General features: G+C 37.4%; 1 protein-coding gene across 2 annotated transcripts; it reads right to left on the bottom strand.

The window, feature by feature from the left end:
* Nucleotides 1-279: 279 nt before the first annotated feature.
* SNX2 (sorting nexin 2) lies at nt 280-32127 on the bottom strand. 2 transcript variants are annotated; one of them, XM_032675598.1, is made up of 16 exons: nt 31986-32127; nt 23939-24056; nt 15865-16028; nt 14517-14583; nt 14274-14317; nt 14047-14188; nt 10644-10722; nt 9378-9453; nt 8068-8181; nt 7747-7840; nt 5739-5944; nt 4441-4584; nt 3929-3940; nt 1742-1822; nt 1564-1635; nt 280-766 (listed from the first exon to the last, which is right to left on the bottom strand). In XM_032675598.1, exons 1-16 carry the CDS (start codon nt 32091-32093, stop codon nt 716-718), a joined length of 1572 nt encoding a protein of 523 aa, XP_032531489.1. In that variant the 5' UTR covers nt 32094-32127; the 3' UTR covers nt 280-715. The 2 variants fall into 2 exon arrangements, with proteins under 2 accessions (XP_032531489.1, XP_032531490.1); XM_032675599.1 differs by lacking the exon at nt 3929-3940 and having other exon boundaries at nt 600-766; nt 31986-32117.
* Nucleotides 32128-60948: the final 28821 nt, after the last annotated feature.

Here is a 60948-nt window from a genome sequence, read left to right as displayed (position 1 = left end):
AAAGCTTGAAGATTTCACTTTACGTCTCTCTGCTGCCCAAGCATCAGTCTTTGGACCCTATGAGTATTAATGCATTACAGGTTGCCAAGGCAGTGACAAATTCATGTGAAAAGAATACCTGTAATGAAGAGATTCAGAATTAAAAACAGAATACTTTACCACAAATACTTATTTGTGGATCTTTAATACGTTCTCCAGCACTCTTTACTAAATGTTTTTTTCTTGGATATAATCTCAATTTGTTCTGAACAGGAAGTATCCAGACACGAAAACAGAGCGTTTAATGTTTCACAAGGTACATCCCTTTATTATTGTAATCACAAAAACATGATTTTGTACAGGAATGTTTAAGTGAACATTAATCAATGCAATTAAATTTGTTTCATAAAGATCAGGTAAACATACTACAGAACATTGTATTGTAAAGAACAAAAATATCAGCTTTCTGGCCTTGCAGTGCACACTTGAGTGCAAGTATTAAGACACAATAGTGTTCAATTCAGCAATGTATTGCAGAACATCATGCCACAGTCCACTTCAAAGAGGGTCAGGACATGCAGCTTGTTAATAAAACGCTGTGGTATATAAAAAAAGCCACGTTAATTCATAAAATATATAGTGGTTTATTTGAATGATTTAAAGTGATTTCACTGTGGAATTTAGTTTAATCCAGGACAAATATTCAGAGTGTCTTGTCATTTGGAATATTCTTCTTTTAGGCAATGGCTTTGGCTTCAGGTAGGAATGCCTCCCAGTATTTTATTAGCTTGAAGAGAAGGGAAAAATCACTCGTTAAGTACTAAATGCTGGAAAACACAACACATACCTACCTCCTCTTGAGGTAAACTTGCTTCCCAGACAAAGTGAGAACATAGGTGTTTATTCATTCATGTTTTTATATAGTGCAAGAAAAAACACAGGTAATAAATATACAAATCTGCTTAATATAGCTATAGGTATGTTACCACATGCTGAGCACAATGCTACAGAATACAATTATACAGAATTTTTATGAAAGCTCAATCTGCTATTCTTACTTCTAAGGATAACTTTTTTTTTTTTAATTAAACAAAGCTGGAGGGTTATATTCCTAGAATGAACAAAAGAAAGCATCTGGACACTTTTTGGGGAACAAGGCCTACTTCTTAGACACTGGAAACTGTTTTAATGCTTTATAATATTCAATAATATTATTTCATACTTTTTAAAAAAAGCAATAAACATTTAAGTATCAAAGTTTCTTCAGTAAGTGTAAGTACATACTGATTACAATTTACTCCAATCTGTAAGTGGAAATACTGCTTTGGTTTTGGAAGATTACAAGACCCTTCGCTTGCCCATATCCCTGAGAGAGCTCCTCCCTTGCTTCCCTGAATTACAGCTCTGCAAGGGAGTATAGCAATAGCTGGGAAACTGTGATCATCATGTCATTCTCCAATACAGTACAGACTAGCAGTTCTTTATATTTTGGAAATTGCTATATTTAAAGCCCTTCTTCTTCTAAATAACCTAGTATGGAATATATTAAATATTAACTGGTACAAAATTTAAAATTTATCTTACCTGCTGTTGTGTTTGCACTAACGACTCTAAGTACTCGATAATAACAGTTTTAAAGTCTTTCACTCGTTCCTTCTGTTAATAAATAAATTATGGCATATTAACCTCTTAACAGATTTTACTTGGAATGTCATATGCTCAAAAGTAAAACTGTCATTTAGTTGGACAAAATTATACATGCCTCAAATCTTCCCACTTCCTTGCGAATGGTTTTGGAGATCTGTTCAAAATCTTTTTCCCCTTGCTGAACTTTTGTCTCCCACTGGTAAAGGAAAGATATGCAGAGGTAAGAGTTTGTGTTGTTCATTCAGTTTTCCAGTACCTGAACTTTCTTTAGCGTATTAATAGTCTAAAAGTTCATATTGATGAACTAAAAGGACCTGTTTGATTTTCTTTTGCCTACTTAAGAGAAAGCCTTACAATAATTTCAAATTTACATAATAGGATGTTACAACAACAGTATCTTTAAGTAATGCTATCTGTAGATAAAATGTAAAAATATCTTAGTACGGCTATTAAGAACACTTAACATTTTAAAAATATTCTTTAGAAAAGAAAATGGATATCTAAGGCTTTACTTGCTATTCCCCTTACAAATATCATATAAAAATAATCTAAACCTGTCCAATCCAGCATGGAACAGTCTCAAAGGTTAGTTCCCTGTACTTTCCTGATTCCAGAAGAGATGATTAAATCTTCATGTTTGCCTACGAGCAAGTATATAATTATCCCTGTCACATTTTTGTTGAAAAGCTACTGAGGATGTGTTCATTTGCTTTCCAAACAGAATACACATTGCTTTAGGAAGCCAAAGTACAAGCCTTCTTGTGGAAACTGTTTTCATAGAAAGCAGGAATAGAAATGTTACTGCAGGTAAGAAGACCACTAGAGGAAAATGCAGAGGAAGAAACATTTCGTATAGGATTTTGCCATATTGGGAGCATGGCATTTATGTAACAGTACCTGACACTAGGCTGCATCTCTGTTTCTGTGAAAAGACATGCAGCTAGACAAGACGAGATCATCATCACCTACATTAACCTGTAACTGTTTTTACACATCTATTACATTTTAAAGTTTAAGCTATCTGTGTAGATACACTGTGAGCCTCACGCTGCAGACACATGCAGGCTAGCAGTTATTTAAAATGCAACTGTATCTGTTAATCGCAACATATTACCTCAGTCATGGGAACATATTCGGTAACATTTATCTTCCTCAGAAAGAGGCAGCAGGGAAGCAACATGCGTCAATGTAGCATAATCCTGTTAGCAATCCAGTGGTGCTACTTACTTACAAAAAAATCATTTGGTGATGCAGTGTCAAGTTACTATTGGGATATGACATAAACATCATCTATGTTCCAATAAACATCTCCATATTTGTATTTTTAGTTTATATTTATTCAGAGCCCCCTTATTGCCTTTTTAGATGTACATAATTAAGCAATAAGTCATAGGATGTTCTTCATGGAAGAATAGCCTAAAGAGTTATTAGATAACTCAAACAATATAAAACAATATAAAACAGATTAAGACTACCTGTGCCTTCCTACCACACCAACTAGAAGTGCCTGAGACTTCTGTGAAAGCCTCTACAGGCCTAATGAATCCAATAACATTCCAGTTTCATCATGCCCAAATGCCAGGTTTTATGTGAACTATCACAGGATAACAGTTTGCTATCCTACAGTATCTGACAAGAAAAAGTTTCTCATTCAGTAAGGTATTTCTAGGACTGTTCTTTGCCCTTTTATCCATGAAAAAAACAACTGAGTCATGGATGATGCTCAAGCTGCGTAGGCTTCCACCTTGCAATTTCTCTGCCAGAAGGTCCACTATTACAGAATTCAGCAACTCTAAACACATTTCAATGGCAGCAAGAACTTTCACCTGACACATTTAAATTGGGGATTTACTAAAAGCCTTCTCTAATCATCCAATAAAGTAGGAAAAATAAGTTCTTAAGAAAAATTATAATTAATTATTTTAATATTGGAACTGAGAAAGGATCACTATATCCTACTACTTCCAATAATCAGGAAATGCACCGTGAATGGATGGGTAACATGAAAAGAGGCAACCAGCAAGAATGTGGTCGCACAGGAGTGATACTCAGTTTTCTCAATAAGCAAAGGCCTTTTTTAAGAAAAAGAAAGTCAAGTTAATGAGTCACTTCACTACTGTATGTGAAATATATTGAAGGGCAAAAAGAACAAAGGAGCATGTGGTTAGTGACCAATGAGGAAGCCAAACAAAGCAACTGTGTAAGAGAGCTTGAAATCTGCAATAATGTTCTTCTGTTATTTAATAGAGAGTACTGGAGTATAATTAGAACAAATTAGTGTTAAATAATTAAGTTGTCCTACCTCCTCAATTTCCTTAGTGAAGCATGACAGAAAAAGTGTATAAATTATGACACTTCAACATGTTAGATTTATTTTTACTGAAATTACACCATATATACATGCATATATATATATGGGTAGATATGCTGCACAATTAAGCAAAACATGGGAACAGTTCCCTATTAGTTGCCTTTGCTAGACTTAGCCAAGTCATCTTAGCATTAGAAACAGAAATGCTCCGCTGCCTATCCAAGCGATCTGTTAAAAGTTAAAAGCATAACCTTTTACATATTCCCCTCCTCCCATCTCCCAGACTCCGTAGAGACAGTATTAGCTGCCTTACAGATTTTACAATGAGTAACAATTGCACATACTTGGAATTTAAATAAATTCCTTTAACAATTTCAGTAAATATGGAAAATGGCAAATAAGTAAGTGATTTGTAAATAAAAATGGTATAAAGCAGCATTAATGCAGAATGAATGAGCTAATGCAGCATGTCCGACCTCCAACATAATGTTTGATAACATTACCTCTTTTATCTCATCTTTAGCTTGCTGCAATTTATCAGGTTTGTTGGCAAGTTGGAGCTTTGCTTCAGCTTCACGTTTTTTTTGTAAAGTGACCTGAGCATCTTGCCACTTCTGCCAGCATTTCATTCGATGGTCGAACACACCCTGTAAGAACAGATAAATTTATTAAACAACTGGAATTGTAAGAGCTATCTAGATTTCCAGTAGGAAAAAGTAATTCTGAATTGAGCTGGAGACTAGCTCAGTTGGTTAGAGCATGGTGCTAATAACGCCAAGGTTGCAGGTTCCAATCCTGTATGGGCCATTTACTTAGGAGTCAGACTTATGATCCTTGTGGGTCTCTTCCAACTCAGCAAATTCTCTTTGATTCTGTGTGAAGTACACTCAAAAAAACCTAGTGTGTCTCCTGTTATTTCATTTGACAGCACGCTTGCACAGCTCAATACCTTCCAGAAATAACAGTATTTAAGAAGAATCCTTTTCAAAGCAGATACTTTAGTGCCCCAAAACATTTTATGTGCCTCATTCCATTAAAACGTTACCAAAACAACTAAAGGACAACTAAAAGGTGTTCTATTATGCAAACAATTCTCTACATGTAGATTCTAGTAAACTTTTATGCATATGGATTACATGCATATTCAGCAACACATTTTTGTTAGCAACGGACTACAGTAGCAGAATTAAAACAAAAATATAAAAAAAAAGAAAAAAAAATTAAAAAAGAAATAAAGTAAAAAGAAAAATATGTACTCCCAATAGCCTGGCAAGTTCAAGGATATTTCTGTAAAGAATTCACAGACACCCCTTCCTAATTATGCTGTGAAGCATAGCTTACATCTAAATTGAATATTTTCTTTAATGAGATGCAGATACACAAATTGCTTTTTTTTCTTATTTACAGAAACTATTGGCTATCTACCAAATACAGCTGAATTATGTTATTAAAAATTTATGAGCATAGTGTAACAATAATCTAAAAGAAGCCGGTACAGTATGCTAAACACAGTATAGTTCAGTGTCCCCAAATAATGTATACAATTGGTACTGCTCAAAGTAGATTTGCATTTTCTTGGGACCTTACTACTCCATTCACATTTTTGATCACAACTATTTTTATCACTGGAATAGCTGATCATGAATGTATTCATTTTACTCAGCTACAACTTCAGGTAAAAAACTTAACTGTCTTAACTGTGTAATAACATGTGCAAATGCACACATTCATTTACCCTGAATTTACAAGTTGAGAATGTGACTTCAAAGACAAAATCAGTCTTTTTCCTAGTAGTACTCACTTTTACTGCAGCAATCAGACGAATGTAATCACCAAGAAGCTCTGAGAACACATAGAAATCAGCAAAAGCTTGTTCTTGATGCAACTGATCTATCTTCTCCTCAACCTCTGCAAGCTGAGACAAAGCTCTAGAAAGGGCAGTGTGATCCTCAGAGTTACCTAACATGGCAGCACTTTTAGCAAAGGCAGCTGTGTTGGCTGAAAGCTCTGAAACACAGGAGTAATGTTCAGTACAACGTAGTTAATTTGTTATATTACTCTGTGGCATAGATCAGTGGAACAGAGACCTCTGCCCGATTTCAACCCTAACTTCACCAATGGAAAAACAGAAGCCAAATACAGATAAAAAAGAAGCCAAACAGATAAAATACACAAGGAGACCACAATGAAACCACATTTAGGAGAAAGACTCCTATGCAAAAAACTCTTGATCAGTAAATGTTTTGCAGAGTCTGTTAATGTCATGCTTAATCTGTCAAGCAAAAGACATGGAAAAAAATGTCACTTCAGTATTATCCAACTGCCTAGCTCAGAGAAAATTCAAGACCACAAAAAAAAAAGCCAAGTCACCCACAGGGTAAAATCAGAACAATTTTAAAAGTTTTACAGCACAGTTGTTCCACTAAGTTCAGAGAGAAAAAAAACCCCAATTCTTTCATAAAACCACCATTCCCATGAGTGGAATTTATTTCTGTTGGAAGGTTTTATTGACTGTTAAGTAACTTCTACTGTGCATACTGTACTGTATTGCCACATCTGCCATGCTTTAGAATAAAAAACAAACAATCCTCACATATCAGCATCTGTAGAGGTAGTTTTGAGCTTATTTATTAACAAATACTGGCACAATTGTCTCATCAAATCCTATGTAAGTAATCCCGTACAAAGTTAAGTTCTATGAAGGACCTTTGAACAAATGTTTAGTCCAAATTACTTCAGGATTAAAAATGCAGGTTTGTTTGCAGCTCTGCTACTCCTGCAGAATCATCAGAACACCAGAAGTGATTGCAGAAGGAAAATGTCTTCAGATATTTGAAACCTTTACAACTGAAACACAACTCTTAAAAAAACCAACCAACACTTCTTCAAATTTATAATCAGGTGTCAAATCAACAGTAAACCAAGATTTCCATTTTCCACTACTTCTTAAATACTCCTTAGCCTTGACGACAGCCGGCTAAAGATTTTTTTACTAGAGAGAGCAATGTGTGTTTAGAATTATGAGAAAGCAACTTATGACATTTTCATGTACCTTTGAAAGAGCTCAAAGGTGACACCATATTTTAACATAATACAGTAGTGTCAGAAAGCACACTCATGGTCTTTCTTGAATTATAAATCAAAATTGTGGAGTTTGGGGTTTTTTTTTTGGGGGGGGGCTTGGGGACTTTTTTAAATCATCTGACAGAAATCTGTCTTTGACAAAAAAAAACAGCACAAGCTGCTTATGAACTTATAGGCTTTGCTTCTCTCTAAAATAAGTAAACAAAAAGCTGATATTCTGTGACTACTTATCTTCCCAGGAAAGTTTACTTTAACAGTAGCTTGATGATATACCCTTATGTGGGACCAAAATAAGAATAGCAAATTCCTGTGTAAGAGCTTAAACTCAGTTAACAGAGCAATACTGAACCAAAAGATGTTTAAATGGATTTATGCAGCCACTTTTTGTTCAGAAAGAAATTACTCTTGCCATGAGACCTAAGTTCATGGATGTCTACTGCAGTAGAATCACCTGGTACAGGTGCGGTATTGAAAGGGTGCAATGGAAAAAAAATATGCTAAATCAATAAAGTAACTCTAACAATGACAGATATTCTGGTTAAATTCAAGATTAAAAAGATATTAAAAAAGTGCTAGAGCAGTTTAAAATAAAAGGTACAAATAAAAGATCTGTGCATTAAAATATATTGCGTATCTCTATTAATCAGTTAAGAGCTCTCACGTGCTAAGCTCTTGTTTCATCATCATTTCCTAAAGTTCATGCAGTCACATTGAAGTTAGGTTACCTTTTCTGTGGCAGACTAATGCTTCAACACTGGCATGAAGTTTCCTAAGTTGCTGATCCAGATTCTCAAATTGCTGTTGTTTTTCTTCAAACCACTGACAAAAGATGAAAGAGTCAAGCATTACAAATTAGATTACCAACAACATTTCTGGTTCTAAGGAAGCAAATTATCCAGGTACTGCCAGGGTGGTCAACTTATACAGCTAAGAATTCAAGCCAATAAGCAAATTAATAACCCATTTTCCACTTCTACAGCTTTAAAATGCAATTGTTGAGGCTCATTAATTCGTCTCATTATTCAAGCCGAAAAATCAGCTCTTACTGCATCCGATTCATTCATCTTGATTGTCATTTTGTTGACAGCGTCGGCAGCCTTGTTCACCATCCTCAATATTCCTGCTCCACTCAGAGCCTGGGTGTTAACCGCTCTCGGCAGCTGGAATTGAATGACAAATAAGGGCAAACAGACTGGTTAAAAGGATGGAGGTTTAACTGGGCACAAGGGGGAAAGAAAAGGATATAGTGTTTTCTTTGCTCCTATATGTTTCAATATAGTGGAATCTAATTCCTCAGATTTACTACTTTTACATTCTCAAGAGGAAAACTTAAAAATATAGACTATTTACTTTTCTTCTACAACTTTACATTTAAATAGAACAAACAACCCACTTGTCCAAAGCTGTTATGAACTAGCCAGATGTCCTAACTAGTCACCTCTACACTACAAAGAACAAACTGCCACTACAGGAAAAGAAAAGCTTAGATTTACAACAAATTAGAAAAAAGAAATTCTGTAAAACATTTATCTGTAATGCAAGACATGTACTATGTGCTGATTATAAAAGGTTGATGACTTTTTGCTTTTCAATATAGGGTGGATTTCAAAACCTACCTCAAGTGTATCATAAGAACTGTGTTATCTGCATAGGTACTGAGAAATTCTTAGAGGTAAGTTAACAAACTTTAAATTTAACTGATATTATTACTCAGGCTAGATTGAATATGCCATATGCCGTACAAGCTAGCCCCCCTTATCAGAACATCTACCCTTTACATGATGTTTTGTCCATCCGCAGCATTGACAAACCCACTGTAAGTTATCTGTTGATGCTTTTATCAGCAGTGAGGCCTCTGTGACTTATTAGTATAACTAAGATACTGATATTAGCCAAAAGACAGTTCAGTATTACAGTGAAACCACTATGAATATTTATAAAGAGATATCATGTATCTTTAACAATATACTTAATATTGTGAAAGGTGCCAGATTGATAGTACAGAGGACTGAAGTCCTCTATTCACAAAACACCCAGCCTGGCCAGCAGCATTGCTAGCATTTTCACATTATCCTACCAATACAGCTTACACTGAACTCCTGGGGGCAAGAGAGCTGCTTCCAAGCCAGCTTAATTCTTGATCTCAATTAACAGTCAGTAACATCAATTACAGACTTCCACCAGCTATGACAAATTTCACTCAGAACTGGACAGACCAACTCACTTGAAAAGTCACTGTACAGCAAATAGCTTTTTGTCACTATCGCTTAGTTTTATGAGAGCCAGAGGTACATCATTATTTAAGCAGGTTACTATATCTAGAAACAAATAGGAGAAATTAAAAGAACTGAAATACCTCAGAACTTTCCAAGAACTGTCTTAAATCTGGATCCTGTAGCAAGGTTGGGTGCTTTACTGTTCGTTGTAGATACCTATGATTTTAAAAATTAAAATATCAGATAACAAAACAAATATAATGTGTGTGACTGAAAATAACACAGTGTCACGCACTCCATACCACAGCATAACATACTAAAGGTCAGGCATTGGTTTATAACAGTTTCTTTAAACCAGAAAGTCCTTAACGTGGGACCTACCATAACTGTATGTTGCACAGCGGTAAAATATTATACTTCATACTTTCAACAGCTGAATAAACATCTCCTCCTTTAATAACATCCAGTTTACACCAGAAAAAAAAAATGTATAGTGTAGTGGACAGGCCTTTTTGTTACAGGTAATTCTGGTATTTAAAGGAAATCTTGGACAAGTGACTTGATTATGATCCAGGTATGAACTACTTATATGCTGGATGTACTACAGTCATCAACACATTTAGTTCTAAAGGACTGATGTACACACATAGAAAAGTAAAAATCAATGCAACTCCTTGGAGTGGGTTTTTAGCATTGCTGCTCAGATACAAAGTGTAATTTGTTATCTATCCTCCATTAGGTATGACCACCAGATCCTTATTTTTCTTCCTATAGAAGCTAAGGATTGCAGTGCAACTATTTTACACACTAGATCGCTCAGCTTTTCTTTCCCTGTTCTATACTCAGCATCAAGTACAAGTACAAGTTAATGTGGCAGTATACCAGGGACAGGACCTTTCCACGTTGAAGATACTTGAACAGTATCAGCTGTATGCCAGCACTGGGTGACAGACACCTTAGGCCAAAACATATCTCTTAGGCCAAAATCCAGCTAGTCACATCAATGTCATCAATATATGTAACCAGGAGGCCATTTGACTTTCAAGTGACCCTTTCACTCATCTCCCTGCCCAACAGTTGGTTTGCTATAGAACAGATATGCTGCTGTAAGTGCCTTAATTCCTTCAACCACAAACATCTAAATAAGCTGATAAAGATAGTTTTACTTACTGAATCTGTACAATCTTAAGTTGAAACAAGTTATCCATAATCTTTTCTACCAATAAGCCTACGTTTCCTGCTATTAATGGGGATTATTCAATTTCTACACAAAAAATTCGACAACTGTATACAGCCTCCAGAATTCATCTAAGTACAGATGGCCCATGTTTCAATTACAGTGCCTCCGTAAGTACACTACAAGTAATTCTGAGCCTAAATAAATTTTACTTAGATACAGACATTACCTTTCTAGAGCGGCTCTTCTTTTCTCTACAAATTCAGTAGATGAAGAATCTTCTTTGCCTACTTTAACCTTGGTCATGCCTTGAAGAAAATGGCATCATATTGATTTTAATTAAATCATTAACATAAGTGATGTGATTAGAAGATAAAGCTCACCTAAGTTTACATATTTAATTCAAATTACAATGAAAAACACTACATAGGAACAGAAAAAAATATCAACACTTCGTGTTACCTGGTTTTGTGGAAGCAGCTCTGTGAAATATGTAATTTCACGTAACATATTAATTGTGACTAACAGTTGTGGAAAACTAGGTTAATTTGCATTTATAAAGACAATTTAAATGCCAATCAGAGTCTAACTGGTAACTCATGTTCTGAAGAAGAAAACAGTTAACCATATAAAGCAGAATAGAAAAATAAATCTGGGGTTGTAAGCCTATTCATTGGTAAGCTTATGACCAATATTTTCATTCTACTATTTTTCCAAGTTCTAAAACTAGTAATTTTTCAGTCAACTCAGGCAAGCTAACAAGTTCTGAAAATTCTAAACAACTACAAACTGAATGAAGAATGAAATCAGCAGAATAAAATGTATGCAGTTTTACAGTGCTTCCTCTGACCAAGACGAGAATGGTCAAAAAACTACGATGGGGAGCCAGCTATTGATGTGTCATGGTATAGGAAATACACTCAATCTGAGCATCAGAAGAACTCTAAAACTGTCAGACTGAGGTCACTATTTTCATGCTAAAGACGTAAAGAGAGTTTAGCAACCTGAGTCCTATTAAAAACACCATGAAACACTGGATATTCATAATTATTCTTATTTCCTAAAACACAGTATTTCATGATAATTTGGACATCTTATTACTGGCTGTAGTGTATTTCTGACCTGTTAGGTTTGTGCTTCTCCAACTAAAAGGTCTACATCTGAGATTCTGAATATGTACTCTTGTGACCTGCCAGGTCAACAGCTCCCAGTATTGTTCCTTGTCCCATCTCCCTTCTGGCTTTACAAGCTTTGCACAGTGACCCACAGAAGGGACAAATAGCATCCTTACAGAAACAAGGAAGAACCCTTAACCTCTCTGTGGAGCCTTAGCTTTTCCTTTCTCTGCAACATAATGAAAATAAATCTGATAGGCATTTTTTTCAAAGGTATACTAAACAGTGTAATGTAACTGTAAATCCACAAATTTATCTGTAAAATCAAGTATGTCTTAAAGAAGAAGGATTAAAGTATTCAAACAAAGTTGAGGTAATTCACATACCTCACCTTTTTGCATTAGAGTATTACTGTACATTAATATTTCACTGCAGAAAGCAAGAAATTCTGTGTTTAATACAAAAAATCCTTCACCTTTGAAGTTTGTACAGAAGTTCATAGGGGAAAAAATGAATACGTAATCAAACGACCAGTATGAGGAACCCTTAATCTGTGATATTGACAGTTCATGCCAGGTTTCTTTCTCCGTTAACATAAGCATATTTAAATGCAAGTGTAAAGGTTGATTCTCAAGCCCAAGCACCCATGTAAATCCTTCACAGAAAAGATCCATGATTTAACAGATTATTTTCTTTAAAAAAGAAAAAACCGTGACTTTCACACATGCGTATGTAAGTAATGAAGCGGTTTGGAGAATGCCCAACTCTAACTCACCACTGACTCATTTTTATCCTTTGTTCCACAGTCACTTGAAAATAGCTAAGATCTAAAATTTCAGCCCCTCCCACTCATCACCAAAATAAAGTTGGAGCTTAAAACTCCATGTGTTATCAACATTGTAACAGAACGAACAGACCAAGGACTTTTGTACAATAGGCACTGCATAACACCGAATGTACGCCATTATGTATTAAGACTTTAAAAATAAACACATGCGATGTAAACACTATATATCAACTTTCAGCTGCTTTGTCAGCTCCCTGCTTAAAGTTGAGTTATTTTAAAACGCTCTCTAATCAATCCCTTCTTTTCTCCAGAGTTACAGAATCACAGAATTATTAGGTTGGAAGGGACCTCTTGAGATCATCTAGTGCAATCCTGCTGCCAAGGCAGGGTCACTTAGAGCAGGTTACACAGGAACATGTCCAGGTGGGTTTTGAATGTGTCCAGAGAGGGAAACTCCATGATCTCCCTGGGCAGCCTGTTCCAGTGCTTAGAAATGTATTGACTACATGCTTTTGAACAGAACCAACTAAGACCCATGCAGTGAAGTTCAACTTTAAAGAGAGAGTCTCATGCTCCTTTGAAATGTCCTACAGAATCTGTGAGTTTTCCCAACATACTTGTAGTGTAAAAAAGTCTCTATACAAGGATTTGAAGCAGCAGCCAGTACTTGCTTACACTGCAGTAAGTCGAACCTTTTTACAGACTTCCAGGCGTATCAATTTTAATGCTGGTTTTGTTCAAGTAGTACCTGAAATCCAGTCTAAGTTTTGTCTTACAGGTGATTCTGACTGTGATGCAAGCTCTACATTTCCATGTAAATGAACACTGTCATAAATGCCTTAAATGTATCATCCAAAGGATGTGACCAAAAACCTCACTCCATCTTTAAAAGATCTGTTTGCATTTGGAGTTAAACTTATTTTTGTTATATGAAAAACTGGTTATTACAGAATCACATATATTTTTCAAGAACTACCAAAAATTCAGGTAAAATTTTCAGTCTCACAGACTTCAAAATGCAGTCCACAGAAGTGTCCATAAAATGTTTTCCCACAGAAGTAAAATCCTTAATTTCCCAAGCCTTCTGCTGCCTACATCTACTCAGTCTGCCTACTGCTGCCTATGTGAAAAGCTGCTGCTCTGGTTAGCTTTACAGACTAAATTACTGAAAAAGAAGTCTTGCTATTCTCTACATATCAAACAACATTCTAGAGTCAAATCACCTATTTATGAGTAACGCAAAATATTTCAACAGGTTTTACTTTTTTAAATGCTTAGTTATTTTGGAAGAACTTCTACTACTTATAGATCATAAAACTGAAGTTGTTTTAATGCATTAATTAATGAGAGGTTTTGCATTCACCATGATAAAAAGAAACAGACAGTATTAGAAGGTGGAATATGTATGAGCTCTGTATGCTGCAGGCAATTGATAACAGCTTAGGCTAAAAATAAATTTTTTAACATCTTTGTTTTGATAGACTAATCAGCTTTTGAAGGGCAACAGCAAAGAAAGAATCATAGATAAGAAATTCAAGGCCAAGTAGTAAGACATATGTCCTCTGAGTTAGGAAGAGGCCATTACATATCTTTCCAATTTAACCTGAACTGTTTAAAAATACAGAGCATGAAGAACATTTGGACCACTTGAGCATCACTAAGCAGTATTTGTCCAGTAAAGTAATTTATATTACAATACTTAAGTGTCACCTTACAGGAACTGCACTTACCTACAATACTTTTTTCTGGAGCTGGAGGCACAATATAACCAATATGCATGTACTTCGTTGCTAATTTGCTGTGCAAGCCAAGAAAATCACTGAATCTTCTTTTAACAGAGAACTCATTTTTGTGGAACATTGATAGTGATGTCTTAAAAAAAAAAAATTGTTATGAATTACTGATCCATTTTAGCTATGACACAAAGTTATCTACAAGTATTTGTTGCACTAGTTACCTTTGTTGTTACTCTGTATGCCATATAAGCATTCATGCCATCTCCTGCAAGAAAATGAAGATATTTACGCCAGGGCAAGGTATGGTTATCCCGCCATACACTTTTTATTCCAAAATATACATTACATAGTTTTCCATTTAGATAGCAAAAACTGCCAAAAGACAAGTGAAGAAGTCATGCTGAAATTTAAGAATAGTCTTCAGAGAATAAGACAGTCTGAAATGCTAGGCTCAAGGAACTTACCAACTTTCTCTGGGTCTGATACATTGATTTCTATATCAAACAAATCTCCATTTGCTTCCTCTTCAATCTATGAAAAAGATTTGCCACATTTAGAAAGGTAACATGCACTCATCTTATATACGTGGTTACAAGGATAAGAGTATAGAGGAAGGAGGAGAAAAAGTTGGTATGTTTGTATAATTAAAAACCACTGACAGTGTCCAACGTTACTATAATTTCTAACACTGACTGTGACTGCAACTAAGTTCATGTGGTGAACTTGGCAGTGCCAGGTTTACAATTGGACTCAGTGATTTTAAAGGTCTTTTCCAACCTAACTGGTTCTACAATTTTAGTTTTAAGGCCTCGTAAAAAAGCTCTTAGTATGGCAGACTCAGAAGTTGCTGGTCTAAAAAATTTTAGTAAATATTTAACTTAGGGGTACGTTCATTGTATGACCTACAGTGATACTGTGGTTCACAACCACTCTCATTTGCAGTATTTCTATGTGCCTCTAATCTAAAGACAGGCATTCCTTCTCATTAATGGTATCTGCAGCAGAAGAGCTTCAGAAGGGAAATACAACAGATCAAAAATTTTCTGATACTTGTCTGAGTTCTAATCTCCCAGAATTTCATAATCTTTCATGTAATACATATATTTGATAAAAATGAGAGATCTTAAGAAAAACCATGGCAGAAGGGACAGTTACTAGGGCTGAAGGGGACAAAATCAGAAACAAATGCCATTCTGTGATATCCGGGGAAGCAGCCATCATCGAGTCACAGGTAGGTCTTGTTAGCAAACTCATTTAGCAAAGCCACTGTCCAGTAAGAGAACTCTCCAGAATGAATGGCATTCAGCAGCTCCAAGGCTTTGACTGGAACATCAAATGCACACAGCAACATTTAAACTACCATTATCCTCAGCTGTATATTACTATGCAGGATAACGCTAAAAAGTGCTTCTTCCATTTCCTCACTAAAAACAGCTTTGGAAATCCAAGTTGAAGCCTGTAACAGGCTAGTAGGAGTTATTTTACATTATTAATATTTCTCACATGTCAAGCTCATAGTTTACTCCTACACATACTTTTAAAATACCTGTTCTGAAGGAAGAGAACTTCTTACTCCTCACACTAGAGATCTCCAATATAATCACCTAAGTAGTGAATTCTTATGGTATTTTCATGAGTCAAATTCACAATAAATTTCATATGCAAAATAAACAGAATACATTTTCTTTTACATTCTTATCCTTAGCAACGAATGCTGCTATGAGGCAACATTGAGGAACTGGTATTTCAATAGAAGGAAAAGCTTAAAATGCCATGTAAGACATTTCCATAATTTAGAAGTTTACTGCATACCTCTTCTCTGGATCTATCAAAAATCACTGGGGCTGTTATGCTTTTTGATTCCATTCTGGGAGCTACTAATGTAGTAGGTGTTACAGGAGTGATTGCAGGAGTAGGTTCTGGTGAAAGTATTGGATCCCTCTCCGGACTGTCCAACGAAACTTCTTCTGTTGCTTCTAGATAAACATTTTGAGTAGATAAATATTTTGAGTTAGCAATGAAGTTCTTGTGAAACAGAGATGGATAAGCATCAAAAAACAAAAAACACACACACTAAATGATGACAGAAGTTGATCTGTAAATAGCATTCATTTGTGCAGGATAATTTCTTTCAATACACAGCAGAGGAGACATTTGAGCTTGTAGTGCAGAATGGGTTAAAGTAAGATTAATACTGCTTTTTTTGGTTGGTTCGGCTTTTTTTTGTATACTGTTTGGTAACAAGTCTTTTAAAGCAGTCACAAGTCACAATTAATTTATTTCTGCATGAGGTATTGTAAAAACTAAATAATTTTTTTTTTACCACAGATCTTTTTCATCACTGTTTTGCTGAACAACAGCTGATTTAGTCATACAGGCTGATAACTGAGCAGATCATGAATGAAGTATTGAATGAAGTACTGAATGAAGTTACACAACCATATGACACCCCCAGCACTGACAAACCTTACCACAACAATAGCAATATTAGCAGGTGAGACATTCTTACTAGTAGGACTATCTTTAGTCTCTAGTCTCTCTGGGGCTTAAAACAGTTCACTAAAAACTGAGTACTTTCTTCACACTATGGACAGTTCACCCATCTTTAAAGAGGCTTTTTGTTTGCACTTTCCTGCACTAACTGGTTTTGACCACTGGCAAACCACACACTTCCTGGGTATAAAGACATTTCTGTTCTAATTCAAATAAATTAACAATGCTGTGGTTCTTACTGGATGAGCATTTTCAAGAATTCTAGTTCCTTAAAAGATAACATGGACCACAGGACAGTCATTTGATACCAAGACTGACTTTCCAATTGATCTCAAATCTTTTTACAAACTAGACTTCCTGTGGCAAGGACTTACCAAGGCATTACAACAGAGCCACTTTAAAGTACACCAGGTTACAAAAAAGGTTTATTCTGCAGTTTGGAAAAGACCTAAGCTTGCATAACCCACTGAATTTTCAAAAGAAAATATGCTATCTTTCTTCCCAACTTTTTAAGGCCTTGTGAATAAAATGAATATAATTAGTCCTTACTTAACAGTTAAAAGGAGTTTTAAAGATCAGATCTACTTTAAAATTTGTGGGATAGTTCTATTGCATGTAAAAAAGCCCCATTTTTGTATTACATAGGATTGTTTCCTTCTCCAAAAGTGCCTGTAATCTATTAGCAATATAAAAATAGAAGTGGAAATAGCATCCAATGAGACAAATAATTTATTACTGAAAAAGAAATATTACGATCTCTCATAATCCATATATCAAAACCACTCAACTTTATCCCTGCTATCACTTAGAGATATTCTGTTAGTCAACTGTGTTTCCCACTCTACTGTAACACTAGTTTTGCTAATCTTTGATAATTTTCATAGATCAACAAAATCACACTTCTCTGTTTCAGGGATGATGATGACTGTGCCTAAATGACTGTGTTTGATACCAAAGACCAAAATAAATTGAAGAAAAACCTTCAAGGTTAATATGCCTTAATCTGGTTTGAAGCAGATACTCATTCTGGCCTGAGGCTGCCAAAGCTTCCTATCATCATTTTGTTTTGGAGTATATCACAGAATTGCTGAGTTTGGAAAGGACTTCCAAGATTATCTAATCTAACTCCTCTACTTGAGCAGAATCAGCTATAGCAGGGTGGACTGGAACATGTGCAGGTGGGTTTTGATCATCTACAAGGATAGAGAATCTACCTCCTCAAAAAAAACCCTAGAGTTTGTTTTTCTTGCATATTAGCCATATTTCAGCGTGTAGCTGTTGTCTTCTGTCCTGTCAGTGGGCACCACTGAGAAGTCTGGCTTCCTCCTCCATTTCCTACCACCAGGTATTTATACACATTGCAGGATTCCCCTCATTCCAGGTGGAAACAGCTCCCTCTCTCTCAAACTCGACTCTTATGCCATACACTTCACAGCCTCAATCATCTTCATGGTCCTGCACTAGAGTCACTCCTGTCTGTCCAGGTCTCCCTTGCATTTGGGTAGCTCAAACCTGCATTCAGCACTCCAGGTCTGGCCTCAGTAAGGCTGAGCCAAGGGGAATGATCACTTCCCTGAACCCGCTGGCAATGCTTTTCCTAATTTCCAATTATAGATTTTCATAGCATTTTCAAACTAAACGTAAAAGCAAGCACCTTTTCATATTTTCCATTTTTAATATGAACAAAGAATATCTAAAGCCTTTCTTTGAAAATATTTTTTTTCCTAGTATTGCTTTATTCTTACTGCTAAATATTGAGGACCTTAAGCATCTGGTGATGCTTCCTTTCCTCAAATGCCATAGGAAGGACATTGCATCTTAAATCAATAAAGAATTTTAATTCAAAACCTAAGAGCAGATGGGAAGTCATGATGAAGCTGTGGTAAAAAAAGCTTTTAGAGTGGTACAACATTTCAACATCATAAAGAGGCAGTTCTCTTCTTTGTGGCTAACAGCATTCAACATATTGTTATACAAATGACTATTTCACAGAAACATTTATCAGAAAAATATATACATACATATGTAATACAGTATCTTATATACATGATATAATGTAAAATATAAAATATTTATAAAATAGAGCAATTACACTTCAATTGTCCCTTTTTTTTTTATCACCAGCTATATTCCAGCACATGTGTGGGAAACAAACCATTAATCACCACTATATACTTCTCTCTACTTCAAATTTTAGACAGGTTTATAAAACAAGTCATTAAACAATTCAAAGCACACAGATTTCTCGTTTACACTACCTGAGAACACAATCCTGTTACTGTAAAGTATGACTTCATGAAAAAACTGTGAATTTAATGTAACAAAGCAGCAGTGCTATCAGATGAAACAGCAGCACTCCTTTCCAACACTCTTCTTCAGACTTGTATCCACACACTCATAAAGCAATCCAGGTTGTACATCAAAAGAACTCCAACCAGGAATAGTGCCCTGTTTCTGTTCAGCAGATAGCTGAAGCTACTGCTAAGCTGGTACATTATTTACACAAAAGAGAAAGTGGCAAGAGCCAGCAGTCGGACAAGGCAAGGAGGTTTCCTTTCAGCAGGACCAACAACATTAGAGTTTGTCCATACCAGTCTTTCTAAGGGACCTCAGGTTGGTTGAGCAGGAGCACATTTTTATAGCTGCTGCCTACTAACCTTTTTTTTCTGTTTTGTTGGAGGAACTGACCCAGAGAAAATAGTATCTGTTTGTTTGATGGCAGTAAATCAGTTATTTTAGGAAGAAAGGAGAATTTATGCTATCCTCCCTCTTGTTACCTCTCAGCTCCAAGTCTGTGGCCTCCCAGACATTATGTAAAACTAGAAGCATGGAATGGAAAAGTCATGGAAGGGTATGATGGGACAGAGTAGGACAGGGACAAAGTTGTTGCCTGAAACAGAAGTATTAAGACAGTTCTGAAAGGGAAAAGAAGTACTAGTTTTAAATAACAACAACAGGTTCTTACTTCTAGCTATTTTTACCCCCTCAGAAAAGCAGCCTTTTGAGTAGCACATAAGCTGAACATCTATTTCCCAAGAAATAGGTTTGTTCTGATGAACTCTGACATTTATGCTTCTTGCATACATTCCTTCACTTTGAGAAACCAGATGACATGGTCTAGATTAAAAAGTTTTATTGACAATTCATGTGCTTGTTTTGCAGGTTTGGTTTTTCTTTCATGGAAATATTAATTTGTCAGGTTTCAGAGTAGAAACTATGGCACTCGTAGAAACATTTACTTGACCTGTTCATTTTAGACCTTCCCCTGAAAACCTAATATGAGGTTGTGGTTTTGTGGTGTGGTTTTGAGGGGGTTTTTGGGGGTTATGTGTGTGTGTGCAGTTTTTGTTCGGTTTATTTTTTAAATATTTAGTGTCAATACTAGCATGGAAGATGAAATCTTGATGCCTTCTTTTCAGTGTACTTCTTAAAAGCATATGTTCTTGCTTAAAGAGAGGCAAGCAACTGCTCTGCCCAACTTTTGGAAGAAAAACATTGAGATCCAACAGTTTTATCAGCTATGGGAGCTATCAGCACATATTAAGCACTCCCACCAAGCTAATGCTGTAAGACTGATACACATAAATACATACTTTATAATCCATAAACAGTCAAGTTGCTTAGCGCCAAAAGCACATGAAAACATCTCATTCTGCTGTAGAAGACAAGTATGTATGTTTACTTAACATTCTACACCCAACTACATCAAGTTTCTATCGATGTTCAAGCATGGGGCTCAATCTCAGCATTAGACAGCTCTCATTTCTTTATTTTTCACCACCAGTATTTGTCAAACATCATCTCAGAAAGTGCAAGTTTGCAATTCCTCACTAGCAGCTCATTTCAGCCCCAAGTTATTTTTACTAGTCACAGTTCTAACATTCTGACATGGCTTGAATGTTTAAATTGGCTTATCATCTTCAAAAGCTTGCTCATGTGAACACAAATTTGGAAGAAAACATAAGCAGAAACGATTGTCTAGAACAGCTGACAAGCTACTAAAAAAAGGCTTCTCCAAGTGTATTGGACACCAAGTATCCAAGTATAATTCAGATACAAAACCAAACAGAACTGACTGTAAGAACTACTACACCTAAGTCATATCCCACAACCCTTATTGTTATACTAGGAGTACTAAGCACGACATTAATGAGAACAGACAGATATTAATAAGACCACCTTCTGACTTCAAAACTGTAGGTTCACATGCTTTTGTGCATGTTTCTTGCAGAAGAAAGCTAGAACAGAACAACTAGCAGCTAAGCATTTGCATCAAACTCTTTGTATCAGACAAATCACACGACAGCCTGACAGGCATAATCAGCTACAAGCTTTTCTGTTCAGATGGGCTTAAAGTACATGCCTTGTCTGGTCCATAGAATCATCGTCTCCTTTTCTGTCTCAACTACGAGGAAAAAAGCCTAAGACAAACTTATCACAACCCAAAGGGGAAAAAAAAGAATACAACAAAAAACTCAATAAAAACAATCATCACCCCAGACCCCACCACACTGACTTTTCCCCAGGACAGAGTAGCTAGATACTTGCATAACTTGATCCATTCCCAAACATCTCTCAGAGCTGAAAAAACAAACTAACAAAGATAGTAATCTTTTACCAGAATAGGGGAGAGGCAAAATTATAATTTTCCACTTTTCCGAAGAAGGTGACAGAGCACTGACATCACAGATCTGTGCACCATCTAGGAGCTCTAGAGGCAGAAGGCACAGACAGCTATGCCCTGTCCATGGCATATTTGTGCAGTTATACACTGAACTTTGGGTCAACATTTTGGAAGACTAGTTTGATAACTAGTTCTTCACTGAGTAACAGCAACTTACAGACAGCCAAGTTTTAAGATACGTCCCAAAATCCCTCAACATACACCTAATACTACCTCATCTGGAGCATTGACCATTATGTCCTCTGCATATAAGAGCTCTACAAGGTAAGAAAGAGTAAGCTTTTTTTCTAAATAATCAACTGACTTTCATTCTAAGAGTGAAAGTGCTTAAGTGGGTCTAGCAAGACAGTTTGCTTTGTTACAGAACCAAGAACCACAGTGCAGCAGCAAACTTTACTGGTCTCTGATGACAGCTGGAAAACTCATTTCTTCCACCTTTGAAACCTAGCTTTAATAGTTCACTTATGAGTCGCTAGAGACAAAGTAATGAGTATCTAAACCATTTTGTTGCACACTCTATCCTGCAGCTGCAACAAAAATGTAACAGCAAAGGGGATTTAAACATAATCAAAAAAGCCAAAAATATCCCAGGTTCTATACTGAATTAAAACAATACAGAAAATTTGTTCTGTTTCTTCTCCTTTTCCATTAGTTGCATTATTAGGTGGACTAATGAAAAATATTTTTAAAGTCTACAACAGCTGGAGAGGCATACTATCGCATCTCTTTATAAGTCTAAAAACTAGAATTATTTCTGACCCCTAAGCATGACTGTCCCTCCTTTCAGGAGCAACAAAGAATTTTCTTTACCTGGATTTTATAGTGTCTAGGAATTCAATATGAAGGAACAACAGAAGTTACAAAGCTGTGGAGCTTCATTTTCTTCCCTCCAGTTAAGTGTTCCTATAAGCTGTGCCAAGATAGGTTTCTCTGGAATTTCAACATGTCAAAGAAAAAAAACAGTCACACTCACTTTTAAAGTAAGTCCCGCTTTCACAGAAAGCCAGACTTAGGCAATACGAGATACCTATTTTCTTGCTTCCACCGTGATTGCATTTCTCACATTTTTTCTATATTGTCTAGCAAAACAGTCCTAAGAAAGAAAAAACAGTTATACTCATGAGTGCCCAGCACCAGAACATAAATTAGACATAGTTCTTCTGAATGTCATTTCAGAATGACAGTGATACAAAGATAGAAGTTCATCACCTGGGCTCAACTGCACTACACAAACTTCCTGCTTAGAATAGGAAACTGTGAAAAATGTCATATTCTGTCTCAGGCTCCATAAATCACACTTGTTTTTTCCTCTGTTTGAGAGTCTCAGCTGTGTTAGATGTGCTGTATGTTAGATGCCTTCAGTTCAGTGCTGCAAGCATTTTAGAGAATGTCCTACATAGCAAGCTCAAAGTCATTAAATCAGTTTTTCTGTGTGTTTTTCTCACAGCATTCATTTCAGTTGAAACAATCTGGCTGCAAACATTTGTTCCTTCTGTCTCTCTCCCCTCAGTATTTACTACAGCCACCTTTTTTTCTTAATATTATCCAAAGGAGAACTGGCTTTCCTAAAATATACGTTCCAGATGGCTCTATGGTTAAAAAAAGCTGGCTTTATATACTGAAGCTAAATAACCAAATTACTAACTAGTACTAGAAAGCTTCATTGCTAAAGAATGGATGGTCTTTATAAGTCACAAGATAAGGTAAAATAAATACAAAAAAAATTAAGATTATCCCTCTATTCCCTTATTCCTTTTTTCTTTTAAAACACTTTCAGAGAGTAAGTAAACTAGTGAATACATTCTAATAGTGTCATGAGCAAACATAATTTCAAACATATGGAAATACAAATCTAGGAAGTTTAGAACAGAGGTAATGAGCATGTATATACAAGTATTTATACAAAATAGCCCAGAACAACTAAAGGCTATGAAGTTTCTTTTCAAATGACTACATCAGGTAATCAATGAAGATGAGATGAGGACTATATTCAAAGCAGACTGCCAGCTGACTCACTCAATATGTAGTCATACAGGATATACTAGTAATGAGATGCTAGATTCTTGAATAGTTAATGCTCCTACATCTGTAACTGACAGCAACAATAACCCATGTTAGGAGAGTCAAAAACCAACACTGAAGCAGCAACTGAGTAATGAAGCCTTAGAAATGTACAGTCTTAACAGATTACTTATCAGAAGTTTCAGTACTATCAACTGTCAGAGAGATAACCACACACTACTGAAATGATAGGACTGGTCCCATGTGCCAGTTTGTTACTTTTTCATTAAAACAAGAGTTTTAAGATGAAGGAAATACCCTCCAGTTTGCATTATTTTTTGAGTTATCTGTCTTTGTAATTGGAAAAAAGACTGGGACAGCTTATGTATAGTTATTAAGTAGAAAACAAGAATGCAACTTAAGTCATGTTTTTTCACACTGGTTTGAACATTTTTAATCACAGAATGGTAAGTACATTATTACTGTCAGCAGAACAGCTAAACACTCCCACGCTACACACTGACAATACACACCCCTGAAAAACTTGCATTTAGTAAACAAACTTAGCTAATGTACTACAAGAAAAAACCTGTACAACACTGTCAAACTACTTACAAGGTTTCAACTCTCCCTCTTAGAAAACCAAATTTCTTTCAGTCCAAGGGCAAAAGAGTTTGTGCAGGCACATTACAAGAAAATGGTAATTACCAGCAAAGAGGTCTTCTCTGTCACCATCCAGCATGATTTCTGCTGGCTTTGGACCATTGGAGTTTGTGCTCAGGTCTTCTGCAGGAAGACTTGCTGGCTCTGGAGATGAAGGACTTGACTTTTATTTAAAAAAAAAAAAAAAAAAAGTAAAATAATTAGCAGATAACCAGTTGTCACGTGTCAGTATATAAGAATTATTGCAACAAACATTTTTTTATTGCAAAGAAACAAGACAAGATGTACAGAAAGGAAACCCTGTCAGCTATTTCCATTTCCCACTCCCAGCACAGGAACAAAGAACAAAAGATATGAGTTAGTCAACAGCTCTCAATTTCTTTGTCCAAGAGAAAAAAAGAGTCACAAGTTTCCTCAGGTTTAATTAACATGAAGCAAAAGCTGCCTATTGAAATATCTAGAATAAGTTTATTAGTATCGCCAAATGTAATTTCATTATTAAGTTCTTTCTGGAAAGACTTGGATTTAAATCTGGGTTTGTACATAGCCAAAAATTAATAAAGAAATCTCCAAGTGCTTTGTACCAGTTTTTCAGAGACCGAAAAAATGCATTAATGCCATCCAAATAATTAAAGGCTGCCTGGAGCCTTAAGAAATTTTGATAGCTTTGCTAATGGATTACTGCCACAGAGGGTCATGTTGTACTGTACATGGAAACAAGGCTTGCCATAGATACAGTTCTTTTAATTCACTGAAGACTAGAACTTGCTCTGTTGAAGACACTCAGGAAAATCAAAGCAATATTGAAGCTGGGCCACCAAATGTATCTCTTGCTTACAAAACAAACACACACCTAATTGAAGTCAGTGTTTCACTTAGAAAATCTTCCTTGAATAAATATCTACTGTGTTTACTGCCAGCAGTAGAAAATTCGCAAGACTCACTTCTCACAACTTCACCCAGGATAGTTAGCTAGAGAGGTTTCAACAACAGCGTCTTTATTCATGACTGTATGCATTTTAAGGAGCATCTGTAAACTGTACCACTACTTGCTTCCTAGTTTTTGCATAAAGTTGTCATAACTTAAGCTCAGAACCAGTATTCAAAAAAGATCATAAATGTTTCACTATATACTTCAAGAAACACCACAGACTAAAAAGATTTTAAAAAAGACGGAAAAATATGGAAATGTCACTGAAAAAGTCTGTCCAGATGGTATTTTCACATTCATAAATGCAGCAGAGGCAACAGTTTTAACAAACAGGTCTTCCTTATAACTGGCTCTCCAAAAGCAGTGTATGTCCTGACCCTCACATCTATCCAGACTTCAAACACCTGAAATTCCAGTACAGAAGAAGTAAGCAGAAATAGTAAAAATCCTGCCAGGCAAATTCAGACAGGGTACAGAATAGTTTTTCAAAGGAAAAATAAAGTATGAAATCAAGACTCGATTGACTTGGAAAGGTTTTCCCTGATGAAGACACAAGAAAGCTACAAGCAAACAAAAGAATACCAGAAAATTTATAATCCCTAAACCAGTGTAGTAGTTTAACCCCAGACAGCCACCAAGCCCCACGCAGATGCTCACTCACTCCCACACCAGCAGGATTGGGAAGAGGATCAGAAAGAGAATCGGAAGGGCAAAAGCCAGAAAACTCATGGGTTGAGATAAAGAAATAAAGAAAACAAAATATTTTAATAAAGAAAACAAAAGCTCTACACACAGGCAAGGAATTAATTCACTTCTTCACATGGGCAGGTAGGTATTTAACTTCTCCAGAAGAGCACGGCCCCATCACGTGTAGCAGTTACTTGGGAAGACAAACACCATCACTCCAAATATGCCCCCTTCTTCTGTCTTCCCCCTACTTTATATCCTGAGCATGACGTCATATGGTATGGGATATTCCTTTGGGTCAGTTTGGGTCACCTGTCCCAGCTGGGTGTCCTCCCGACCTCCCATGCACCCCCATCTTCCTCGCCAGTGTGGCAGTATGGAAAGCAGAAGCAGCCTTGGCTCTGTGCAAGCCCTGCTCAGCAATGACAAAAACATCTCTATTTTATCTATTTTTTTAGCACAAATCCAAAACACAACCCCATTATCAGCCACTGTGAAGAAAATGCATGTTACCCAAAGCCAACGCAGCCAGATTATAGTTGCAACAATGAACTGCTCCATTCAAGCGACAGAAGAGGTCATATCTCCCTCCCTTTGTCAAAAGCTGCCCCTCTCTTAGAACCCCACATATAACATGGGGAAACCAATACACAAAGTGACAACAAAAGAAGCCGTCTCTCAAATTCGTGGCTGGATTTTGCCCTAGAGTCTGGAAAGAACATCAGAGAAGGAACACTTGGAAATGAACTAGGGAGAAGAGTTCAGAACCCTGCAAGGAACCAATCCACTGGTCACATGAACACTTCTCATCTCATACTAAATGAATGACAAAACGACCCCTCAGGAAATAGAGTGCTCTGGGGTAGTAAAAGGTGTATTTGTCCACTCTGTGAAGATGCTATGAAGTATCATAAGGAGATACAACTCCTTAAGTTGTATCACAAGACTTGTAATAATTTAGATGAAATGAACTAGGAAATTTAAGAAAACCACAGTGCTTGACATGCTTCAGTGTTTTACAATTGATAGTATAGACAGTATGTGTTACATGTAATAGTCAAAGATTTTAAATTGTATCAGAACTCAGAAGTAGCATATTTCAGAAGAAATGGTGTGTCTCTCCAGGCAGTGCTGTGTAGAGCTGTGAGTTCAAGATCTTGTACTTCACCAAAACAGCAGAGCACAGAAATGTTTGATTTCTCTGTGAGGTTCAAGAACTTTGAAGTGTTATCAGCAAAAGCAGTTTTTCACAAAAATATTATAGATACTCCTTCCAAACCTGTTTTGATGCTACTCAACTTTGAACAGCAACCTACTTACATTTTGATAGATCTGAGGTTTAGCACACAGTGGGCGCCCCACAACACCACAGATGCAGAATGGCACATAAGTTTGTGGTTGGCAATTCACTGCCACAAAAAACAGCTCTAATACAGCCAGACACAGGGAACAAAAGTCTTCCACTTGTTGCACATAAGCAGAGGGCTTTCTGCTTTATCACTTCATTGTGCTCCTGATTAATGAATGGTGGAAAAGAGCTCTTGGAGAATACTCACACCTTCAAGCTATTCCCTCAACCTATCTTCTCAGTTTTATCTGAGGTAGCCATTTTAGTTGCTGATGGTTACCTTTTGATTATACCTGGTTTCTAATCACAAAATGAAATCCTGAACACAAAATTCATCTTGAACACTTAAACCTGATCAACCCATGGCATAATATGAAATACCAAATATTTACAGGCCTAAAGCAACCAGTTAACCAGAGGTCAATACAGAGCTATTCCCACTTCTAAAAAAGAAACAGATTCCTCCTCGGAATGGTTATAAACACATGTATCTTTCTGTTGCTGAACTGGGAAAGATCCTGTCCAGTGGCGTCGTTAAAGAACACCAATAATTCTGCACTACATCAGGCTTCACAGCTGTAGTTAGTATAGCAGTTATAGACAGCTTTCTCCAAATTTCATATGAGAATACTTGCAAAAGGAGAGGACTCAAATAGACCTTAAGGGCACCTCAGAAAGCTCATGAAGCAAAGCTTATTCATGCAGTTGGTATAATTTGTATACAAGACAAAAAGTCTAGAAGTGACTTTTATAGGAATATTTCCAGTGAAACTGATATTCTGTCTGTGTATTATTTGTTTAATAATAATAATTTTTACATAATAAATTTGCATTTGTTATAAATGTTAAGTTCTGTTTTTAAGAATAGTAGATACTAAAGTTTAATTTTGCAGATAATTTATGGATAAAGTGAATTTTCAGCTGTGTACTGGTTTGGGCTAGCATAGAATTAATTTTTTCATAATTGAAAAAAGGCTTGCAGAGTTCCATGGTTTGGATCTGCAACTAAAACAGTGTTGACAATGCAGCCTTGATGTTTCAGTTATGGTTGAACTTTGTTTAGGTAGCGTGAAGGCTTTCTCTATTACTCACTGCCCTGTCAACAAGTAGGCTGAGAGTCCACAAGAAACAGTGAGAGGACACAGCTCGGACAGCTGGCCCCAGCTGACCAGAGGGATATCCCATACCTTGTAACACCGTGCTCAGCAATAAAAGGTACGAGGAAGAAGGAGGACGCAGAGGATGTTTGGAGTTAGAGTATTTGTCTCACTAAGTCACCATTAGATGTGATGAAGTGTCTTCCTGAAGATGGCTGAACACAGGCCTGCCCATGGGAAGGGGTGAATGAATTAATTATATTGTTTGTGTGTGCAGCTTTTACTATATCCATTAAATTCTCTTCATCTCTACCTACCCATCTTCTTCTAACTTTCACCCTTCCAATCTTCTCTCCCATCCTGCTGGCAGGATTCAGTGAGTGTGTGGGGCTCAGCTGCCAGATTAATAAGGTATCTCCTGGTCTATTAAACTTTCTGTGGCTCTTTGGTATTTTTAAACAGCTGTCATTCTCAGATAAGATAAACTAAGGATGGAGTTAAATATCTTTGGAAACATTTGGGACTTTATATGAAAAAGACAACATGTAAAAACTTATTAAAAATTATTAATGATTTGGACACCACGTCAGCTTGTTTTTAAGAGTTTTGCAATGAAGTTTTAGTTTTTTCTCTTCAAAACACACATAGCCCTCAGGGAACTACAAAAACCCAGCAAGACACAGCCCTGAACATATCAGAAACTGGACTCAATAATTCCGAATAATCTGATGATTTTGCACAGCTAGTGGGTCAGAGAGTGCTATTCAGGTTCTCAAAAACCAAAAAAGTACCCATGCATGCATCACCATAAAAACCAAAAAAGCGTCCATCAGCATATTAAGCTATTCCAGTTACAGTCTTCTACATATGCAAACTAAAAGACAGGACCCCAATTTTGCCTTTTTATCTCTACAAAGTACAGCTAAAATGGCTGAATAAAATGGCTGTCAAAGGAGTCAGTAGTTAGTGCAGCGAAAAATCTGCATATCAGACAAGAAACAGAAGACGAGACTAACATAAAAGCTCAAGGCCCAGACACAGACAAACAGCATAGCTGTTTAGAAATTCTAAACTTACTTGATGCCAAGGATTCACAAAATGTCACAAACATGTCCATTTCCTGAAACGTACATGGTTGTGAAATTTCTGAATGACCGGTGAGCTGAAAATTAAGTGAAGCATTCAATAACCAAGATACCAAACGGCCAGGACATCCAGGTATGCAGGGCAGTCAGGATCCTTCCTTGTTTTCTTGAAAACAAGTTTCAGGTGAGAGAGCCAGGGACCCATTCCAATTTACAAGGGCAATAACGAGCTTAATTTTCTTTTATTGTTCATTATGTTTGGAGGCAATAACTAAGCATCTTATAGCTCTGACTTATGAAGAAACAAGAACAAGTTCTCACATTTTCTGCTCGCTGAAATTATAGCTCTAAATGTTTGGACATCCTCCCTTCCTCTTAATAGTAGGGTCCACCTCAAACTAGTTCAACTACTTGTCTGAATCCTATCTAGCCTCCTTCAGTCAAAATACAGTAGGCTGACAAAAGATGACAATCATATTATAGTTGTTCAGGTTAACACAGCTCACTGTCTGAAACGGGGTTACAGGAGCTCACAACTCACAGCATGGGCAGAGAGAACAGATTCAACAGCAGGTCAGTTTTATTTCCAGCAGAAAGTAAGCAGCCACATAGGAGCAATGTCTACATGCCTGGATTTAACATCAAGCAACGAGACACACACTTCCAGTAGAATTACACCAATTAATCCTGGATACAAACTCAGCTTTCTACAAAGGTACCGTACAGTATTGAAGGACTTAGTATTTTCCTCTCAGATATTCCAATGGGGTCTTTACTGCTTCCTCAATAATTGACACTGTTAAATTGAATGACTACCCTTAATGTCATCTGTGGTTATCTACTGTTTTGCCTCCTATGCAAAAACCAAATATATATTGCAGATCTTTGACATACACCAATAAACCGGCAATAAGATTACACACCCTGCCCTAAATGACATCCTTGATAGATTACCACATCTACTGCTTACTGATCATTTTCAAGTTCCTCCATGTATTTTTCCATTACAGAAAATCATGCTAAAAGCAAATGGACAGCTTCAAGATGAACCAGTTGGGAACCCTTTCAAAGTACCACAGCCTTCATGTAAGCTGGCTTTGGACCTCACTGTCTCTCGCCTCTGCTATCAGCAAAGAAATACAGGATCAACTACAAAAAGTGTGATTCTCTTGTTACAACAGAACTCCCACTTCCATTTATGATCAGCCGCTTTATGAATATTTACCAGATTAAAGTAACACTCAAGATAGAAGTTTAACTAGGCCCACATCATGAGATAATCATTATTCTGTAGTACCCTATAAGCTGCATTCATCAATCCACGCTCAAGCTAGTGAGAAGCCTAAAGTCAATTTTCATGACCTCTTTCTTACAAATTTGCCAGAAAAAAATCACATGGTTAAGGCACTTCCCCAAATGCTGTAGCTGACTAGATGTCAAAAAAAGCCTTACTGACACAGCTTTTCAAAAGCTTCTCTTCAAGCAAAGAGGCTTCCCCTTTCTACTTAAGGAATGTCTTCCAAACCATCTGTGTACACAAACACAGCAGCAAAGGGGAACTCTCAGCCCAAACAACTGATACAAAGTGTTTCTTTGCCAGTTTTTGCAGTTAGAAGAGTTTTCAGTAACTTTTTAATCATTAGGATGAGGACTTCTCCTTGTTACTGTGATTCAGACACTAAATTTATCTCCTGCAGCTTTAATTCTAGACCACGTGAATGAAGATGTTGTTAATGTTACACTACAGTCTTTCTCAGTGCACACAACAAGACTCCAGCAATACACAATGTCACACAGAGATGCACAGAAGTCTGCTCATGCAACTGCAGGTTCACATCATTTCCTATTCCTTTACAGCATTTTTCCACAGATCTTTTTCTATCAATGCACAGATTATGCATCTATAAAAAGAAAGAAAAAAAAGACAGTGGTTTGAGAGAAGGCAAGTGACTTTAAAATCCATTTAAAAGCCTCTTTGTACAGTGGGGTTTTTTTTGTTAAGGACAGGCAACAGCCAGAGTAAAAACAAAGAAACATATACCGATCCCATTACTGTAAAGGTCAGGGACAGAAAACTCTTCAGGAAAAGAGGAACAGAAAGACTTCCTTTTTAAATGGGTAACCGTGCACAGGAAAAACCAAAGTTCTTCCAGAAGATAATGGCAACACACAGAGGCGAGACGTGACCACAACACTCGCCAGGGAAAGCTCGCACTATAAGGGATGAACACAGAAAGCATTTCTCATGTCTCCTTATGCTCCTTTTCCAGCAGGTCCCAGCAGCCGCCGCAGACAACAACTGCGCCGACTCCCGTGGAACAAACCTCAGAGAGAAATAAGTTTTTGCAAATTTTCGCGAACTGGAAGAGGGTGAAGCATCGGAAAGAGGCCAAACAAAGAAAATGGGCTGTTGTTAATCCCCTCAAAGTCCAAGGTGGGAGGGAGGGGACGGACACGCACAGACCAGCGAAACTGGAAAGAGGAAAGGTGGGAATATTTGTTACCCTAGCAGCACAAAAAGGGGCTAAGAGGAGGGAAAGCGGCGGCCCGGGACAGCGGCACTCCGAGACAGGAGTTGTGGGTTTCTTTCGGCGGGAGGAGCCCCGAGGGGATCCCCGCGCAGGGAGGGACGCGTCGAGCGGCCGCTCCCGGGGCACGAGCGGAAGACCTGGTCGGTGAGGGGCTGCGGCGAGGCGGGGGGAACGGGCAGGGGCGAGGGACCAGCGGGCTGACAGGGAGGGGACGAGATGGGACGGGAGGGGACGGGACGGGACGGGAGGGGACGGGACGGGACGGGAGGGGACGGGAGGGGACGGGACGGGAGGGGACGGGAGGGGAGGGGACGGGACGGGAGGGGAAGGGAGTGGAGGGGACGGGAGGGCCCGGCGAGCGCCGACCCGGCTGCGAGGCTCGGGGCGCGCAGCGGTGGGCTGTCTCTCCTCACCTCCAGGGTGGACACGGTGCTAGTGAAGAGGTCCTCGCCATCCTCCAGCTCTTCGAGGTCCGCGGGCCTCGCCTCCCCCAGCGGCGGCGGCTCCCGCTCCGCCGCCATCTTCCGTGCTGCCCGGCCCCCGCGTCACGTGACCGCACCACCGGCCCCGACGGCACGTGACCGGGACGGGGGCGGGACCGGGAGCGGCGGCCTCTCCTTCCCTTCCCGTTTTCGTCCCCGTTCCTCTCCCAACCCCTTTCCCTTCCCCATCACTCTCTCCATCCCTTCCTTTCGCCTCAACCTTTCCCCATCCGCTTCTCTATTCCCTTCCCCATCCATACCCCCTTCCCCATCCTCTACCACCTCTCTTTCCCCTTCCTCTTCCCCATCACCTTCCCCATCCCCTTCTCCTTCCCCATCCTCATCCCCTTCCCCTTTCCCATCCCTTCCTCTTTGCCATCCCCTTCTCCATCCCCTCCCCTTTCCCTATCCCCTTCCCAATTTTTTCCCAGTCTCCATCCCCTTCCTCTTCTCTTTCCTCTCCCCATCAGGTGTAGGACCTTGCACTTCACTTTGTAGAACTTCTTGAGTTTCACACAGGCCGCCTCTCAAGCCTATCCAGGTCCCTCTGGATGGCATCCCTTCCCTGCAGCATGTCGACTGCACCACTCAGCTTGGTGTTGCCAGTGAACTTCCTGTGGGTGCCCTCGATCTCACTGTCCATGTCACCAACAAAGATGTTGAACAGTACCAGCCCCAGTACTGGCTGCTGGGGGACACCAATTGTCACTGGTCGCCATATTTATTTCCAGAAAGTTGTAAATATGTAAACAGAAATACATGTCATCTTGAAAACGTAGAGTACAATGCATAATTTTGGCTGTATTCCCTAAGCTCATGATGTCATAAATTGTGGAGAGCTCTATCCTGAGAGATGTAGACTGCTGAGTCAGGAGAGAATGTCCCTCATATCTGCCAACATCTGAGAACATTTCATGCCTCAGTGCTTTGAATGAGACCTGGTAAATCTCCCACTCAGGAGAACTAAATTAATGTTGAAGCTCAGGAACCCCAAGTTTCCAATTGCAAGTAGCAAAGAAGTTATCAAACAGAGGAGATTTAAGAGCAAGAATTTAAGTAAATAAATAAATAAATAAATAAAAAGGACAATATATCTTCTTAGATGTGTAGAAGTAGATGGAAAAGGAACAGCCAAGCTTTCCCATTTTCAAATCAGAAAAAGTTACCTGCTATTTTAGTAAAAGATGTATTTTGGGAACGACACAGCTACAAAATTACCGTTACTAAAAGCTGTAGTAACTTGCTTGTCTTTTACCAGGTTGGATAGCATTTTTAGGTTTCAGGGTAACAGGACATTTTGCAGCATAACAATGTTTCCCTTTTCCATACAAAACAAGATAGCAGTGCTGCTTCACCGTGAGGTGAAATATACTCTATCTACATTTTTACTCTATTCTTAAGCTCAGCCTATTGCTTTCAGTATGTCTCTAAATAAGATTTAGATGTCTTTTAAGGTTTAAAAATTCAGAGTAAGAAACTGAAAAAAATCTATTCAAAATATACAAGTCTTTTCTATCCAGAAGTGCAGTTCTCTGGCACTACATTTTTGTGGATGACACTATCATTATATTCTTACGTCCTTTCCAATTTCTTGTGGTATTCCTGTTCTGCTATGCTGTTCCTAAAAACTTTTCAAATAACTGGCATGTGCATGCTTCATCTAGATGCTAGGATTTAATCACCTCAATAATAATCAAGTGTCCTCTGACATTATACTCTTAGGTATATCACCATAATTTTATTTTTTGTGATTAAAAAGATCATAAGATATGTATTTTTTTTTTACTATTTCTGGCTAGTGTACTAATCTAGCATAGTACTTAGGTGTTTAATTGTTTTCCACTAGACTGACTAGTTTTCTGACTTCATCAAAATTCATACCTATGTCTTTAACACGCATGCACCTAGGCTAAAAATCAGCTCTCTCATACCTTGAAGTACTCATCTTTCCACCAGTTGAACGTGCTCCAGAAACAGAATAAATGAAGTGTAAGCAAGATGTCACCTCTGGGTTTGTTTGTGAGTTTTGTGGTGGGTTTTTTTGTTTTGTTGTTTGGGTTATGTCACTCATAAAGAAAGGTACCTAAGAAGTTTAGCTCCTCTGATTCAAAGTAATATTGTAATTACAGGTCAGGCTAAAGAGATCTGTGGCCACTGAAATCTATTATAGATATTTATCTCTTGCAGCAGAAGGGTCAAGGAATAATGTATGGATAACTACAGGAGCTGGATTTTTGGCTAATTGAGATTTAAGTTTGAAAAACTGGATTGGTAAATCTGTGTGGCAAAATAATCCAAATTAGAGAAAAGCAATCAAGAAAATAAATTGGAAAACAATTAGTGCTGCAGGGAAATTTAGAGTGAACACAAAAAACCAATCACATATGAGATTGTGATGTGTTACTGAAAAAAACAAAACCCCATTTTAAAGCCAAGACTCATGCCCGTCAGTGCGAGTAACAATATGTACGTCACTCAACAAATACATAAGAGCTGTCAACTCTACCTCATGCTAATAAGTCAGAATCTAAGACAGAGAATAGGGAACTACCCATGTGTCCCAATGGAAGTTGCAACCATCCCTTCCTTTGCAGCCAATAAATCCACCTCTGTAATGCTATCTGAGATGGACATGAATTAAGTCAAGAACCCCAAAGTAGAAGTAGAAATATCAAGGCTAAGTTTACACGTGGAACTTCTATATATGTCATGTGACTGCTTTAGTTACCTGGTTACATGATAACGTTTCTATAGGAGCCCTCTTCCCAAGGAACATTGACTGCACAGTTACTGTTTTTTCTTATTGTTTCCTAACAGCTCTACTTCATTTATAATATGCACTTCCAACCCTACCCTGAAGATAAAAAGATTTGTCTCCTCACAAGCATTTCTCGGAGGTTTGTCACTACCAAAGTGTTTCACAGGCATTGATGAATTTTATCTTCTGAGGATTTCTGTGGGAATATGATGCCCACCACACAGACAGTGAGCAGAGAAGGAAAAATTAAAACCTAAAGTGTTCACTAATTTGAAAGTCCTAACTGAGGCAGCTGGGATTTGTTTTTTTTCTAGAATACCTAACATTTTATCAGTTTCTTCTCATAGACAGCATTCCCCAGTATCACAGTACTAGCCTTATGCTCACCCATTTTTAGGAGTGGCCTTTTATTTCTTTCTTTCTCTATCCTGTCCTTTCCTTTCCCTTTATTGGCCTTTGTCAAGTCCCATACTTTCTTGATTAGCCTTAGGAGACATTGAGAACCCTCAACAAATAGTAATTTCTGGTTTTGGCCCGTCAGCCACTAGTTCCTCCAAGTCAATACATCTGCCTCACAAAACTTTCACCTTACTTCTCCAGATTCTGTTCACAGCATTTCTAGACTCTGCAAGCCTTTGCAGTCCGTCCCTTCAGAGGAGATTGGGAAATCAAAATTGCGTTCTACATAAACACTCTTTGGAATTGTTGCACAATAAAAAGCTTCCTTTGTTCATGCAGAATGAGATTTCACTCAGGAGTATAGTCTTGTCAATTTTAAATGGCTTTTAAAAGGAACAGTACAACAGTATCAGACCTCTGTGTCATTTTCCTGGTTCAGGTCACAGAGGTGCTGAAGCATTGAAACAGCTACAAGAATTTATGTGGGCTTAGGTAATATACCATTTTTTATCTTGCTTCTCTCCATCTGTCAAAAACTATTAAATTAGATGCCAAATAAAATGACAGTGTTCTAAACAATGTGAATCAAGGTTTACAATCAAATATGACAGATTTTTGTAATTTCTTACATGTCAGTCTATCTTAGTATTGCACTTAATATACTTAGTATAATAGCCACTCTAATATTGCGTTATTTTAATAACTGAAATATCAATGAAGCTGGAAGAAATTTATTACTTCAAAGAAACTATTCTGGAAGAGAGAGTGACAGTGAATTATACAAGTCAAGATCAGCCCCCTGGTTTGGATTTGCAGGGAGCCACAGGGGATTATCTAGTCCATTTGCTGAAAAATGTTTGTTAAACCTTTTCTTCAGCAACTCCAGCAATGAAGAACCCAAAACCTCTACAGGCAATGTGCTTTAATGCTTTGCTCTCCAGGGTCAGAAAAGATATTCCTTGTGCCTAACCTCATACTCTGTCACCACCAATTAAACATCCTCATATGAAGTATGACTTTGTAGTAGAGTGACACTGAGCTTGTGATTATATTCAGAACTGATGCTGGTCTCATTTTTTATCTGTGAAGTGGTTTAGTCAGACTTCAGAAAAAATCTCACATTCCCTATGGAATTTTTTCTTTCTTTTTACTGGCCTTTACTTCAATCTGTTTTGACTGTTTTGAATTCTCTTGCTATGCTACAGCAGTTTGATATCACTCGCAAATGCAGTATGCATTCTCCCTGGTCTATCACACATGAGAATAGTAAATCATATCAGGCCTACAGTAGGCCAGTGTCACTTTTCATTCAATTCATCCTTTTATAAAATGGTAATCACTGAAAAACAAATTCTGACTTTGTTTTCTAACGAGTTTTGTACCTAACCTATAATAATTAACATATAACGTTTCATTAGCTTTCTTGTGAAAAAATTGTAAAAGATAAATGTTCAAGAAATATTGAAGGAATACTTCCTCACTAGGACATATTGCAAAAAAATGGCTAAGTACAGTGTGCTTAGAATTAGAGATGGATTTCTGAGATTTTTTTTTTCCAATTTATAAAATATTAAAAAACGAATATTTTATTATTGTGTAGTGACTGCATTAGGACATAACAGTAAAGCCTTGCAGTGAGTCAGACTTCCTAAGAAAAATTTACTATAGCTGTGCATTTGATTCATTTGCCCACTCATTCAGTCAGCCAAATGAACATTACACTTCAGATCATGACTGTTCTTCTGTGAAATATACACCGTCTTTCCATCTGGGTATTTAATTGCATATTTTATTAAAAAATAATTTATTTGGTCACCTTTCTTTGCCAGTGAGTGGTCAATGTCTTCTTTTATTACAGAAAAATAATTTTTATATATATAAAAGGGACTGGTTCTCTCTTCAGTCAGATGTTTCATCTGGCTTTGGACTAGTGATGGGTACCGCCCTCTATCAAATAAGGGAACGAGAGTTTTTGTTCCCTTGTTCATCTAATGTTGCAGTACACTTAAATATAAAACTCTATAGTTCATTAATATTAGCTGCATGTTTACCCTGTTGCAATAGTAAGATGATGTAGAAGAGCAGTAGTTTTTTCTGTCTTGATAAGCACTAATGGCAGGTGAGAACTAAGCAAGAAACATTGGTTACTGTGATATACATTTGTCTGCAATTCAGATTGTCCTCCCCTGTTCATACTTTACAAGAGAGATAATGGCTTCCAGCAAAGTTCTGGTTTTACTTTACACTGTTAACCTTACATCTAAACCAGGCCATTGATGAGAGACACAGCAGCATCTGAGATATCCTGATTTGCTTTAGGCTTCAGTCACTCAATCCCTGACAGCTGCCTGTCAAATCTCATGGGTTGTGTCCCAATACAGGGGTCATGCTGGAAATAAATATAAGGATATGGTCACCAGGCAGTAGACCTGAGACATTCCTTGCCAAAGTAGAAGGCACATGTTTAAAAAGACCCAGAATGGATGGATATGGGACAGCACTTGCCTGAAGCTAACCCTTCTTCAACCATCAGTTTCTGTCCACAGACAGAAGCATAGTCTTAGTCATATTAAAGGGAACTAAGGGTTCCTAATTGCCAAGTAATTATTTGTTCAACTGCATCCCAGCAAAATTTTTGGGTCGTGTAATTGCAGGCCCATGCTCCATGACTAAGTCAATTTTATACATTTCTATTAATGCAAAGCTGTCTTGAGCTGCTTTCTTGTTTTCAGAGCAGGTAAGGAAATCATGTATGGTATGCGGTTGGTTCCAAGTAAGGTATGAACATTTGCAGAGTTTTCTTAATCAATTTTAACTCATTTTGTCAGAGTTTTGTCATTGTAATTCACTTTGTCATTTTTACAAGATTTTTGATGTTAAATCACTAAAGCCAACATCTAGTTTTTGCTATTCTCTAATTTGCTAGGACTTTCAGCTAGAGCTAAGAACATCAGAAGCCATCAGTCTTCTTAAAGATTCATGTGCAATCTTAAAGGCTGTCTGAGTGATATTTGTATCAATTCATTTCAGTGAATATTCTTTGAGTCCTTTTTTAGAGCTATCTGTTTATATTGATGTTTTGAGTTGTCCTAATTCTTTCATCAAAAACTGCATGACACAAGAAAAAGAGAACAGTGGGAAAAGGAGGCTGGACCTTTGGTACAGTGTCAGAGGCAAGTCAGTGCACAATATCAGTTGGCGCTGTCCCTGTGTGGCACATAAAGAATTACCATTTCAAAATCTGTCTGGTTAGAGAAAAGGTTTCATGTTATGTAATTTTTCTTTAATGGATTCCAAGTTTCTTCAGCTGCAGATAATTTTCTTTTCTTCAGATGGGGTACAGGGTTAGAGGTTTTCTGCAGCTAATTTCTGGTACTGCATTAGGAACTGCTCTATGCCTTCTAACTCTTACCATCACTGATTTACCAGTGATGAATGTAACATTGCCATTCAATTTTATCTGATTTGTTCAGGGAAGATTTAATCTAGTGAGAATATTAGAGTCAGAATGATAATGAAAACAGTTTCAGAGAAAAAAATCCCAAATCAAATGAACAAACAAACAAAAATCTCCACAAAAAACAGAACACCCCCAAAAACCCCACACAAACCAAAACCAAACACCCTTCCCCTCCAAAAAACCCAAACAAACCAAAACACCAACAAAAACCCAAGCAAACCAACAATTCATTTCCAAGTGTCCATTTGTAGAGGAATTTAAAAAAAAAAATAAAATCACCTGCTGAAAACAAGCACTTCATTAAAAAATTCCTGTAACCAGAGCTACATCTCAGTGTACCTCTATCAATCAGCAGTACTATATCAATCCAGAGTAGAACTTACTAAGACGAGAGCTTGAAATAGTTTTGTGTTAACACTTGGTAGGTGAAGAAAGTTTATATTGTCTTTCTCTTTCAAAGAGTTACAATTCTTGAGCTAATCTTAGTTTAGAAAATTCTAAGAGGGAGCAGGGGAGGATGTGAATGAAGCAGAAGCTTTTGCTTGTTTTTTGTTTGGTGGTTTTTTTTTTTTTTTTGAGAATTACGGCAAAAGCCTGAAGGTAGAGAATATGGCAGCATGGAAGAAAACGGAAGTGACATGCAGCAAAAAATGGTAAACAGCCTCTCAAGTTCACCACCATAAACTTAGGAGATCTGGATTGTTCTGCCCAGTCTTGAGCCTGTGGGAAGGAAGCTTATTTCCCTGCTTGCTTGGCACAAAGCAGAGGCTGTGTGACAATCAAATACACCAGCCTACTCCTATGCTGTAGGACCCCAGCAATGGGAGCCTTGTTCTGTCACAAGGTGGTTGAGAGCTTTTGGTTGTTACCATAGGAACAAAAGAAGATTTTACCAGCCACAGTACCTTTCTAAAAGGTCTGCATTCTTAAAACATAAACTATAGTGTTGGTTAGATAAGGACCAATATTTCTTATTTATGTTCCAGACACAGGAGGCAATGTATTTTGTATGTTCTCATGACTTTGAAGCCATTTCTAGGGAGGCGCCAATAGAGTCTCTGAAGAGGGTCAGCTTTTTGGCTTCCAACTGTTCCTGCACTAAAATTACACATATACAAAAGCAGGGAGGTGTTGCATCTGTTCTTATTTAGTGTTTAGTGCTTTAAAACAGTTTGCCCCTCTCAGCCTGCTGAGTGCCTTTGATTTGAGGTAATTCACCTAGATTTTAAAGCAGCACACAAGAGAATGGAAATGTGCTCTCTGAAACCTGTGTTGGAATTTTAAGAACATGCATGTCCAACACATCATTCCAAACCCCTTCACTTCACTTCTCCCTTAGTGTTTTCATATGCATTTGAGTACAGTTTACACTTCATACTTTAGCCGGCTAAAAGGCAGCAATCTAACAAAAGCTATTTCAGCTTAGTTTGTAGGCTGTGGAAGGAGACAGTCAAAGAAAAAGATGACTTCTCATGCATGCTATCTGTCTTTAGCTCTTAAGATAGGACGGATTGGCTGATGAATGCCTATTTCCATTGCCAAGGGAGGATGCTTACTCATAGGTAGATGCTTGATTTTAAAACAACTGTGATTAGGTGAGAAAATCTCATTCAGGAAAACATACGTATATATCTTAAATTATGAACTGATTAAATTAATGAACCTTAATCTTAAATGCAGCTTTCTGGTTAATCATAATATTTATCATAATAAAAATTATAAAGTGACTGTTGAATTAACCTGAGGTAAAATACTATCAATAATACTCTATCCAAAATTAGCCTGAGAAAAAATTTCTTCCCTGCCCTCCAGACACACTGGTGCATGTCTGCTGCTGCTTTAGAAAAACCAGAACCCTAAAATTAAAGAAAACAAAAAGCACTCTCAAAAATATCTCTCAAAATGTTTGCATTTGCATGGATTAAGAGAGCTAAGCACCAGAAAAAAATTGTTTCAAAATGTCTCTGGTAATTTTTTTCAGAGTACAATCTCCAATCCACAGAGATTTTTTTCCCGCTTTGTGAACATATAAGATAAGGGCATGTGAAAGTAATTTTTCATTGAAAATTGCTCAGTGGATTTGCATGAACCAGAATTTGCTTTATTTCAAAGTTTCACAGCTCAAATGCAGCTGTAATTTGCATCATTTACAATTTTGCTGTAAAGTGACTTGGAACATCTGTCTACATTATAGCCAGACCAGGCAAAAGATAAGTAGGAAAAATTATAAACTTCTAACAGAATTGATTTCCACCAAATAGCACTGTCTCTGGCTGTTATAACAATTAGTTTATCAATTTAATGTTGATTATGGCTTTCCCAATAAGTAACAGGAAAACTTGCAAACATCCACTGAACAGCAGTGCAGAAAATTCTGGCACTGGTGCACTAGAGCTGGTACAGTATTTAATACATCTACTTTTGTATCTAATACAAATATTTGTTTTTCTTTAAGATGCTTCTAGACATGTTCAGCAAAAACCTGTCTTTACAAAATAGTTCTTCTTTGAGAAATTTTATTTCACTGTACTCTGGCTAATTTTATCCTGTGGAGGCATAAATTTGGACTTGTAAAAATCTGTTTCCTTCAAGTTTCTGCTTCAAGTGATAACAGTTGCTAAACACAGAGTAAGAAAAAAAAGATTAACGTCTCAAGAGTGTTGAGAAAGCAATCAACATATTGTCTAAATATGTTAATAAGCATGTTTTCAAATTTCTTCATAAGAATAAAGCTTCAAGAGCTCAATGAAGTCCTTAGAGGATGATGCAGTCATAAGATACTGAGGAATCCATTGATAAAGAGATGGGAACTTCAGTAACAAAATGATGTCTCAAGGTATTTTTTAAACGTTTGACCTGCGTAACTACAAATTTAGCTATGGAAAAGTGTCTGTGGCTTTCTAATCATCTATTTATCCAGTTTGTATTGCATACTACAATATATTTGCTTTGCTTTGATTAACCTAGAGTTTTATAGGGCAAAAAACAGGGCATGTAGCATCCCATTTCAATACTATTGGTTACAAGTATGATTCTGCCAGTAAGTTAATTAATGAAATCACTGAATCTGCTCAAGAATAATTTTATATAAACTGAAAGTGATACTAATAAAATTCAGCATGAGCATTTTAGAGCAGCACATGGTAGAATTGTTTTAACTTCATCTAACCAGTCCTCCTTAAAAAACTAAACACCACAGTAACAAGGGACGTTCTATCCTAGGCAACTTTTTCCTTTCAAATAAAGACAGGCAGTAAAGACTTTTTTCTTACCTAATTTTAAGCATGATATTGAATTTCCTGTACTGTAAGCATCCTCATTTCCGTGTTCCCCATTTCGTTGGAAGGAGATACATACATTCAAAGAGGAATTACAGTTTTACTCTGGGTCACTCCCACTTATCTCTTTATCTCTTCTATTGACCATACAGAAAACTTACACAAAGTCTTATCTTACCTTTGGTTCTTACCTTGGGCAGCTCAGGTAGATGTTTGATTTGACACAAGCTACATTTTAGCTTTTTTTGCTTTGATCTTTGATCTTCAATCTGTTACAAAATATGCATATCCACATGGAAAAAACCACTATAAAACAATACGTAGAGAGTGAAAGAGTGGGGAGGTAAATGCATATCACTGCATACAGGTAAAGTATTTATATGTAGTTGTACAGTCTATATACGTGACACATAGATACTACATATATTCTCTATACAGTATATATATATATATATATATACTCTCCTTAAATATATTCACTCTCTATGTATCTCTATATACTCTCTCTGTATAAAGAATATAATGTCTATCAGTATATATATGTGTATATTTTATATATGAATATGTACAGAAGACAAAATAGAAACAAATATAAATATTTGAGAAAAATACAAATATTTATCTATAACAAAAAAAAAGGTTTGTCCTGGAGATCATTAAGTTCTCTTCCTATGGTTGCTAGTATACTGGCACATTAATGGACCGATATTGGACTGATATCTCAGTTCCTCTTTTTACTTGCAGTTCTACAGATTAAAATGGGAGAAGGAAGAACAGTCTACCACTTCCTGCCTCATGCTAGGAATATAGATCAGAAACAGCTGACATGCTGATTTATCCAGAACAAGAAATAATGGAACTAATTATTTCAATATATTTGAACTCCTTGAACTCTTTTTAATATTTTCCTCCAAGAAACACACTGTCCTTCCTCTTCACAGATCAATTAGGTTTCTACAAAATCTGTGCTGTTTTGAAACATTTGTTTTCAAAAGATGTTAAGATTTGTGGTGTTTCAAAGCTGTTTTCCCAGCTGCTCACCTGGGAGCTGTCACTGCCCACTCACTCAATGGACCTGCCTGCTGTGCCAGTGAGAGTGATCACTCTTGGAAGCCATTGGATGAATGGTCAAAACAATAAGATCCACATGCTGGGAATGACTTGCTGACAACAAGCAACTCAATACATAAGTTGGGAGCAGTACCCGATCTGTGAAGATGTGCCACTTGGCTCAGCCCAAAAGTCTGGCCCAGTTCCCTCTGTGTTAGCAGAGCATGTGATTGTGCTCTGATTTTTGTTGCCCTGTCCTGTGAGAGGTTATTGCTGTTCTGATCCTCCAGCCAGCCAGCTGAGATGCACAGTCAGAAGTGATTTTGCCAGCCCAGGCAGGATCCAGCTGGGTTTGCAGTCTGAGAAGGCTAGTTGATTTTGTCCCAGGTTGTCTAAAAACAACTCCCACTTGTACTTAGTGACAGAGACACAGGACTAAAAATATTAAATGTTATTGCATGGAAAATAAGTAACAAATTGCACATGTGAGAAGTGGTGAAGAAAAAACCATGATAGTTTTGGAACAAGACTTAAAAATTAGGATTCGTGTTTAGAGAACATTTATTATGTCATACCAAATGATTGAACTACTATTCAGTTGCAGCACTTTTTGATCTTTAAAAATTAAATAACTCTGTTTCAGTTCTAAAGTCTCGATGTAGACTGAAGGTAGTTGAAACCTTCAGAAATGCCTAGATGTTAATATGATGTTCTATCACCCACAGTTAAACTGAATTAAATCTTTAGAAGGTTAATTAGTCCTCAAATTTTAAAATATGAATGATGTTATTCTTGACATTTGGAAGATTTATCATATATTAATTTTTTTATATGGGAGGACAATTTTTTTAGTGGTTGGGATAAGACCATAGTTTTGCTTTGCTGTAGCTATTCCTCTGATCCTACATTTGGTTAAGTTTTGTCAGCAGCATAGATAGAAAGGCAATGTGTACAGCTTCATGCTTTAAGTTACCTAAAAATTTACTTCATATCCCCAAGGTTCTTCAGGTACTTGTTTTCTAATGAGACCAAAAGGGCTGGGCAAAGTCACCTGTGTATTGAGCTTTAGTTATTCTTTGACTTTTACCTAAACACTCCAGAAACTTCATAAAAGTGCATACTGCCATCTTAGCAACAGGTACCTGCTGGGACGGTGGCAGCCTCCATTGAGCTAAAAAATCCACTTGGGGTTCTCAGTGTAGGAGGAGGAACAACAACCAGAGTAAGAAGCTGCCTCCTTTATGCTGTTTGGAGAAGAAATGTCCCATCCACTTCCCAGAAGACATGGCTGGTTATATGGAACAGAAAAGGATGAAGCATAGCCCATGCAGCAACAGGACATGGTCTGCTCCTACAGGAAAGGGTGTTGATGCCCATGGGTGGGTCATCCAGAAACAGACTTTATGACACTCTGTGTGGTCTTCACCAACACTGCTGTCCCTGACAGCACGTTATCAGGACTGTATATCTGCTAGATACTATTTGTTCATTTTGTGATACTGGCATGTGCCTCAGCATCTATTGTCATCCAGCCAGTCCATGTGCCAAGGACGACTTGTACATACTTCTATTATTAATAGACTTCTATTCATCAAGGAAGGGTTGAAAAAGTTATGCTGGCACATACTTCTTGTGGAGCAGACTGCTGATATTATGGGGCTTGTCCCAGAGGCAACATTGTCTGTAGAAATGGTGTTAGCCGGCAGGACTGGGAGAAATACAAGTGAGGTCCTGGCACTAATGCTTCTGCACAGGTGTTTAGGCAGCAGAAATCTGTGAAGACACATGTTTGCTGTGTTGTGCAACCTGATACAGGTTACCAGGTCCAGGCATCAACTGTCTGGTCATGGAGGAAGGGTGAGGAAGGCTGAGTATCTCTCAAAGAACTGGATCCTACCTCTGCTTAGCATTCTCCCCTCTCCAGGCTCTGAGAAACAGTGTAGCAGTGGCCTTCACATCCCCTCACTGGGCACAGAGGATGGAGATCGAGGGAGGGTGGCATATCTTGAGGTGCTGTGTATTCTCTCCCCAGTATTTCTGGCATACTGAGGATACAGCTGGAGCATTGAAGAGGTATCATGAAAGCTGCTGGTGAAAAAACAGACAGGTACACAAAGATGGCTCTTTGCTTAGTTTTTGCATGTGAAATGTGGGATTCAGGTTAGAATTAAAAAATATTTAATATTGTAGTGAGTTTTGCAAGTTTTTTTCCCCTCTTCTTTCCCCCTTCCCTCCTCCTTTTCCCTCTTTGGGGGGGTTGGGGGAGTGGGCGGAGTCTCAGTGTTCACCGGGCATTCAGCCAAGGTAACTGATAACAAATATATATTTCTGTATGATCTAAACAACTTATGCATACTGGGTTAAGGTGATGATTAGTGCAACCTGTTTGAATATTACATGGGATAAATTCCTTCAACTATTTTTTAAGGTCCTATATATTTTTACTTAAGCCTTTTAAAACAGAGGAAATTAAATTCTTCTCTGAGGTTCTCATAGATGGAACACTTTAATGCTGACATTGTGCTGCTTATTAGATACAAGTATTAGCTTAGCCAAATAAAATCAAATGGAAAACATTACTGAATTTGTAATTATGACTTCAGTATGATGGGAATGCATTGTGGATTTTCTTGTTTAGAGAACAAATATTGTTTCAAAGTCATTTCTCTTAAAAGACCATGAACATATACCATCAGCATTAGGATATTCCCATACTATTTTTTAACCAGAGTATAAAAAATGAAAAAAAATTTATATTGGACTGGTGAGCTTTTTGTTCTCTTATAACAGCTCTAAGCTATTACCAAGAATATATTTCTTGTTGTTAAATCAGTATGTTGACATGGAACCTGTTATTTTAGATGAGCATGTTGCTTTTGGAAAAATTCATTGGTCTCAGTTAAAGGATTTTATATTTTTCTTCTTCAAAGCAAAAAAAAAGCATTGGATTTCATTTTTATCAGACATTTATGTCAAAGCTGGCATAGGCAGCATGTTACTTTATGAATTCAGTAATTTAAGAGACTTTGACTTTCTTTTCTAACACAGGTGCTTAAACTACACTTGGTAACACATTTATATCCAGAACATGCTTCAGTGTTTCCACTCGTGTCCTCATACTCTGTATTCTTGGACTTTCTTTAAAAAATTTATGGTCTGAAATTGTCCTTTTCTTGTGAGATCACAGGGTATTTTGTGTTACATTTGGAGCTAGCTAGACTCCCTCTGGTGGCAAATTCAAAACTCAGCTGTCCATGGACTGCCATTTCTTTACATTGGTTAAGTAGCTACCCTGGCAGAGAACTATGTGCATTAAAACTTACTGTGAAAATAATGTAATTGGAGCCTGTCTTTGTGCTTCTTTATGAAGTGGATAACAAAAGTCACAAAGATGTACTCCAGAAAAGCATAATAAAACCTGTACACCAATTAGAGAGGTAAAAACTTCATGCGTTGTCCATCCAAGAAGATGAGGAATATGCTAATAAAAACCGGAGTAAGAAGTAACGTGCAATATTAAGAAATACTAATCTACTGAATTAAAGCCATTACATGTTATTGAACCAAACCCCTAAAGTAGTTTTTGTCTTTAGAAAAACCATTTTCCTTGAGAGTTTTGAATAATTACCATAATACACATTTTCAAAGACATGTCTACTTCCTAGACAAACTACCTGAAATTCACAGGAAGTTGTTGCCTCATCCATCTACGATAGTAGGGAGCCAACAAGCCATGTCAAAAATGAACAGTCAATGCTTCACAGCCAAAATCCAAAGATGTTGTAAACTTATAGCACAGGTATCTATTCTGCGTCAGTCCTTCAATTGCCGTTTAGTTGATAAAACAAATTTGGGCTTAATAAACTTGTATTTATTCTATAGATAAGTGAAAGGCTGAAAAAGAATTAAATTCTGAAATTAAAGAACTTGAGAATTTTCTGTTAGAATTAAAAAAAATCATAGGAAACTAATATGAAACACACAAATCAACTACTGTTAAGGAAACAAATCTACATTAGGAAATTATGAGTGTAGAGCGAATCACAAGTTGATCCTGATGGTATCACGCCAAAACAGATAACTTTCATTATGGGGTTATTAACAGGAGAATTTTACATAGGATCCGAAAGACAGATTTTTTTTTTTTTTAAATAACTCAATGTTCCAGCCCCAATCCAAGAATATCGTATCTGCAGTGAACAGTAAAAAAAATGTAGACTAACTAAAAGAACTTCAAGGTGCAGCAGCAAGAAGGATAAGAGGTTAAATAACATGATCTGTGAGGAAAAGTAGAGAAAGAAATGAGGGACATGATACTAATGTAATATATGAGAAGTTCTAAAGAATGGTGTATAAAAAAGTGATGGTAAACCATTCTGTATTTCTCTAATAACGTGGTAAGAAATAAAAGCTTATTTGCATATGGGAAATTTTGGGCAGATAGTAAGAAAACTTTCTAAGATGTGCAGAGTTGATCATGTGCGGATCAACTCTTTCATGAGACACTTTACAGTAGTTTGAACATTGTCTTTCAAGAGCAGTCTATGTATATGTGACCTTAGAACAGGGAGCATATTGGGCCACTTTCTTTATTCCAGGTTGCAAGATGGCATCTGTTAATACCACACAGCTTCCGCAAAGTAATTACTTTTGCTCAGTTTTAGACTTCCATGTTTAAAAGTAGTGATCAATGCAAAAAAATGCACTGAATACTCTCATTCCATTGGAGATATCCAGGTTTTATAAATTGTTGAAATGTGCTTATCAAGAGACTCAGAATTAAACTATCATTTTTTCTTGCCTCAGAGTTTTCTTGAAAAAGGTGACTAGCGGATAATGCTTGTTGTAAAACTTATTTGTTATGTTTGGCATCTGCTGCCACTGAATGGTACCAGGGAGTCTGGATCTGTTGTTTTTCCTCCTTCATCCACACTTCACATATTTTTTTCAGCTTTATTTATATCTGAAAAGAAGCCACAGGGGATTTTTTAAGATGGAAGAATCCAACACAAACAAGCGCTTCCATTCACGTGAAGCAAGATAGTAATCCTGAAACATAAACCAAAATCACTTAGATCATTCTGTCACAGTATAAATCCCGTACACAGTATTTTCTTAAGAATTCTTTAAAAAATGATCTTGCCTCTCATATTTGTTCAAACCAATCAGTTATTTTTGTCAGTTAGGTGTCTGTCTGTGATAACATCATGCCTTATCACAGTATCGTAAGAGATGGAGTTGGAACGGACATCAAGAATTTTCTGGTTCATCCCACTGCCTTATGTTCCTCTGTCTCCTATTTGACAATATGCTCAGGTTCATTTTTAAACCATATAGTTTTTTGGTTTTCATTCTAATTATTGAAGCAAACTGATATGACAATTTAAAGGTAGAGTGAATAGTCCTGCATGCCTTAACAGCACCTGGGACATTATGGTGATCCTCCTTATCCGCCTTCCAACATTTTGCTCTGTTAAATGTGCATTTTGTTTTCCTTTTGCTCTTTATGCTATTTTACAGCTTTATTTTCTAGAATTGTTGCCTTCTAGCTTGCGTCTTTCCTTGGTCCTTATTTCCTCTATTACCTTCACAGACGATGGTGCGAAGAGGACTCAGTGAAATGACTTGCTATAGAAGAGCCATCAGAAGTACAGTACCTTTTCACTGAAGAAAATGGAAACGCAATAAACACAGTAATTATACTGGTAATTTTTGATAAACATCTCAATGATGAGTCCATTTTTCCCTACTCCAATTGCATTTATGTTGTGATCTGGATATGCTGCATAAGGACACAATGATTACTCAGTGTTACATCCAAGCAGTTTGTTCCCTCCCTCAGTTCTCCGGCAGCTGCTTGTTATTTCCTCTGGACATCAGATTCCCTTCTCCACTCTTTCAGCATGGACCTGATGCCAGTAGCATGGCTAAAAGTCAGGCCAAAAGTGATGGCTGACCTTCCACCTGGGTACTTATGGGAATCTGATCTGTTGGAAACAACCTTTCAGTGAAAAATCCAGCCTGTTTCTTGGAAGGTTTTTACATCCAATGTAAATATGAAGGCAGGAAATAATTCTGTAAAACAGAATAGTTTATAAAATTAATGAAAAATGCCTGGAGAATAGAATCATATCTTTCTAAATTTCATGGGGATGCAGTATGGGACACCCATGGTTTAGATATGTTTACTGTTTAGTAAGTACTGTTTAGACATACTAAATTTGGATTTCAATAATATACATTTTTGCAGAGTTTTTTGTAATTAATTTTCAACCTCCTTCATGTTCTGCGCCCCCCCCTTACTATTTTCCAATTACTGTTGCTACATCTGAGTTGTTCTGAAGCTTGTGCCATTGTCACGTTGGGAACCAGCTGGAAGAACCAACAACATCCTCTGCTCCAGGTGGTCTGCTGTCCCTTCAAGTTCTGCTCTGGAATGGATACCCAAGGCTAGCAGCTGGATTGTGAAATTCTAGTATATAAAATCACGATTAAAATGAAAAGGAAGAAAAGACCTTTATGTTTAATTTTATACTCTATTTGCAAAACAAAGTATTAAGGTAGTTGAGAAGCATGTTGAATTTCTGAATGCCTGATAGCAAAGATTCCTTTGCCCTGAAAATGGGGAAAAAGAGTGAGCTTAAGACACATACAGTATCTTGTAATGTGACATTTGCTTGTATAAATGAAAGAAATATGTTGATCTGTAATTGTTGCTGTTGACTAGCAGTTGTCTGAGTGACACCCCTCAATTTCAGTGTGTAATCTGAGAAGTACCCACAAAATCTTGTGAGTTCTGAAAGGTATGTTTCTTCTTTGTTGACAAGAAAAGTGAGCTGCAGCAACAGGAAACTAGAAGGGTTAGTAACCAGAAAGAGAGAATGTAGATCCTTGAAGAAGACAAATTGGGAAGAAAAAAAAAGTTTTCTATGTCCATGATTAAAAAATCATGAATTCATGATTTTCATAAGAGTTCTGTATATATGCAGGGGCTTCCACCATTCTTATGAGATGGATGTGTTTCAGAGCTATTAGCCATCTGTGATGCTGGAAAAGGATTCTCACCAGTCTTATACTGTCTCCACAGCATCCCAAAAGGTCCATAAATATATGAGCTGATACACAGATGAAGAGAAGTAGAGGAGTTTAAGACTTCACTGATGAAACTAGTAAGCTAGTTCATCAAAGAGCAGCTAGGAATCAAATGTTTAATGAGTCTTTCTCTAAGAAGTACTGTGAGTTTACATGGTTTGTTCCTCAGGACATTTACACCAGAAGTGCCTGTGAATCAGGGTTTAGTTTGCTCTTGTTAAAGTTCAGTCAAGAAATTGACTCCATCATTCTCTCATTGGACACCATGGGATATATATTTTATGTTATGCAAATAGTAAAATCTCCAAGAATTCATTAGCTGATGGTCTAAAAGATATGAAGAAAAATGTTACATTATAATTCCCAGAGTAACAGGGAGTCCAAAAATAATGTCAGATTTGGCTTTCATGAGCTGATTTTCCCCAGCCATATTCTTACATCAGTTTGAGTTTATTTTTCCAAGTCCTTGTGCATGATATCTCTTTGCATAACTTTAAGTATTATGAAACACAGAAGGGACTTAGGAGGACCCTATAGGCTGTGTTCTGCCACATCCACCATGTGTTATCTGTGATTGCTCTTTCTTAACCTGGCTGGATTCCAGCTCACTGGGAATTCAGAAATGCCTGGACGACTCTACTAGTATTGAAGATTGTCTCTTTTTGTTCTTGTAAAATCATCATAAGGTGATACTGTTTAACAGCATTCCAAGTGCCTGGGAGTAAATATTGCAAAGACTGGGGGCATACACAACTTTTTCTTACCTCATTTGTGTTTGCCTTAGGTAGCTTTATCTCTCACTCTTAGTACACTCTGTGGACTTTTTTAATATATTCTAAATCCTTCAGTTATGCTTGGATTTGTAAAAGTACCACAGAGCTGAATCTTTTGCTTTCATTTCATTTATAAAGGAAAATACTTGGACTTCATTTTCCAGTACAAAACTCTTTGACCTCAGAGCAAAAGGGCAGGCAAGCACATGCAGAATATATTGATGCTACATAAAACACAAAGAGAAAAGAGTAGCAAATGGGGAAGATCTGTTCAGGCAAAATGAAATAATGCATTTCTTTCCTGGGAAAATAATAGTAAACACTGCCTGAATATTAATTAGGATAACTAAAGCAAAAAATGTTACAGTATAGCTGGAACAAAGGGATATTTGCCACAGAAGCACTCATAACCTACTGAATGAACACCCATTCTGATCCTCAGTAGATATGTGCACATGCAGCATATATATTTCATAAGAACAGAGTTCTTAACCATCTCATCTATGTAATGTGTGCTGGATTATAAAAATGCAGTGCATACATGGTTGTTTATGGCACTTGGCTTGAAAGCAGCACATTTGTCATGTCACTAGATGGTTACCTGCCAAAAGTTGCCCACATTCTGTTATCTGCTTATGTGTCAATAATGTGCTTATCCTGGTTGTCTAGAGCTCAGTGAAGTCAGTCAAGTTTCCAGGGAGTATGGCACTATTTGTATGCTACAAAAAGAAGGAAAGGGAATTTGAGTGCAGTGAAAAGGGGTGAATGTATACTTTTAAACTTTCTAAGACATTCGAGCCTTCAATCCTAATAATGTCAACAAAATACACTAATTACTTAAAGAAAAAGACCTGCAGATAAGAGAAGACCTCAGATACTGGGTAGCATCTAAAACATGGAGCTGCCTAACCAGGTTAGTACATTTAAGTGTGTTCCATCTTACTCTGTATAAATATCTTACATGTGGTAATGTTTGTCACAAAACTAGGGACTGTATTAAAACTCAGGAAAACCATGTGATGCCTGAAATTGCATAGACATATTTAATATGGCCCTTACATTCCAATAATGAGAAACTCAGACTGATACCCTAAGGTGTTCCTAAAATTATACCTGAAAAAACCCTGAACATTGTTTTTCTGCTAGTCCAGGCTGGAAAGCATCAGGATGCACCATGTAAGGACAAGTGGTACTTGGAATGGCTGTGGGAGGAGTCCACTCCAGGCAAACACAGGCAAGGTCAGCAAGGCAAGGCCCCTATGGTATCTGGAGACCACCGACATGCTGGATAGTGCTCTGGACAGATCGGCAGGGAGCAGTTGAGTTGGGTCAGTGTAAACACCTGCACTCCATCTGAGCCGCTAACTTCTGAAGAGGAATTTCTCCTAATTGGCCTGTATAAGGAAAACTAATGTTAGGCAGGGGAAAAAAGCATATATTGGTCAGATAGTAGATAAGAACCTCAGTCTGACCCAGCTGTGTCTTGTCTGTGACAAAGAAAAGTGAAATAAATTGCAAGGTCATTGCACCCTGCCTGTATCAGACTGTCTTTCATATTCAATAAATGATGTGTGATTACAGTAAGCAGCTAGCTTTGAGGGAGTATATTTTGGCAAAGCCTCTCCCCTCTCTCTTAAGCACTGGTGCTATGGCTTTATGCCATAGTATCCTCCTACCTGTCAAAATACTTCAGTCTGAATGCACTGACTGCTACTGAGTGAGGAGAAAGCCTGGCATAAGGCAGCCACCCCTGGAATGCTCATCATGGTGAAGTCATTGGGCAGAGAGATTGTTTTCCCCGTACCCACAAGGATCATTATGATATCTACAGGACTTCCCTCTCAAATAGGGAGAAGTGGGTTTACGAACTAACAGGCTATTTTGTCTAGATCTGTTTGTGGAGGATACACACAAAGTGATTGTCTCCTTCATCTATTTTTCCCTTTTTCCCTGTGGTGGACTTTTTTGTTAGTTTGTTTTGGTTCTTTTGTTTTGTTTTGTTTTGTTTGGGGGTTTGGCTTTTTTTTTTTATTTCAGTGTGGTTTTTTATAACTAAGTGTTGGGTTTTTCTCATTACTTTCCTTTTGAGCCTCAAAAGCTCAACATTTGAATTTGTTTCTTTTATGGGTAGCATAAACTGAAGACAGATTTTGTTTGCTTCCCTTTACTGAACTTCTCTTGTTAAAAATGACTGATGCTTGTTTATTCTTTCTTTTGTGCTTTGAACAGATATCAAATCTCATGCTTTCAGAAAGGAATATAGAAGGGGATCATGGGTTCATCATCATTCATCATTCACTTCAATGTGTACATGTGTGCCTGCACTGCAAACTAAGACTGCAGATAAATTCATTTGTCTGTTTGCAGTGAGCTGTAATTAGAATTCTGACTAGGTGGAAAGTGACTATTCATTACGCTGCAAAACTACAGAGCTAGATTAACTTTTCCTGGAGGCTTTTCAAAAACATCCTTTGCGCTTTCTGGCATGCATTGAATGATAATGACATAGCGCAATACCTTCTAAGTATTTTGTAACTCAATACCATATATGAGCCCATGTCATCAACCAGGAGCCCACTGGGTTAGGTCATGTAGAAACACCATTTGTTTTGGCACCATCAAGAAGGTCTTACAGCCTAAGTGAGCATGTCTGAGTCTGAAAGAACATTTCTCCTTCACAAGAGATGTCTTTATTGCTCCCTCCAGTGCTGACGGCTTCCTAAAGGCATAAGTGGAGAGCCCCAGTATAAGCAGCATCTGGCAGCACAGAGTCAGTGGAGAAACTCTGGTGTAAGCCTCTGTCTCTCTGATGGCACACAAGGATGGCCACTGTTTGTGCCCACGATCTTTGGCTACAATCTTCATCCCTAAGGTCTGCTAAAAGCTAAGTCAGCTTAAAAAAATACGAAGAGAAAAGACTGGTGTCTGGTCCAAAATGCCAAAGTGTAGAGGCTGCCTTAAAATGAGAACACCAGCCCCATTGAAGCAGGGAGTACGTACTGTGAAGGAACAAGATTCAGGATGAGAGAGGCTACAGGCGTGGAGAAAAACATACAGCAATTGACAGGACTTTATGATACGGACTTTAGAGTTCTTATGTGTTTATAAATAAACACACTGTATGTTTCCCCAGGATTTGTATCTCCCGGGCAGGCCCAGGTTTGTCCACTTCCCTGCTTCCCTGACTCCCTCTCTGATTGGCCGCAGAACCTGCAGAGAGGAGACAGCCACCATTCCCCCTTTCCTTCCCCGGCTCCTCCCACGTTCCTCCCCCTTTTGCCTGTGTCTCTATCCCGATTTGTTCCCCCGTTTGTCTGTCTCATGCCCCACCCCATGTTCTAGCCCTTTCCCAGCCTGAACTGATAAAAAATCCCGTGCATGCGTCAAGAAAGCATTCCATCTGCACCCCTATCTTGTCTCCGGCCCCATCCCCCCTCGGACCGTGGCAATGTACTTCAGGCACAGTCAAGGATTTAGCCCTCTCTACCTACTCCTTGAAATAACACGTGTAACCTTCCAAGCCAGTACTAAATATAGCAGATGCAAATATATATTCCCTTGATGTCCGCAAACATCTCGGAATTCTTCTAGGATAAATAAATTACTTAGCAACCTTTTATTTGAAGAGTATTTCCCCCTGTAACAATAGCAGTTGGTTAGAGCATGGTGCTAATAACACCAAGGTTGTGGGTTCAATACTTGTATGGGCCATTCGCTTGGAGCTGAACTTGATGATCCTTGTGGGTCCCTTCCACCTCAGAACATTCTATGAAATCTGTGAAATATGTGGAATTCTTACCTTTTAGGTTGAAATATATTGTTCTTTCATGAATAGTCAGTTTTTCTTGGAAATTTGAACAAAATCAATGTATGCATTTTTAAGAAGAATAAAATAAAATTACATTTTTGCTGCTACTATAAAGAAAACACTAGAGTGTTCTTTCCTACCAGCTTTAACACTGAAGCCTAGAAAGTCAGAAATGTCTTTATAATTCTGGTAGTCACTTTCAATGCTCAGATAGAATTCTGCTTTGATTAGTAGATATGACATTAAATATTTTTGTGTATATGTCAAACACAATCATTGGGGAAAATTATTTAATTCTGTTTTCCTTGTGATGCTTGTTTGTATAGATACACTGAATGGGTTTTGAATCATATTAAAAATCAATACACGGAAGTTTTACTTCTCAGTGTGTAAGAGCTTGTGTTTGTGTTGAGTGATTGAAGGGATGTGGAGAATAAATCAAGCTTTCTAAAAGAAGGAAAGCTGGAGAACAGCTACAATACCTTAAATGAAACCTCAGGCTTAATAAAGTCCACTCTTCTTTTGAGCTGATCCTTTACCCTTTCTTTGGCCATGAATTCTGTATATTGCAGCACTAGCCCCTTGGCATCATCCAGAGGGGTTTTTTTTGATGTCATGATGACCTTCAGAAATAGAGGATTTTAGTGTTCCTACTTCTGTTTCAATTTTTCATATACGCCAGGCTCACTGTACCATTTCATTAGCCTCTTCCATTTGTTTAAACTACCTATTGTTTCTTGTCCTGAACAGTAAACATCTAAAGGCAGTGGATACCCTTCTGTGCTGTATATACTCATCAGATGCCAAAAGAGCTGTGACTTGTTATCTATGACTGGGCACCCAAAGTACTAAAAGATACCTTTATGGAAGATTTGCTGTCACCCAGATGGAAGACACCTGGTTTTTACAGAACCTGCTGTCAGAGGGACTGCTGTACTGCACTGTGGTAGTGACTCCTTCCATCCTGAAAATGCTTAAAAGGATAATCAAAACTAATCTATTGCCAACTTTACAACTTGTAAAAAGAGCTTGAGACCCATTAAGAAAACTTATACAGATGCTGTGATTTCTAATGGAGGAGAAGAACTTACCAAGCTATGCTTGCACTTCTATTGTGTAGTATAGGAATGAAGTTCTCTGACAAATGATAAGGTATCTCTGTGGAGAGAAACTCTTTAATAAAAGGTTGTTAGGGAGGCTAGGTGTTGTAGAGCAATGTACAAACACCCTCCTGAACCTTTTTGAAAATTTTGGCCACACTGAAGAAAAATTTGGGATGGACTATATGACATAGAGAAAGGAGGGTCAGCAGGAAGGAGCACACTGATGAGAAAGTGGACACATGAGAAATTCACGTGCTGCGTCCCCCAGAAGCTACAAAATAAAATGTGCTTTTGAAGTTCTGAGGGAAAGAACCTTAATCCTTTTCTATCAGTTTCTGAGAGCAGCAGCAGCAGCAGCAGCAGCAGCAGCAGGCAGAGATGTGGTGAGGGCCTGCCAGGAAGGGCCAGACTTTACATGGGGCCAAGAGCCAGCAAGCTCCAAGACAGGACCTACAACTACTGTTAGAGTGCTCTGTTGTGGTTTAAACCCGACTGGCAGCTAAGCACCCTGCAGTCACTAAGCACTCTCACCCCCAATGAGGATGAGAATAGGAAAAGGAAAAAGTAAACCTTGTGGGTTAAGATAAAAACATTTCAATAATTGAAATAAAATACAGCATAATATCAATATTAATGGTAGTAGCAGAAGCAGCAGCAGCAGCAGTAGTAGTAGTAGTAGTGAAAACAAATGAGAAAGAGGAATAAAACCCAAGAGAAACAAATGAGGCACAATACAATACTCACCACTAGCTGACCAGTGCCTAGCCCATCCTTCAGCAGCTATCAACCCCTCCTGGTGAACTCCGCCCAGTTTATATTCTAGACATGACATTCTGTGTTATGAAATATTCTCTTGGCCAATTCAGGTCAGCTGTCATATTTATGCTCCCTCCCAGACTCTTATGCACCTGCTCAGTGGCAAAACATGGGACACTGAAAAGTTCTTGTTTTAAGGTAAGCACTACTTAGCAATGACTAAAACATAATTAACATTATTGTCATACCAAATCTAAAACACAGCACTATACCAGCTACTAGGAAGAAAATTAACTCAATCCCAGGTAAAACCAAGACGCACTCCTTGGTGGTGCAATGCAGATGCATGCCTCCCAGATGATCACAGGAGCAGTAATCTTAAAAGAATTTCTTGCTTCAAGGAGTTTCCACCAAATCCATTTATGATTAAAACATTATGAAACTCGCTCAAGTAGGAAGTTCAGTGTTTAAGATGCCACAAATGGAGCAAGAAATTGTGTGCATACTACCGAGTGTAAGCAAGCTTTATGCCACTGGTTATTTATCTTTGAAGACTAGTAATTGGGGCCTAAATTGCATTCATAGATGACAGAGATAGAAGGAATTAAAACATCTGTATTTCCTTAGTTATAATTGGTCAAATAGTGAAATCTGTAAGTTCAAAATTCAGATTTTCCACTGAGCCTGATCAGAATGGGTTTCTCATTCTTAATTTTGCTGTTGCTATTAAGTTACTCTGTAGTTAGACTTTACATGTAACATAAGATAATGTTACTCCATGCCATCACTGCAGTAGAGGTATCATTTATTCCTGTCTCTCAGGGACAATATTAGATGTGCAGATGCAACATAAGCTTGAGCTCAGTCCCATGAGATGTACTTATCTGATAAATCACTTTATTTGTCAGTATTTGTTTAAGCTAATACCCTTGCACTGAAGCAGGGTCTAAACACTAAGGCAGTAAAGAACTGTTCAGGGAGAGCTCAGGGAGCCCTTTTTGCCACTGCTGAGCTGCCAGGTGCCTGTGCAGAGGACTGCAAATTGCCAAAGGTCTGCCAGTCTCAATCTGTTTACAGTCTTAGTCAGAAATGTAAACTTGGTTTCTTAAACAGAGCTCTAAGCTTAACCTTTTTGTACAGCTTTATTGCAGCTTAACTGCAGCTTGCACACACAGAGAATATGTTAGATATAAGGCTTACAAATATATTGGTACCCGATCACAACAATCATATGGCCATAGCCTTAACAGATCAAATAACCAACATTACTTTAAATAAGCCTTCTATGTCATGGATTTGGTACTGCTCTTTAAACTTTTTTAGTGAATGTGCCATTCTTATTAGTATTTTGATTCAGCATTCTTGGAGAAATATTTGTACATTCAGAGAGAAATGTTAAATACCTTTACCAAATAGAAAATTTTTCTTCCCGTACCTAACTTTCACAGCCCCAATTTTTTTTAACCTAATTTAAATAATAATCTGTCTCAAAGACACTTTGTCCTCTTCAAGTTCAACTGCACAATCAAATGAGGATGTGACTATAAGTTGTGGTAGTTTTTCCACACCAGTGTCATAGAACAAGCACTGACAACAGAAAGAATCATTGTAGCAGGGCAATCTTGCAGTGCGGTATCAGAAGATAAACTCTCCAGGGACTCTTAGTTAAATTAGAAGCAGTATAGTAGGATATGGTACAACTGCAGTTTGCTAGGCAGACATATCTTCCTCTTCTCATCAAAACCACCAAGAAGGTTAGGAACACAAATCTTTATTGACTGTTATACTAACTCATTGATGCATTTCATAAGTCTTCCTTAACTTATCTTTACAGGTTATACGTAACGTAAATATTGTTCTTCTGTCCATCTATCAATCAATTAATGAGGTTGTTTGAGCTAATGGTTAACTAACAATATACTGATGGTTCCCTCTGGAAGAATACAGTATGTTTCAGTGTTGTAAAAATAACAGTTCTTTTCTTGCTCTGAATTTGATAAGTAGGTAAAACATACTACATGATACCATGCTCTAAGAAAATACCTCTAACTACTTCAGTATTGATAAGAGTGGTTGTTAACAAGAGTCATCTGCAATCATCTTTCTTTCTGCGTTTCATTCTGCTATTACGAGAACCAGCAAATGAGTGTGTGACATTCTGACAGCAGTCCAGCAGTTACTGTGGATCTTTGCTGTTACACATTATAGTCTGTTGCCATTATTTTTAATGTCTCTCTCTGCAGAGAGCTTGGATTTGTATGTATGTATGCTGTATTAATTTCACAATAATTTCTCTAAGTTAGCCAGGTATGCCTTCTTTTACATATATATTCTTTATTGCCCTGAGTTCTGTTTTTTGCTGGTTCAAGATAAAATGTTTGTTTCTCTTCCTTCTGAAGACTTAAAGCAGCTCTCAAAGCCTCACAAGAGAAATATTTTTAAAAAAACTCGATAATGACTGATTTAAGGTCCAGAGAGGTTGAATGGCATACCTGTAGGAATCCTCCACTGCAGAGAAATTGCAATGTAGAAAGTCTTTAAAAGACATCTCATTCTTAAAAAATATCTCTAGGTATAATGCATAAGCTGCAGACATGCAGAATAATCCTTAGAGGAACTAGTGAGTAACATTTTAGACTACACACCTAAATGAAATAGGATTTTGCATTCTATTTAAGAGCTGATGGTTTTGTCTAGAACTTGCAGAAAAATCAATCTGAATTAACTTTTAAAATAGATTGGCTAAACCACATTAAATTTCTGTGTAGCCAACTCTCATTTAGAGTGTATTAATTTACTTGGGAAGTAAATGTAGTTAAATCAAATTAGGACCACTTTAATTTTGAATGAGAATGTGCACATAATGCAGTTAAAGTAATCACAACTTTAAATTCACACCTTTAGTTAATTTGTACTGGTTTTCTTGAGTGTTCCGAGACATATAAACTCTAAATCTTACTGAAGTCAATAAACATTTCTTCAGATGTGGATTGTTAGGTATCCAGATAAAGAAGAACAATCAAGACAGCCTGAAGGAGCATGTCCTGACAGCGAATAATGCTGCAGATGCAGGGTGAAGGTAGAGTTTCCTATCTAGTAAAAGCTGTGGTGAAAACAACTGTCTCTCGTGAGTGGTATCATCCAGTACTTGAACACTGAAAACATTTAAAGCTGCCTACTGTCAACATTTCATTATATCTGTGATAGCCAAATTTTTGATAGGGAAATAATGTTATCAAAATTGACTGCAGTGGGTTGCTACCACTTGTCAGGCAACATCACCTATGACAACTGGGAGGCATTTAATGAACCGTGGGTGTTGATTGCACATGCCAAATTCCCTGCTCTCTCTGCAAAATGCAAGTTAATGACCTGTTTTGCTGTATACCTGATGGCCTCCCGCTGCCGGTTGTGTTTGCACTATGTACAGTTTGCTGCTTCCTTGAGGAGCTGCAGATGGGAAAGTCTGAAAGAGCATTTATTTGAGCTATTGAAAAAACAGTGGGAGATGTGAAGGAAGAAGACAGGGGTAATACAGTCTCTAATAAGGCCCCATCTTTACTCTTACAGTGCAGATTAAAACTTACATGACAATAATCAATGTGCCAAGTGAACTACAGGATTTCTGCCGGGAATTTCTGTTCAAAGGTAACAAAATCCAATGGTTGCAGGACTGAGAAATGCCAGGGTATGAGTATGAAGCAAATCAGTCAACAATAACTGCATACAGCTGAGTGGACTGTGCTGAGAAATAAGAGAAACCGTATGTCTGGTCTTCCAAACTTAGTTGATTGAAATTTGCTTTTATGCAGGCAAACTGAAAATACTATGAGACTGTGAATCTCAAAATTTAAAAATTAAAACAGGATGGCTTGCAGTGAATTTAACTATCTTTGCTATTTCAATGAGATAAAGTTATCAAAATAACATTAAATAAAAATTACTGGGATGCAAACACTGGTACCATAGATTTTTTTTTTGAAAGAAGTTGAAGATATAAGCAATTCTGATTAAAATATTTTGAGCATAGCTAATCTGCTTCATTTCAGCATCAACTTACTTTTAAACGTCATTTAAAACAGCTTCAGATAGTCAAACAATTCTTTCTAAGAGATGCATCAGATTAATAATGCAGAGAACTTTTTTAAACTGTATTAACTTCTGTCTTAATCTTGCATAATATGAAACTCAAATCCTAATCTTTCAAATTTTTAACACATACAAATCACATGAAAAATTCAACTTAACATGAAACTGTACACCTACAGTTGAATGAAAATTTATAGCAGGTTACCATATAAATAAAACCTAGCATTCTAAATCCATGCTTAGACATTTAAATATAAACCAACATGCTTTTAGAAGAGCAACATTGTCATATTTGTAAATAAAAAATCGAAGTTTGTTATTCATGGGC

The sequence above is a fragment of the Chiroxiphia lanceolata genome, chromosome Z, assembly GCF_009829145.1.
Source record: "Chiroxiphia lanceolata isolate bChiLan1 chromosome Z, bChiLan1.pri, whole genome shotgun sequence".
Classification (NCBI taxonomy): Eukaryota; Metazoa; Chordata; class Aves; order Passeriformes; family Pipridae; genus Chiroxiphia; species Chiroxiphia lanceolata.
This window is presented reverse-complemented; position numbering and strand designations above follow the sequence as displayed.

Coding starts and splice junctions, on each gene's coding strand:
- SNX2 (XM_032675598.1), bottom strand. CDS start 32,093: ATGGCGGCGGAGCGGGAGCCGCCGCCGCTGGGGGAGGCGAGGCCCGCG. Junction 5,945..7,746: donor ATTAGTCTGCCACAGAAAAG/GTAACCTAACTT, acceptor CCTGTGTTTCAG/AGCTTTCAGCCAACACAGCT. Junction 767..1,563: donor TAGTGCAAACACAACAGCAG/GTAAGATAAATT, acceptor CTTCTCTTCAAG/CTAATAAAATACTGGGAGGC.